The 61590-nt window shown below is 47.1% G+C and overlaps 3 protein-coding genes across 5 annotated transcripts; 2 read left to right on the forward strand and 1 right to left on the reverse strand.

Annotated features, from left to right (window-relative positions):
- Positions 1-1903: 1903 nt before the first annotated feature.
- Positions 1904-22867, forward strand: GFUS (GDP-L-fucose synthase). The gene is made up of 11 exons (XM_083622278.1): positions 1904-2012; positions 4585-4741; positions 6545-6659; positions 9950-10078; positions 12717-12790; positions 14045-14178; positions 15695-15759; positions 16874-16940; positions 19129-19208; positions 19843-19942; positions 21746-22867. The coding sequence occupies exons 2-11, from the start codon at positions 4596-4598 to the stop codon at positions 21799-21801; spliced, it is 966 nt and encodes a 321-aa protein (XP_083478404.1). The 5' UTR covers positions 1904-2012; positions 4585-4595; the 3' UTR covers positions 21802-22867.
- Positions 22868-23387: 520 nt separating this feature from the next.
- Positions 23388-47794, reverse strand: LOC310766100 (protein brambleberry-like). Of its 2 annotated transcripts, XM_083622055.1 has the most exons (13): positions 47729-47794; positions 39468-39727; positions 37667-37795; positions 36250-36435; positions 33719-33941; positions 30650-30766; positions 30346-30525; positions 28486-28692; positions 27495-27648; positions 27071-27135; positions 25719-25879; positions 25309-25406; positions 23388-24086 (listed from the first exon to the last, which is right to left on the reverse strand). In XM_083622055.1, exons 2-13 carry the CDS (start codon positions 39711-39713, stop codon positions 23936-23938), a joined length of 1917 nt encoding a protein of 638 aa, XP_083478181.1. In that variant the 5' UTR covers positions 39714-39727; positions 47729-47794; the 3' UTR covers positions 23388-23935. The 2 variants fall into 2 exon arrangements, with proteins under 2 accessions (XP_083478181.1, XP_083478182.1); XM_083622056.1 differs by lacking the exons at positions 23388-24086; positions 25309-25406 and having other exon boundaries at positions 25838-26024.
- A 209-nt stretch (positions 47795-48003) lies between these two features.
- PYCR3 (pyrroline-5-carboxylate reductase 3) lies at positions 48004-60027 on the forward strand. 2 transcript variants are annotated; one of them, XM_083622190.1, is made up of 7 exons: positions 48004-48206; positions 51637-51936; positions 52678-52742; positions 53505-53684; positions 57669-57881; positions 58454-58546; positions 59550-60027. In XM_083622190.1, exons 1-7 carry the CDS (start codon positions 48050-48052, stop codon positions 59730-59732), a joined length of 1191 nt encoding a protein of 396 aa, XP_083478316.1. In that variant the 5' UTR covers positions 48004-48049; the 3' UTR covers positions 59733-60027. The 2 variants fall into 2 exon arrangements, with proteins under 2 accessions (XP_083478316.1, XP_083478317.1); XM_083622191.1 differs by lacking the exon at positions 51637-51936 and having other exon boundaries at positions 48019-48206.
- The last annotated feature ends 1563 nt before the right edge of the window (positions 60028-61590 follow it).

Consider the following 61590-nt stretch of genomic DNA (forward strand, 5'->3'; position numbering starts at 1 on the left):
TCACAGCTGTAAAACTAGGTCACGTTATTTGCTCTGGCCTTTAAAGAATTACACATCTTGTGGAACAATAATGAACCTTCAAATTTAAGGAGACCATTCAGCAAGATAATGGGTAGCTCAATGGGTTAGAATGCATACCCTCCAACATTTCCCCGATGAAAATGGGAACGTCCCATTCCATAATGATAATTTTGCTATTTGTACTCCACAGATCTTGCTGGACACTCTGGGCAGCTTCCAACATATATAAAAACATAATAAAACACTCAAAACATTAAAAACGTTGCCTTCAGCTAGGGGGTCAGATAACCCCACACCCTCCAACATTTCTCCAATGAAAACAGGGACATCCTAGGGGAAACTGGGACATTCCGGGATCAAATCAGAAACCGGGACGGCTTCTCTAAATCAGGGATGGCCCTGGAAAACAGGGACACTTGGAGGGTCTGAGGAAGTGGTGTTGATAAGGCCAAGGTTGAAGGTTTGATTCCCATATGGGGTGGCTGCATATTCCTACGTCACAGGGCATTGGTCCAAATCAGGGGTCAGCAAACTTTTTCAGCAGGGGGCCAGTCCACTGTCACTCAGACCTTGTGGGGGGCCAGACTATAATTTGAAAATAAATAAATATGAATGAATTCCTATGTCCCAAAAATAACCCAGAGATGCATTTTAAATAAAAGCAGACATTCTACTCACGTAAAAACACGCTGATTCCCAGACCGTCCGCAGTCCGGATTTAGGTGGCTATTGGGCCGGATCCGGCCCCCGGGCCTTAGTTTGCCTACCCATGGTCTAAATCCTCAGGGTTTCTTCCAACTCTTTGATTCTGTGATTATAGAATGCATTAGTGGTGAATTTATGCTGCTTAAAGTTGATTTAACGTTCTTGCAAAACAAACCACTTTCCCCCTGCCTAAAACATCTTCTTCTTCTTTTATAATGTATATAAAGCGGAGAGAACAATGATAACAGACAAAAATTTAAAGATGAAAAACGAAAGTATAAAATGAGTAGTTGCACATGAACTGAAATAATAATAATCATCATTTATTATTTGTACCCCGCCCATCTGCCTGGGTTTCCCCAGCCACTCTGGGCGGCTTCCAGCAAAGATTAAAAATACATCAAAATGTCACACATTAAAAACTTCCTTGAACAGGGCTGCCTTCAGATGTTTTCTAAATGTCAGGTAGTTGTTTATCTCTTTGACATCTGCTGGGAGGGCGTTCCACAGGGCGGGTGCCACCACCGAGAAGGCCCTCTGCCTGGTTCCCTGTAACTTGGGTTCTCGCAGTGAGGGAACTGCCAGAAGGCCCTCGGTGCTGGACCTCAGCGTCCAGGCAGAACGATGGAGATGGAGACGCTCCTTCAGGTATTCTGGGCCAAGGCCAAAGTAAAAACTATCTCCCCCCCCCCCCCAGATCATCAGGTACAGTTCCAGATTTCCCAGGCTTGTGATGAAGCTTCAGAGCTTCTCCCACCAGATGTCAAGGAGAACAACTACCAAACTTTTAGAAAGACACCTGAAGGCAGCCCTGTTTAGGGAAGCTTTTAATGTTTGATGTATTACGGTATTTTAATATTTGGTTGGAAGCTGCCCAGAGTAGCTGGGGATGCCCAGCCAGATGGGCGGGGTATAAATAAATATGTATTATTATTATTATTATTATTATTATTATTATTATTAAAAAATCCATGAGGATTAGACGACCCCCGTGCAACCTTCTCCGAAGGAGCGTCCACCCTTATGTCGCGGGAGTCTGTTCACGCAGCGTTTTCTCTGCAAGGCAAAGGTGTCTTTTGCAGCTCCGGAGAGAAAACGAGGCAAGCGGGTTAACGGAGAGAGACCGCTCCGGAGAGGCGATACACCGGCTTCGGTTAGGGACTCCATTTCCCAGGGAGCCGCCGGGCCGGGGAGGGTGTGCCTAGTCCCGGCTGCCGCGTTTGCAGGAAGCGCCACCGACGAGAAAGAGAAGGAGACGCGGCGGGCGGAGCGCGCGCCCTGCAAAGGTAGCCGACTTTCCCCGGGGAAGAGACCCCGAGAGGGACCCCCGCGCGAGGGTCTCTATCTCCCTCTACCCCCTACCACGCGAGGGTCTCTATCTCCCCTCCTCCTCCGCCGCTCGTTGGGTGCGCCTGGATCCGTAAGGGCACCCCAGGAGACCCACGGGCACGGGTGGGGGTCCTCCTTGCTGCCTGGCTCCCACCTGCGCGCAATTACGCACGCGGAAACCCTTTAGCCGGTTTCTGATTGCGACCACCTCCCGGGTTAGAGACCTCGCCTCTTGCGCCCTCTCTAACCTCACCGCCCCCCACCACCCGCGCGTGCCACCTGTTTTGGACTCCAGTTCCCATCAGCCCGCAAAAACACAGGGCCTGATGGGAGTTGTAGTGCAAAACCGCTGGAGGGCGCCAGGTTGGAGACGGCGGCCCTGGCGCAGAAGTGGCAGTCCCCTTTGGCAATGAGAAGTGTTGTTGTTTAGTCGTTTAGTCGTGTCCGACTCTTGGTGACCCCCTGGACCAGATCACGCCAGGCTCTCCTGTCTTCCACTGCCTCCCGCAGTTTGGTCAAACTCATGTTCGTAGCTTCGAGAACACCATCCAACCATCTTGTCCTCTGTCGTCCCCTTCTCCTTGTGCCCTCCATCTTTCCCAACATCAGGGTCTTTTCCAGGAAGTCTTCTCTTCTCATGAGATGGCTAAAGTATTGGAGCCTCAGCTTCAGGATCTGTCCTTCCAGTGAGCACTCAGGGCTGATTTCCTTCAGAATGGAGAGGTTTGATCTTCTTGCAGTCCATGGGACTCTCAAGAGTCTCCTCCAGCACCAGTATTCAAAAGCATCAATTCTTCAGCGATCAGCCTTCTTGATGGTCCAGCTCTCACTTCCATACATCACTACTGGGAAAACCATGGCTTTAACTATACGGACCTTTGTTGGCCAGGTGATGTCTCTGCTTTTTAAGATGCTATCTAGGTTTGTCATTGCTTTTCTCCCAAGAAGCAGACGTCTTTTAATTTCGTGGCTGCTGTCACCATCTGCAGTGATCATGGAACCCAAGAAAGTAAAATCTCTCACTGCCTCCATTTCTTCCCCTTCTGTTTGCCAGGAGGTGATGGGCCCAGTGGCCATGATCTTAGTTTTTTTGATGTTGAGCTTCAGACCATATTTTGAGCTCTCCTCTTTCACCCTCATTAAAAGGTTCTTTAATTCCTCCTCACTTTCTGCCATCAAGGTTGTGCCATCTGCATATCTGAGGTTGTTGATACTTCTTCCGGCAATCTTAATTCCAGCTTGGGATTCATCCAGCCCAGCCTTTCGCATGATGAATTCTGCATAAGTAGAACCATAGAATTGTAGAGTTGGAAGGGGGAACCCGAGGTCATCTAGCCCAACCCGCTGCAAAGCAGGAATCTTCTAAAGCTGACTCCCCAATGGGTGCCCTGGTTTGTTTTGCTGCATTTATATCCCACCTTTTCCTCCAAGGAGTTCAAGGTGGCATGCATGGCTCTCCTCCCCCCATCCTCATTCAATCCCCACAACAACCCTGTAAGGTAGGCTGGGCTGACAGCGAATTCCTGGCCCTGAGGTCACCTAGTGAGTGAGTCTCAGGGCTAAGCGGGGATTCGAACTCTGGTCTTCCAGGACATAGGCCAACATGGTTCTCCTCGCCATTTCATGCGCACAACAGCCCTGAGAGGCAGGTTACATAAATTATAGTAATATAAATTTTTATTTATACCCCGCCCTTCCCAGTTCAGAAAACCGGGCTTAGGGCGGCTAACAACAAATTTAAAACACTTAATTGATGCAACAAAAAGCAGCCTAAAATACAGTATGAAACGTGAATAACAATAAATTCAGAATTCAAAAATCAGTTTAGATGATCCCCAGGGCTAGCTGGCTAAATTAGTCCTATTTGGGCCAGCGAGGAGATCAGGGGAGAATTAGCTGTGAGATTCCAGAGTGGGTAATCTTCATAAAAAGGGGAGGGGGAGGGAAGGAAGGGGAATAAAAGATCAGGCTAAGTTCAAGTTGAAAGCCAGGTGGAATAGCTCTGTCTTACAGGCCCTGAGGAAGGAGGTTAAATCCTGCAGGGCCCTGGTCTCATGGGACAGAGCATTCCACCAAGTCAGAGCCATCACTGAGAAGGCCCTGGCGGAGGGTAATCTGACTTCCTTAGGGCCCGGGACCTCTAAACTATGGTTATTCATGGACCTTAAGGTCCTCTGTGGGGCAGACCAGAAGAGGCGGCCCCGTAAATACGAGGGCCTAAGAGATGGTGACTCCTCCAAGGTTACCCAGCGAGCGTCACCCAGTGAGTGGGAATTCGAACTCATAGTCCAACAATGGATGCAAAGGGCAAAAAGATGGGGACCCTATTCCAGTCTAAAGGTTCTGTTCCCAGGGGCCACAAAAAGCATGACCAGAGTGCCAAGGGCACGTCCCACTCAGGGTGAATCGGGACCAGTGAGGAGGGGTGTGACCTGGTTAATGTTCTGGGGGCCGATTGGAGAAGCCAGGAGGGCCGCATTTCACACCCGACGCGGTTAGTAATTCGACCTCTCATTTTTCGCCATACAGATCTTCTCGTCATGGCTCAGCCAGCGCAACCAAAGCGCATCTTGGTGACCGGCGGCTCGGGGCTGGTGGGCAAGGCCATCGCAAAGTTGGTAGCCGAGGGAGAAGGGCGGCCGGACGAGGAGTGGATCTTTGTGTCGTCCAAGGATGCCGACTTGACGTGAGTCGGTCCTCCCTCCAGGGTTTAAGAAAAACCCACACTTGCCGGGGGGTTGGGCTGGATGACCTTTGGGGGTCCCTCGCACCTCTACAGTTCTGTGAGAAGTCTGGTTGTGTTTGTGAAGACTGGGGGCTCTCCGGAGAGCCCAGTCAAGCAGGCAAGCGCAGCATCATTTGTTGAGTCATTTGGTGTATTGATCCGGTCAACGGACCTCATAATAAGAGATACAAGGACAGAATATAGGAGTATCACATGTCTCTAGAAATGGATAGAGCACACAGAAAGGTGCAGAAAAGGACAGACAGGGACTTCAGGGGGACTTGAGCACCAAGCTAAGGTGAGAAGAGCCTGGATAGCTCATGGTGTTGATAATACCAAGGTTGCAGGTTCGAATCCCGTATGAGACACCTGGATATTCCTGCATTGCAGGGGGTTGGACTAGATCAGGGGTAGGCAAGCTAAGGCCCGGGGGCTGGATCCGGCCCCATCGCCTTCTAAATCCAGCCCGTGGACGGTCCAGGAATCAGCGTGTTTTACATGAGTAGAATGTGTCCTTTTATTTAAAATGCATCTTTGGGGCATAGGAATTCGTTTATTTCCAATCCAAAAATATAGTCTAGCCCAAGGACGCGGGTGGCGCTGTGGGTTAAACTACAGAGCCTAGGACTTGCCGATCGGAAGGTCGGCGGTTTGAATCCCCGCGACGGGGTGAGCTCCCGTTGCTCGGTCCCTGCTCCTGCCAACCTAGCAGTTCGAAAGCACGTCAAAGTGCAAGTAGATAAATAGATACCACTCCAGCGGGAAGGTAAACGGCGTTTCCGTGCGCTGCTCTGGTTGGCCAGAAGCGGCTTAGTCATGCTGGCCACATGACCTGGAAGCTGTACGCCGGCTCCCTCGGCCTTTAAAGCGAGATGAGCACTTCAACCCCAGAGTTGGTCACGACTGCACCTAATGGTCAGGGGTCCCTTTACCTTTTTTAATTATAAAAGCAGCATAAAATACGGTATAAAAACATGAATAACAATAAAATTCAAAAATCAAAAATCAATTAGATAATCCCCAGGGCTAGCTGGCTGAATTGGTCCTACTTGGGCCAGCAAGGAGACCAGGAGAGAATTAGCTGTGGGGTCTCAGAGCGGGTGATCTTCATAAAAGGGGAGGGGGAGGGAAGAGAAGGGAAATAAAAGATCAGGCTGAATTCAGATTAAAGGCCAGGCGGAATAGCCTTGTCTTACAGGCCCTGCGGAAGGAGGTTAAATCCTGCAGGGCCCTAGTCTCATGGGACAGAGCACTCCACCAGGTCGGAGCCATCACTGAGAAGGCCCTGGCCCTGGTGGAGGATAGTCTGGCTTCCTTAGGGCCCGGGACCTCTGAACTATGATTATTCATGGACCTTAAGGTCCTCTGTGTAGACAGAGCACAGAATTGGTCTAACGCTCTTTTAAAGCCGTCTAGGAGGGTGGCCGTCGCTGCCTCCTGCAGCAATGAGTTCTGTAGATTAACTCGGTTTGGGGTGTCTAAGCTTAGGGAAGAAAAGTATTTCTAAGGAGTGATCCACAGACCAGGAGCACTGCCTCCGCACACACGATTTGTGGCAGCATGGAGCACGTTGTTGGGTGCAGCCCTGAAAGCCTTGCTTCTAATCTTCTTTTGAGTATTTTCCTAAGGCTGCCTTGAGGCAGAGGGCTTAGGAAAGCCAGAGGTAAATGCACACCTGTCTCCCTGCACAGTCCGGGTGGCGCAGCTTGGCCTAAGGGGAAAGAGGCTCCCTTCTCCATCCTCATCCCCTCTCTTCCCTTCCAGGGATGCTGCCGCAACCGCAGCCCTTTTTGAGAAGCACCGGCCGACTCACGTCATCCACTTGGCAGCCATGGTGGGCGGCCTTTTCCGGAACATCAAGTACAACCTGGATTTTTGGGTAAGGATGCTGATCTCTCTATTCACCTGGTGCTATACTAACCGCACTGGCTCCCGGTGGGGTACAGGATCAGGTTTAAGGTGCTGGTTTTAACCTTTAAAGCCCTATACGGCCTAGGACCCTCGTACCTACAGGACCGCCTCTCCTGGTATGTCCCACGGAGGAACTTATGATCTTCAAATAAAAACATCTTGGAGTTCCTGGGCCGCAGGGAGGTTAGGCTGGCCTTGACCAAAGCCAGGGCCTTTTCGGCTGTGGCCCCGATCTGGTGGAACGCTCTGTCACAAGAGACTAGGGCCCTGTGGGACTTGACATCTTTCCACAGGGCCTGCAAGACAGAGCTGTTCCACCAGGCCTTTGGCCAAGGCACAGTCTGACCCCCTCCTTCGGTAATCCTCAGAGAACTCTAGCCCAATGGTTGCCATTAATTTGATTCAGAATTGATTTTAGAATGAGTTGATTTTAGAATGCATTTCAATTAATTGATTGTGATTTTATGGAAATTTTGTTACTTTTATTGTTGTTAGCCGCTCTGAGCCCGGCTTCGGCTGGGGAGGGCGAAGGTCCTCCGTGGGACATACCAGGAGAGGCGGTCCCGTAGGTACGAGGGTCCTAGGCCGTATAAAACGTTAAAATGTTTCTTTGATTGCCTTTGATTGCCACGCCAGGCACCAGAAAGCTCGGGACCAGTGGACTTGAGAGACCACCTTCTATACCTGGTACAGAAGTTCGAAATGGCTGGAGGGCACCAGGTTGGGGCAGTTTGCCCTAAGGAGAGAGTGTCCTTTACCCCACAGAAGTCTGAGAAAATTGCTCCCCTCCCCTTTTCCGTCCTAGCCACCTGCTTGGCACAAGCCTGTAGCCTTTATTTATTTTTTATTGCTGCGAGAGATTAATCCCTCGCTGGCTTGGAGAGGTGGTGATCCATCTGCTCCCTACAGATGTCTGCCCCGTCTCTTCCCCTCTCCTCCCTCTCCCGGATACGAGAAGCTTCTAGCGGTCAAGAGACGCACGTCCGCAGACTCTCGCACGCAAGGAACACATCGCACCGAGCTGGGTTTATTTGCTCGGAGGCGGGGCTGTGCAAGCCTGCAGCCACGTCATCCTTAATCCCAAAGGTCTGCTGCAGGAAGCAGAGAAAACTACAGATCCCAGAATGCAGTGCTCCTCCTGAGCTGCCTCCCCCAGCTTCGTTCAGAGGTCTGGCTTCTGTGCTGACCTGTGGTTGGACCAGGTGTGCTGCTTGATGCTGACCAAACTTAGCCTCCTGTTGTATATTTTGCTCCACAGTAACTAGATGATGATAATGATGATGATGATGATGATGATGATGATGATGATGATGATAATAATAATATATTATTTATACCTCACCCATCTGGCTGGGCTTCCCCAGCCACTCTGGGCGGCTTCCAGCAATATACAGTGGTACCTCGGGTTAAGTACTTAATTCGTTCCGGAGGTCCGTTCTTAACCTGAAACTGTTCTTAACCTGAAGCACCACTTTAGCTAATGGGGCCTCCTGCTGCCACGGCGCCGCCAGAGCACAATTTCTATTCTCATCCTGAAGCAAAGTTCTTAACCTGAAGCACTATTTCTGGGTTAGCGGAGTCTGTAACCTGAAGCGTATGTAACCTGAAGCGTATGTAACCTGAGGTACCACTGTATTAAAATACCGTCATACCTCGGGATGAATATGCTTCAGCTTAAATATTTTCGGGTTGCACTCCGCAGCGACCCAGAAGTAATGGAGTGTGTTACTTCCGGGTTTCGCCGCATGCGCAGACGCTCAAAATGACGTCATGCGCGGAAGCGGCGAAATGTGACCTGTGCAGTCGCGTCTTACGTTCGCTTCAGGATGCGAACGGAGCTCCGGAATGGATCTCGTTCGCATCCAGAGGTACCAGTGTATTAAAATACAATAGTCTATTAAACATTAAAAGCTTCCCTAAACAGGGCTGCCTTCAGATGTTTTCTAAAAGTCAGGTAGTTGTTTTTCTCTTTGACATCTGGTGGGAGGGCGTTCTACAGGGCGGGCGCCACCACTGAAAAGGCCCTCTGCCTGGTTCCCGGTAACTTGGCTTCTCGCAGTGAGGGAACCGCCAGAAGGCCCTCAGCGCTGGACCTCAGTGTCCGGGATGGATGATGGGGGTGGAGACGCTCCTTCAAGTATAGTGGACCGAGATTACTTCTGGTCAGTGAGCCACCATAGATGCTAGAGGGATGTGGAAATTTGTTTTCTGGGCTTTTGAGACTCGTCTGCCCAGGTGCTACTGAAACGCTTCGGTTGCCACATGTGATTCCCCCCCCCCCAGCTCTCCTACCCCACTGCTGTGTGCTTGGGAAGGCGGCACAGTGTTTGACGTGCAAAATTGCACCTTTAGAAACCCACAAAATGAATTTAAAATCCTTTTTGGAATCATAGAATAGAATCATAGAATCATAGAGTTGGAAGAGACCACAAGGGCCATCGAGTCCAACCCCCTGCCAAGCAGGAAACACCATCAGAGCACTCCTGACATATGGTTGTCAAGCCTCTGCTTGAAGACCTCCAAAGAAGGAGACTCCACCACACTCCTTGGCAGCAAATTCCACTGTCAAACAGCTCTTACTGTCAGGAAGTTCTTCCTAATGTTTAGGTGGAATCTCCTAATGTTTAGGTGGAAAGGAGGAGAAATTGCTGGGATGTGCTTTGAACAGAGACAGGTGTTTTGATGCGTGGTTTCAAAATTGCCACGCACAACTTAAAGACAACTGTGACCTTAAAGAAGAATGCGAACCTTTTACAATATATATAAAAAGACAACAAAATGAACTGGACTCCTTGGCAGGTTTTGAATAAACATACACAAATTTATTGGGTTGATATAGTGGACAGATAATATAAGGATGTATACAATTTTACAATATGCAGAGAACAATATGAGTTGAGAAATCAGAGAGAGGAGCTGAGGGAACGTGTTCAACTGTCCCCTTTGTACTCTGGTTGGAGGGGGGGGTCCCCTGAGTGGTTGCCATGGGACCAGATCCCCCTGCAAAGGCTCCCTATCCCTCCCAGTTCTTAATCTTTTAAAACTAAGTGGGTTCGGTTTTGGGGAGGGGTGCGCTCCTATTTATTTGTTTGTTTTGCAGGGGGGAGCGGCCGCCATTGCTGACTTTGGGAGATGGGCTTCCGAGCCGTTTCTCTTATGTAAAATCCATATCTTGCGTCGCCCACAATACGGTCCTAGATTTTTGCCTGCAGAAATCTTGGAGACCCTTAAACTCCCCTCTTTTTTCTCTCTGGCCAGCGGAAGAACATGCATATCAATGACAACGTCCTGCACTCGGCGTACAAATCCGGTGTCCAGAAGGTGGTCTCCTGCCTCTCCACTTGCATATTCCCCGACAAGACCAGCTACCCGATCGACGAGACCATGGTAGGGGCTGCCTCCTGATCTGCATGTTCTGTGCCTTTTTATTCACTAGAGCTCATTGTTGGAAAAGAGCCCTGGGAAGGCTGCAAACTTCCCAAGTTTCTGGAGCGTTCCCCGGTGGCCCTCTCTGGCTGTGAATCTCCCTCAGTCCAGAGTAGCCAGTAATAAGCAACCCTTCTCTCTTGAAAAGAGCACGCCAGTCTTCTGGTATATCATGTTGTTGTTTAGTCATTTAGTCGTGTCTGACTCTTTGTGACCCCCTGGACCAGAGCGCGCCAGGCACTCCTGTCTTCCACTGCCTCCCGCAGTTTGGTCAAACTCATGCTGGTGGCTTCGAGAACACTGTCCAACCATCTCGTCCTCTGTCGTCCCCTTCTCCTTGTGCCCTCCATCTTTCCCAACATCAGGGTCTTTTCCAGGGAGTCTTCTCTTCTCATGAGGTGGCCAAAGTCTTGGAGCCTCAGCTTCAGGATCTGTCCTTCCAGTGAGCACTCAGGGCTGATTTCCTTCAGAATGGAGAGCTTTGATCTTCTTGCAGTCCATGGGACTCTCAAGAGTCTCCTCCAGCACCAGAATTCAAAAGCATCCATTCTTCGGCGATCAGCCTTCTTTATGGTCCAGCTCTCACTTCCATACATCACTACTGGGAAAACCATAGCTTTAACGATACGGACCTTTGTTGGCAAGGTGATGTCTCTGCTTCTTAAGATGCTGTTTAGGTTTGTCATTGCTTTGTCTAATCCTCTTTTTTAATAGAAATCTAGGTTGGTGGCCATCCCTGCTTCAAATGGAAAGGAGTTCCACAGATTAACTATGTGCTGTGTGAAGAATGACTTATTGCCATTTCCCTATATACGGACTATGTGTGTGTGTGTGTGTGTGTGTGTGTGTGTGTATATATATATATATATATATATATATATATATATATATATAGTCCGTATATATGATGGCTCTGATTTTAAGATGCTGTCTAGGTTTGTCATTGCTTTTCTCCTAAGAAGCAGGGGTCTTTTAATTCCGTGACTGCTGTCACTATTAGAACTACGATTCAGTTTTTCTTCTGCTATGATATACCAAAGACAACTGGTATATCATAGCAGAAGAAAAACTGAATCGTAGTTCTAATACTACTTTATTTACACTCCTATATACAGAGCCTAGATCAGTACGTCTGTGCTCTCTGAACACCAGTACAGAAACTGTGACACACACAGAAGTGAAAACAACTTCCAAAAGTACTCAGAAGGAAGAGATAATACAGACCTCCTTTCTCACGCTCTCTCAGACCCTCACGTGATGTATACAAAACATAGTACCCCTCGCTGGAGCAGCTCGGATAGATAAAAATCCCAACATACTCCCCCATTTTTAGGTAACCGTAGCTGCGTAAGCTAGTGCAGCATCAGTGACATAAACAAACAGTTGCCATACACATAGTATACCCCTGTTGTACCACTTCCACCTTTGGAACTACCTGCAACTAGATTGACCAGTTCAAACCTCTGGTTACCTTTCTTCCATGGGACTAGAGCTTTGTGGCATAGTGGTTAGAGTGTAGGGAGACCAGGGTTCAAATTCCCATCCTGCCATGCAGCTCGCTGGGTGACTTTCTTGACCCAGCCTGCCTCGCAGGGTTGTTGTGGAAATAAAATGGGGAGTTGAGGGGAACTGCGTATACCACCTTGAAGGAAAAGTACATAGATATGTAAAATGTAATAAATAATACATTTGTTTTTAAGAAGTTGGAAGGCTGCTATTGTTTTTAACACTTGAAGCCACCCAGAGTGGCTGGGGAGACTCAGCCAGATGGGCAGGGTATAAATAATGTATTATTATTATTATTATTATTATTATTATTATTAAAAAGGGAAACCTGGGTTCTGTAATCTGCAGAAATTAATTGTGGTGGCAGGCTCCGCCCCTTCTGTGATCAGGGCGGAGTCTGCTGTCACATTGCCACTCCCCCCACCCTCACCCCATTCATTCTACCTAAGTAAGAATGTATAGAGAGATTTTGACTCAGCTTGCTAAATCATAAAGGTAAAGGTAAAGGGGACCCCTGACCATTAGGTCCAGTCGTGACCGGCTCTGGGGTTGCGGCGCTCATCTCGCTTTATTGGCCGAGGGAGCCGGCGTACAGCTTCCGGGTCATGTGGCCAGCATGACCAAGCCGCTTCTGGCGAACCAGAGCAGCACACAGAAACACCATTTACCTTCCCGCCGGAGTGGTACCTATTTATCTACTTGCACTTTGACGTGCTTTCAAACTGCTAGGTTGGCAGGAGCAGGGACCAAGCAACGGGAGCTCACCCCGTCACGGGGATCCGAACCACCGACCTTCTGATCGGCAAGTCCTAGGCTCTGTGGTTTAACCCACAGCGCCACCCGCATCCCTGCTAAATCATAGATCCAAAGAATTGTAGAGTTGGAAGGGTCATCTTCTGCAACTTCCTGCAATGCAGGAATCACAGCTGATATTCCTTCACTTGTGAACCTAGAGGTCTTTCTGTCCTTCCCCACCCTGATTCTGGGGGTTCCAGCAATGGGGAGTGGGTGTTTTGTGGGTTGTGGTCCCACCTTTGACCCTGGGACATTTTGAACTCCCTGATCTAAACTGATGCTCAGCCTTCTCTTCCAGATCCACAACGGTCCCCCGCACAACTCCAACTTCGGATATTCCTACGCAAAGAGGATGATAGATGTTCAGAACAGGTAGGCTCTCCTCCGCTCTTCCCATTGCCCTCCACTGCATCCCACCCCAGAAAAGCTCTGCCACGCCCTCACCTGCCAAACTACCCCTTACCTCCCGGTGTTATCAACTTCCAAAGAAATTCATTAGCAGCATGTTGGTATTTCTACGGGCTCTCTGGTTTTTCCTTAAAAAAATATTGATTAGTTGGATCGATATTAATCTGCTGATCATCCCCTGTAACAGAAAGCTCAGGTGGTGAGTGTCGACAGACACTGAGCCACAGCTACAGGTGAAACTCGGAAAATTAGATGATCATCACAATTATAACAAATAAAGGCTTGACATATCTCGCTTTGCATGTCATGAGTCTATCTCATATATTAGTTTCACCTTCTAAGTTGAATTACTGAAACAAATTACTAAATTACCGTATTTTTTGCTCTATAAGACTCACTTTTTCCCTCCTAAAAAGTAAGGGGAAATGTGTGTGCGTCTTATGGAGCGAATGCAGGCTGCACAGCTATCCCAGAAGCCAGAACAGCAAGAGGGATTGCTGCTTTCACTGCGCAGCGATCCCTCTTGCTGTTCTGGCTTCTGAGATTCAGAATATTTTTTTTCTTGTTTTCCTCCTCCAAAAACTAGGTGCCTCTTGTGGTCTGGTGTGTCTTATACAGCGAAAAATACGGTAACTTTTCCACGATATTCTAATTTTTCGAGTTTCACCTGTTGGTCACCTGAAAAACAAGAGGGAGGTGATCAATATTCGCAGGGGATCCCTGGAGTTTGAACTGCAAAACTCTCTCTCTCTATATATATATATATGTATGTATTTACACACACAGTCGTACCTTAGAAGTCGAATGAAATCCATTCCGGAAGTCTCCTCGACTTCCAAAACCAAAGCGCGGCTTCCGATTGGCTGCAGTTACTTTAAACATTTTTTTCCAACTCATCATAAATTGTTTCCCAAAATAGCGTTTAAAATTTCAGCAGCGTCCGGAGCGAGGCCAAAATCTGTCGCCTCTCGCTTCCTGTTCTGCGTTTGCAGTGAGTCAGAGGGAGTCATAGCGTCCTGCGGCACCACCCTCGGCTTGGCGCCAAGTGCAGGGGAGCCAGTCGCGATGCCCTAAATCTGCCTCGGTTGCTATAAGGTGGCTTTCCCCCTTGCGCAGCGCCAGGGACCGAACCTTTTCCATGCACTGGATTCCGGCCTGTTCTGCAGGAAAGATCGCTAGCATCACACTCATACCAGCCTTCCCATTTTCTCTCTCCAGGGGGTATTTTGAGCAGCACGGCTGCCGCTACACCGCCGTCATTCCCACCAACGTCTTCGGACCCCACGACAACTACAACATCGAGGACGGGCACGTCCTGCCAGGCCTCATCCACAAAGTGTACTTGGCCAAGGGTGAGTGGGGCTGGGCGTCTGGCCTTGGGGCCTGAAACAGGAGAGGGTGGTGGTCAGGCTGCGGGGGGGGGAAGCTGCCCCCCTTGCAGCAGCGCTTTTTGAACTCGGGTCCGCAGACATCGTTGGACTACAACTCCCATCATCCCTAGCTAGCGGTGGTCAGGGATAATGGGAGTTGTGGTTCAACAACTGCCAGGGATCCAGTTTTGAGAAGCACTGCCTTACAGCCTGCCTGGTAACTCTGTTAGGAGATGGGATTACTCAGTCGGTAGACTCTTTAGTATCAGTTCGAGACCCACGCTGGGCATCCCAGGGGGCTGGACTAGATGGCTCTGGTTGTCTCTTCTAATTCCGTGATTCTAAGATGTACATGGTCAAATTGACTTCTATTTGCTATATGAGGAGAGCATTTTCCAGAGCCTTTTCCAGGCTGAAGGCCCTGTTCTTGGTTAACCTCACGAGGGCCGCAGGCCAGTGGTGGGTACGACTGAGGCTACATTAAGTCCGGAGCGTGGCATGGGAGGTTTACAGCCCCTGGCAGAGCATTGGCGTAATGGTTAGAGTATTGGACTAGAATCTGGGGGAACAGGGTTCAAATCGTTCTGCCCGGACACTGAGGTCCTGCGCCGAGGGCCTTCTGGAGGTTCCCTCGCTGCGAGAAGGCAAGTGACAGGGAACCAGGTAGAGGGCCTTCTCGGTGGTGGCACCCGCCCTGTGGAATGCCCTCCCACCAGATGTCAAAGAGAAAAATAACTACCAAACTTTGAGAAGACATCTGAAGGCAGCCTTGTTTAGGGAAGCTTTTAATGTTTAATAAGTTATTGTATTTTAGTGTTTTGTTGGAATCCGCCCAGAGTGGCTGGGGAAACGCAGCCAGATGGGCGGGGTATAAATAATAAATTATTATTATTATTATTATTATTATTATAAATCCCCGCTCAAACACGAAGCTCACCAAGTGACCTTGGGACAATCATAGAGACCTACAGGCATCCTCTAGTCCAGCCTTTCTCAACCTGTGGGTCCCCAGATGTTGTTGAACTACAACTCCCATCACTCTTAGCTAGCAAGGCCAGAGCTCAGGAATGATGGGAGCTGTAGTCCAACAACATCTGGGGACCCACAGGTTGAGAACCACTGCACCCCCTGCGACGCAGTCACCGTCTCCTAGTCAAACCTACCTCACAGGATTGTTGTGGACTTGGAGTGGGCAAGAGGAGAACCACTAGGCCACCTTGAGATCCTTGGAAAATTTTTATTTATCTTTCGGGTTTGAATATTTTTATTAAGATCCTTGGAAGATGAAGGTGATATGTAAATAACAACAATTGTATTGTGTTGTGGCTGAGTGTGGGGGCTGAGTTGGGGCATGAGAAAGGGGTCTGTGATCCTAGGGTCTCATTTGATCCCAACACGAGAAGCAGCTGGAATGGGAAGACTTGAGTGCTTTTTTTGCCGCAATGGGGGAAGGAATAAGGATGCTCTCTAATTGGTCGTTTTCTCCACTCGTCTGTAGAAAACGGTACGGCTCTCACTGTCTGGGGGACAGGAAAACCCCGGAGGCAGTTCATCTACTCTCTGGTAAGCTGGCTGGTTGAGAGGGAGAATTGTCAGGGGGAAAACAGTGTGGGGAAAATGTAAGAGCTAGAACGGGTCAGCAACCGTTTTCAGCCATGGGCCGGTCCACCGTCCCTCAGACCTTTTTTTTAAAAAGTATGAACGGATTCCCATGCCCCACAAATAACCCAGAGATGCATTTTAAATAAAAGCACACATTCTACTCATGTAAAAACACCAGGCAGGCCCCACAAATAACCCAGAAATGCATTTTAAATAAAGGGACACATTCTACTCATGTAAAAACACGCTGATTTCCGGACCGTCCGCAGGCCTGATTGAGAAGGCGATTGGGCCGGATCCAGCCCCCGGACCTTAGGTTGCCTACCCCTGAGCTAGAAGGTGTGCAGAGGCGGGTGACCAAGATGACCAAGGGTCTTGAAACCGAGCCTGATGAGGAACGGTTGAAGGAGTTAGGGATGTTTGGAGAAGCCTGAGAGGTTATAGGATAAGGTAAAGGTAAAGGGACCCATGACCATTAGGTCCAGTCGTGGCCAACTCTGGGGTTGTGCCGCTCATCTTGCTTTACTGGCCGAGGGAGCTGGCGTACAGCTTCCGGGTCATGTGGCCAGCATGACTAAGCCGCTTCTGGCGAACCAGAGCAGCACACGGAAACGCCGTTTACCTTCCCGTTGGAGCGGTACCTATTTATCTACTTGCACTTTGATGTGCTTTTGAACTGCTAGGTTGGCAGGAGCAGGGACCGAGCAACGGGAGCTCACCCCGTCGCGGGGATTCGAACCGCCGATCGGCAAGTCCTAGGCTCTATGGTTTAACCCACAGCGCCACCCGCATCCCTTATAGGATAGCCATCTTCAAATATCCGAAGGGTTGTCCCTTGGAAGATGGAGCAACCTTGTTTTCTGCTGCTCCGGAGGTCCCTTTGTCTCGGAGGGTTTGCAAGGGGCAGGCAAGCCTTTTGAGGACCACGGTGGAGCAGCCTTAACTCTGTGACACCCCCAAGCAACGTTGCACGTGGGACCCTGTGAAGGTGGGGGCACCCCAAGGTTCCAGCAGAACCGCCCCTCCTGGAGAGGAAGAGAGGAGACGATGCATATCTGGTCTCTGGTCGTTGCAGGACTTGGCGCGGCTGTTCCTCTGGGTCCTGAGGGAATATGATGAAGTGGAGCCCATCATCTTGTCGGGTAAGGCCGTCCCCATGCAGAATTGAACACACAAACACACACACACACACACACACACACACACACACACACACACACAGGTTGCCCCCAAACCAACATTTACTGTATGTTTCACTCCATAAGATGCACTTTTTCCTTCCTAAAAAGTAAGGGGGAAATGTCTGTGTGTCTTATGGAGCGAATGCGTGGTCCCTGGAGCCGAATTGCCCAGGGGCAAAAAGCAGATCATGTTTTGTTTTTGTTTTTTGAAAGAGGGAAGTGGGTGTTGAAACAAAGCCGCTGATCGTTTGCCAATTGGGGAGAGAGATAAGGGACGCTAGAGATAAAGGAGGCTGCCTGGCAGGGGGGAGGTAAAGACAGCAAACTTGCAAAGGGGGGAAACAGGAAGACTAAAGCAATAAGGAGAAACAAAAAAAAAATTTTTCTTTCCAGTAGCACCTTAAAGACCAACTAAGTTAGTTCTTGGTATGAGCTTTCGTGTGCATGCACGCTTCGTCAGATACACTGAAACAGAAGTTGCCAGATCCTTCTATATAGTGAGAAGGTGGGGAGGGGTATTACTCAGAAGGGTGGTGGGAATGGGTGGTTGGCAGATAGCTGAGATGAGAGAAATTAGAAGAAAAGGAGGAGCAAAAAACTGCTCCAGCTAAGGAAAAGACACTAAGGCAAACAAGAGGGAAGAGAGTGTTGAAAGGAAGCAGCTGATCGGTGGGACTGGGAGAGAGATAAGGGACGTTAGCGGAGGCTGCCTGGGAGGCGGGAGGTAAAAGCCCATGGATCCTCAGGATTTTTACATTGGGTTACCCTAAATTCACCATCAGATCACATAGCATGTCCATGGCTACAGCCTGCACCCAAAAAATCATGCACCCACTGTTGCCTGAGGCCACAATGGTGCAAAAATGTGGTTACAAAGCACGGATCATTATGGATCCTCAGGATTTTTGCATTGGGTCACCCCAAATTCACCATCAGGTCACATGTCTGTGGCCACAGCATGAACCACAAAAATCATACATCTAGTTTCATTCAGAATTATTTTTTTCTTGTTTTCCTCCTCTAATAACTAGGTGCATCTTATGGTCAAGTGTGTCTTATGGAACGAAAAATATGGTAGATCAAGAAACGCTTTTGAATGTTGGGTCTCTGTCTCGGGATGTGGGGCTTCATTACATAACTTCTTCTCTGTTGGAGGCTTTTAAATGGAGCTTGGATGCCCATTGGTTGCTTATTCTTCAGCTGAAATTCCTGCATTGCAAGGGGTTGGGATAGATGACCCCCAGGGTCCCCATAATTCTGTGATTCTTTGAGTCAACAGAATGGCATGCCCCAAACTCTCACACCCTCTTTCTCCTTGCTTTTCCTATCCAGCCAGGGCAGGAGCCTCTTTCAACTCAGGGGCCACATCTGCCCATTGGTGGCCTTTTTGGGGCCACAGGCCCATAGATCTCCATTCCCAGAGCAATTTATTCCATTTCCACACCATTTTCTGAACTCTTGATTTCTGCCTTAAATTTGAGCTTTCACGTGAGCCAAAAGCCACTTCCACAAATGCAGTGGAATCGATCGCTCTCCTTTCTGTGCTGTTTGCAAACGAGTTTCCCCCCCCCCCCACAAGCAGGTTAGCATAGAATTCAGTGCTAACATTGTTCTCTATTCCGCTGTGAGTGGAGGAAATCCATCTCTCAGAATTCAGGAGGCGGCAGGCCAGTGGGTGTCAGGATGAACCGTATTTTTCGCTCTAGAAGACGTACCTAGTTTTTAGAGGAGGAAAACAAGAAACAAGAAAGCAACGCAAAGCCTTTGGAGCGAAGAGACAGGAGCGCTCCCGCTGCACTCAAGAGGCTTTGCGTGGCTATCCCTGAAGCCAGAAGAGCAAGAGGGATCGGTGCTTCTGGGATAGCTGCGTAGCCTCTTCAGGGCAGCGGGATGAAGGCTCCTCGCTGCCCTGAAGAGGCTTCGCACGGCGAAGCTAGAACAGCGAGAGGGAGCGCTGCGCAGTGATCCCTTTCGTTCTGGCTTCTGGGATAGCTGTGCATCCTGCATTCGCTCCATAAGACGCACACACATTTCCCCTTCCTTTTTAGGCGGGAAAAAGTGTGTCTTATAGAGCGAAAAATACGGTATATAGCCCTGGGCAGTGGAGCTCACTTCCATAACGGTGTTGTTTTGCTTCCTGTCTGTTTAGTCGGAGAAGAGGACGAAGTCTCCATTCGGGAAGCAGCCGAGTGTGTGGTGAGAGCAATGAACTTCAAGGGAGAGCTCCTTGTATCCTTGCGCATGGTTTCCCAAGGCCCTGCAACCCCTGCAAGGGCTGTGTCCTTTTCTGGGTTCACCTCCCCTCTTCTTATGCAAAGCAATACAGATGGTCCCACTCTTCCCCTTTAAACTGTTTTTTTCTGCTGGCAAAAAGCAAAGGCCTCCAAATGGTCCCTGCATGTCTTCTTCCCTTCCCCAAAAGGGCAACTGATGCCAACTAGGGTGTTTCCCCCCCCATTGGGAAAAGGGTTTACAAACCAGAATGGCACCTTCTTCCCACTCCAAGCAGAATTGGGGCCTTGTCCTGCCACTATTCAATTTTTTAAAAAACGCAGAACTACTACAGAATCTCCTTCTCATAATTCTTCCACTTTGTGTGTCGTTGCACCTTTCAGAGCAAGGTTTCCAAAAACTTGGGTCCTCAGCTGCTTTTGGACTACAACTCCCATCATCCCAGTGGTCAGGGATGATGGGAATTGTAGTCCCCAAAGCAGCTGGAGACCCAGGTTTGGGAAACACTGTTTTTTAGAGGAAGGGATGGGGAACTGTTTCCGGGTCACATGGCAGTGGCGGGCAAGACCAGAGCTGTGTCTCCAAATCAGCAGAAAGAGCTTTTTTCCCTTTAACTTGGGCCCCTTCCTAGTTTGATACAACGAAGTCGGATGGGCAGTTCAAGAAAACAGCCAGCAACAGCAAGCTGAAGCGATACCTCCCCGATTTCCAGTTTACACCGTTTGAGCGAGGTGAGAACAGTGCAGCTCTTGCTCCTCGCAGCCAGGGTTGGGATGGGAGCGGCTGTAAACAAGCTTAATCCAGGGCGCCATTTATTCTGAGAGCAGCTGCTCTCCAGGGTTGAGATCCTGGCCTAGCCTTCAGACGGATTGTGCTTGAGCAGCAACAACAGAATCACCAAACCCAGAGCCTGGGGTGACGGCAAGGTGAGGCCCACCCCGTCCTGCAACCTGCTGCTTCTCTCTGAGCAGCTTGAGTCCTTTGCCCAGTAGCTAGCAAAATAACCTGCTTTATATTTATTAAGAAGTTTCTACTACTTGATAAAGGGACGCGGGTGGCACTGTGGGTTAAACCACAGAGCCTAGGACTTGCCGATCAGAAGGTCGGCAGTTTGGATCCCTGCGATGGGGTGCTCTCCCGTTGCTCAGTCCCTGCTCCTGCCAACCTAGCAGTTCGAAAGCACGTCAAAGTACAAGTAGATAAATAGGTACCACTCCAGCGGGAAGGTAAACAGCATTTCCGTGCACTGCTCTGGTTCGCCAGAAGCGGCTTAGTCCTGCTGGCCACATGACCTGGAAGCTGTACGCCGGCTCCCTCGGCCAGTAAAGCGAGATGAGCACCGCAACCCCAGAGTCGGCCACGACTGGACCTAATGGTCAGGAGTCCCTTTTCCTTTACTACTTGATAAAGAAACAACCTATCTCTGGGGTTTACATAAAAACGTAGAAAAGCATGCATTAAACCTAGCAATTAGACATGATAAAATTTCACAACGTGGGTAAAATCAACAGCTTCAAAAACAAATATGCCTAATACAATTGCGTAGCCTTGACTGAACAAAGAGGCACTGAAAATGGAAGGATTTCCAGAGCATAGGAGATGCTAGAATAAAAGATCAGTTTCTTGGCAAGTGTGGAATAAATATTTGCTATGTACAAGATTGCCAGTTCCACACATTGAAGTGGTCAGGTGGGCACCTAAGGGGGCAAATCCTTTGTGTTAGCTGCTTCATGCTACAACACATGTCCCTGTGTTTCTAATAATAATAATAATAATTATTATTATTTATTATTTATACCCCGCCCATCTGGCTGGGTTTCCCCAGCCACTCTGGGCTGCTTCCAGCAAAACACTAAAATTCAATAACCCATTAAACATTAAAAGCTTCCCTAAACAGGGCTGCCTTCAGATGTCTTCTAAAAGTTTGGTAGTTGTTTATCTCTTTGACATCTGGTGGGAGGGTGTTCCACAGGGCAGGTGCCACCACTGAGAAGGCCCTCTGCCTGGTTCCCTGTAACTTCTCGCAGCGAGGGAACCGCCAGAAGGCCCTCAGAACTGGACCTCTAAGGGACATTTAAGATTTTTTATTTATTTATGCCCCCTCAGCAGCAGTTTACAACAGTAGCTGCACACAGCTTATTGAAACATTAACAAGCACATCTTGACAAGGGAACAGATGCAGCAGACAGGTGGCTGGGCAGTCTCTCGTGACTTGGGGCCATTGGCCTGATCCAGCAGGCCATAATCTGCAAAAACTGGGTGGGGGCGAAATGCATTTTATTTATTTAGGCAATCTGTAACTGCATCGCCATTCAGGTCAGCCCCAGAGGAGGACATAACAAGAATGCCAGGGGAAAAAACCCCAGCTATAACAGCTGTGAGTTGGGGTTACATCCATGAGTTTTCTGGAGCCACCTTCGCTGTAAACTAAGGAGCATAGACATGGTCTGTTCCTCTGGAAAAATCAGCTCTCCAATCTTCCAAAATCTGGATGCCATTGGCCCCAGCTGATCGTTTTTCTCTTCTTCCCGCAGCCGTGAAGGAAACGTGCGACTGGTTTTGCACCAACTACGCCATTGCCAGGAAATGACCAAAGGAATGGAACCAGGGTGGCCAGCGCTGCTGTCTGCAATTTTTGCATCAAACTCAGGTTTTTTGTTTTGCTGGAATAAAGAATGACAACAAAAGGGGCTGTTTAGGGTGCCGGGATAAGTGTGCAAGCCGTGCTTTTTCTGACTCTGGGGTGATAGTTTAGTTTAGCTCTTTAAAGATGGCACAGCTTGCTTATTCATGAAGCAGTACGCAGCGGAATTGGTGGACGGAGGGGGCTTGTGGTGGTGGCATTCATGTTCTTAAAGAGCAGCTTTCAGCACGCTAGACGGCTGGTGGAAATCTTGGGAGAGGAGCGGCATGTTGCACTCTTCCCCTGTTCACAATAATTGACCTCTGTGACCTGTCCTGTTGCACCAGAGTCCTTTCTTGGAGCAGAGCGCTGCTAACTGCACCACGGTCACCTTGCGTTTTGGGGAAGAGACCCCGTTTCCCACGGCCAAAGCTGATGTGGCTGTAGGAACCCTTTCAGTCTAGGAAGAAGACGTGGCCTGATCTTCTAATCCAACCTTCAAAACAAATACTTGAAGAGACCCTGTGCGCTTTTCAAAATTCCTGTTATGCATATTGTCACGGGCTCAAAGCTCAGGGATACAGCATGCACCCTCTCCAGCGTCCGAAGTTCAGTGTCCCCTATTGTGGGTTTGGGGTAGGGTGAGGGGCAACATCTGCCACAATTTTTTAAACCCTTGCTTGGCTCAAGAAGCCCTAGGATGGGTAACCTCCAATTATTTTATTTCTGAAGGACTTATGGAACAGAGATGTGGAGGTTAGGAACTCGTTGCAGCAAACCAGATGCCAAGGGCAGGCGCTGTTATTCCGAGGTAACAACTGCAGCGCTGGCTAGGGGGGTGTTGATGGGAGCTGTGTCCCCAAAACAGCCGGAGGGTGGCAGGTTGGAGAAGGCTGGGCTACCAGAGGAGCCAGCCAGCCGGAGTCCTCCATTTGGTAGCCGTTTTAAATATTCCTTTAGCTCATCTCACTTTGACCTGTCAGAAAAAGAACACCACTGTAATAAAACTTGACAATAAATCAGTTATTTCTTATGCCTGTGGCCTTCGTCTAGCCCGTACTTCCTACCCAAGTCTGTTTTTATTCTATTTCCCTTAGTTCTGCCTTCACACAACCCTGGCATATCTTAAATAAAATGAGTCTAGCAGCAAGTTTGGCAACCTGGAAGGTCTCTTGTTTCACACTTGTTTCTCAGCAACCTGAACTACCCTTCCTGGAATTTTTCACTTTAGCAGACAGCCGTTAGTTTCCCCTTTAACTGGTTGTTCTTCCCAGTCTTGTGGTCCGTTCTCATTCCTACGTCCGTGGCACCAGCCTCGTTGATGGCAGGTTTTGCAGAATTCCCACCTAACCATGAAAGGATGCCCACTTTGGCTAGGCAGGTACAGTCATACCTCGGCTTACAGACTTTTCGGGTTGCACACCACGCCGAAGCTCTAAACCATGCATGCGTAGACGCGACACTATGGGTTGCGAACGTGCCTCCTGCACGGATCACGTTCGCAACCCGAGCGTCCACTGTATTGGTACAGAAGGGGAGAAAAAGGCAGCGGCTATCGGTCAAAACATTTATTAAACGTAAACCTGGCAACTTTCACATAAAATAAATTGGTGCAGAAACATGGATTGTCTGCGACACCTTTGCACTCAAAGTCCTTGCAGAAGCACCTGCGATCGAGGCAGTAGACAAAATTGTTCTTAGGGGTTCAGCACAACCATCGTGGGAACTAAAGGCAGCTAGAGATGGATAACACACGCAATTAGATCTGCCTTTGTGGAAAGAGCTGGCGGTGGCTATGGCCCTAAAATGCTTTGCCTTCCAGCCACGCTCCTTAAACCCAACACAGGCCGACGAGTCGGAACAGAAGGAGCTTGTGCTCTTAATCTGCAGGGCTTCAGACGCCAGTTTTCTCTTGTGCAAGTTGAGTCGGATCCAGAGGGACATCAGATTGTCGTTTGTTCAGCTTCAGAAGCGCAAACAAGTGTAATTTTAAAAAGAAGGCCCTCTCTCGTCAAAAATTGAGCACCTGGAAGGGTGGTACCCAAGCAGCGAGCCCACAAACAGCATCTCTGTGAGTCTCAGCATCCATCCGTTGGGAACCTTAAAAGCAGGCACCCGATTGGCTGGTGTAGGACTGACCAGAAGCATGGACGTGGCAGAAGACGTGGCCCAATACGGCCTTCTTCCTGCACTGATGTCCGGTCCTGGTGACTCCTTGGCAGGGTGGGCGTGGAGTCAGGGAGCAGTTGGACCTGGAATGAATATATATCAGAGAGAAAGATGGGTGATAAAGAGGGCAGTTAGAGAAACCATCTGATACTCATGTGGTTTCCTGCAACTGAGATTCAGAGGTGCGCAGCCTGGGAGTCATTTTGGACTCACAGCTGTCCATGGAGGCCCAGGTCAATTCTGTGTCCAGGGCAGCTGTCTACCAGCTCCATCTGGTATGCAGGATGAGACCCTCCCTGCCCGCAGACTGTCTGGCCAGAGTGGTGCATGCTCTGGTTATCTCCCGCTTGGGCTACTGCAATGCGCTCTATGTGGGGCTACCTTTGAAGGTGACTCGGAAACTACAACTAATCCAGAATGCGGCAGCCAGACTGGTGACTGGGAGCGGCCGCCGAGATCACATAACACCGGTCCTGAAAGACCTACACTGGCTCCCAGTACATTTCTGAGCACAATTGAAAGTGTTGGTGCTGACCTTTAAAGGCCTAAACAGCCTCGGTCCAGTCTATCTGAAGGAGCGTCTCCACCCCCATCGTTCTACCCAGACACTGAGGTCCAGCTCCGAGGGCCTTCTGGCGGTTCCCTCACTGCGAGAAGCCAAGTTACAGGGAACCAGGCAGAGGGCCTTCTTGGTGGTGGCACCCGCCCTGTGGAATGCCCTCCCACCAGATGTCAAAGAGAACAACAACTACCAGACTTTTAGAAGACATCTGAAGGCAGCCCTGTTTAGGGAAGCTTTTAATGTTTGATGTATTACTGTATTTTAATATTTGGTTGGAAGCCGCCCAGAGTGGCTGGGGAAGCCCAGCCAGATGGGCAGGGCATAAATAATAAATTATTATTATGATTATTATGATTAGTGTTAGTATTATTTCTGCCTCTGACCATGGAGGGAGGGCAGAGCCATAGTGGCTAGGAACTATCCATAGCCCTTTCCTCCTTCATGAATTTGTTGAATCTTTTAAAGCCATCTAGGTTGGTGGCCATCGCCGCCTACTGTGGCAGGGAGTTCCACAGTTTAACTCTGATCTGCGTGGTGAAGTGCTTCCCTTTATCCATCCTGAATCTTCCCAACTTTCAGCTTCATTGGACGCCCACACATTCTCATGCTACGCTGCAGTGTGCGATACTCAGAGGTAGCCAGGCCCTGAGAGTGGAGGCTCCATTTAGACATCACACCCAAAAGAGATCTCGTCGATCGCATCGGTCCGCTGAGAAAAGGGCACGTCGGGTTTTGTTACTTACACATCGCTGACCATGGACTCGTTTGGGGAACTGGTCCTTGAGATGGGAAAGTTGAAGGCTGAGTCCAGGCGGTGGTGGGGGAATTTCTCCAAAGTGGCCTGTCGGGAAGAGAAAAGACTTTGGGAGGGTGGGTGCCTTATGGCCAAGAAATAAATAATAAATTATTATTATCCACGTAGCACCAACTTGGACTGTGGAACTCGCTGCCACAAGAAGTTGTGATCGTTTCCCTCAGCTGCTCATGTCCCCAAAAACAGTGGGACAGAGTAGGGTTTGAAGTGGAACTCCACAGAAGTTCAAGGGTTGGTGAGTTTTTCGAACCGGAAACATCTCCGAACACTACACACCCAAGGCAGACTTCTTCCCTCCCCGCGTTCAGCACAGGACACCTGAGCAGTCTCCCCCAATACCTCATGCCTGCTGGAGCGGGTCAGACTCTGGCGCCGAAGGCTCATAGGATGAGGGGAATAGCTTCGCTGAGGCTTCCAGCCGGCTGCAGGATGCACTGTGATTTCCTCTGGAAAGATGCTCTCACCCTTCATTGAAGAGTCTCTTGCCAGGTGAGAGTCACCTGTGACACAAAGATTGGCAAATATTGGACATAGGATGGGGCTGATGGTGGAGACATACCTTTGCCATTTACGACAGAATTCCAAGGACCAGTGTATTCTCTGTTCAGAAGAGGGGGGAGACCAAACGCAGCTTCCCAGCAAAAGCTAGCAAACATAACACACAAAATTAAGTGTCTATACGCTTATGGCATTTATAAATTTTAAATTTATTGTTGTATATTGTTTTAATTGTTTGTTTTCCTTCTGCGACTGTACCCCCGAGTGTGTTTTATAAGCTGCTCTCCGACCGTAATAAATTATCTGTCTATCTAACACAGCTGAGTACTGCTTCAAAGGTTAAAGCGCGAAGCCTTTAGTCCTCATGGAGGTGGAAGGGAAAGCACCCATTTTTGCGCTGCGAGTTTAAAGCTTCAGAATCCAGAATGGAAATGCATTTCATTAAGTTATTTCGTAAGACTTATACATCGCTTGATTGTCAAACTCCTCAAAGCAGTTTGCAAAAAAATAAAATTATTGGTAAGAAAAATGAATGGCAATAACATAAGACCTTCCAAAACAACAACAATAGAATAAAAACGGATTAAAACTCACATCAACTTTTTAAATACCTGGGTGGGCATGTCTAAACAAAAATGCTTTTAGCAGGCACCAAAAAGATATCAATAAGCAGGGATATCAATAAGCAGGGAGTTCCTAAGTTGCTAAGGGCTTTATATACAACTGGAGCACATGATGCCCAATGTGACACATTGAAGAGATGGGGAAGAGTTTAAATACCTGCTTAGCCAGGGGGAAAAACTCCTCAGAGGTTGGGGCTAGAGAAGTCATTATATAGAATTCATGTCACAGGATAAAATAAATAATAATAATAATAATAATAATAATAATAATAATAATAATAATAATTTTATTATTTACACCCCAGCCACTCTGGGAGGCTCCCAACAGAATATTAAATGCACATTCAGATAACAACAGGATATATTCTGCAACACCTACAGTCTTTGCAGTAAGCAAAAAAAAAGTAAGATTTGCTACAAACCAGATTCTTCTCTAACATGTTTCCTGAACCACGCAGTTGGCAGAAGAGCTGCTTTCTGGACAGTGAATGCAAATCATCACCTCCAACCCTCAAGCCTTTGTTCTTGGCTCCCTAAAGCCACTGCCGTGCACACCTGAGGATTGCTCACCTGTCGCGTAGCTCAAGTCTCCCAGCTTCTCCAGTTCCCTTTTCAGGAGGCCAACCTCACCTTCGCTGCGGAGAGGAGAGGAGAGGCCAATCAATCATTTTCTCGCGGCTTTATATTGAGTCTGGCCAGAGTCTCAGGTAGGGGTACTGCCCAGTCCTACGCGGAGACGATGGAGATTGAGCCTTCTAAAGGCATTCACCTGTTCCATCATTGAACCCTAGCCCTCTTCTGCCAGAGAATCTGCGTATTCCAGAATTTCATGGAATCTTAGAGCTGGGAGGTACCCCTTGGGGTCATCCATCCCAACCCCCTGCAATGCAAGAATCTCAGCTCAAGCATCCATGGCAGATGGCCACCCAAGCTCTGCTTAATCCAACCTTTCAATATGCAGCAGCATCGCCTGTTCCTGGCCACGCCTTCCTACCTGTCGGGCGTGGAGGTGAGCCGGCAGCGGCTGGAGCCTTCCACCTGTGCTTCTGGGGCGCCCACTTCTGCCCCCTGCCCCAGACGCAGCAAGGTGGGCTTCCATCTCCTTCCTTTCATGGCACAGAGGCAAAGGGTGCCTAGGAGCCCATTGCCTAAAGGGCAGAGAAAGCGCACATCAATATCACTTGCCATACTTTCCAGCTCATCTACACCATGGGCTCAGCGCCAGGTAAAAATAACATGAACTACTTCACTTGGTGTGCTGGTAAAACTGAAAATCAGCTGGTTTTCTCTTAAGAGGCGGAATATATCAATCTTCTTGTATTGTGATTTGTTTTCACCAATTATAGATGAGCAATTCTTTGTTGTAATCGATAAGTGTCAACTGTCTAATTATTACTTGCTGGTGTTTAATTTTAGTGTTTACTATTGGATTCTAATTCATTATTGCATCTTGCTTTATTTGGTATAAGTTGTGACTTTTTATATAGGATCTGATTGTTACTATTAATGTTTGATGTTTATTATTATTATTATTGTGTGTGTTGGAAGCCACAACAGAGGGGCTGGGGCAACCCAGCCAAATGGGCGGGGTATAATTAAAATAATAGTATAGTAGTAATAGTAGCAGTAGTAGTAGTATGTGTTGGATCTGGAACTCCTGGAATCCCCTGACCACTCACTAGACTGTTTCTGTTTCCCCCCCTCCAGTTTTCCCTCCCAGTAAATTTTTTGTCATTCTGCAAATCTTTTTTATTTCATAAAACTTATGCACCCCTTAATTGTGAACAATCACCTCCAAGCTGTTTAGCAAAAAAAAGATAAAACAATAAAATCAACTGCTCTAAGGGTTTTTTTTAATAATCAAGCAGTGTGCAAGTGAAATAATAACATTAATAAGAAGAACTGACAATAACGTAAGACTTAAAAAAAAAAAAAGACAACATGCTAAACACCGATATGCTGGGTTGCATAGACTCCATGCTTGCCTGCGACAGTCAAGATTAAGAGGCAGGTGAGCGACTTGAAGCCCAAGGAGACGGCCTGGTTCAGCTCAGACAGGGCGTTGGCCACGACGAGGAACAGCAGCATGGCACGCGGGAGCCCGGGAATCTGCAGGAAGGTCATGATGAGGGCTGCCAGGAGGAAATAGCTGCCGTGTAGGACACAGGTATAGATGGAGCTGAGGCTGAACCCTGCGAGACAGAGGTGGGCACGAAATGCTCTAATTCCCGTATTTTGCTTATTTGCTAAGCTGTTGTGATTCTGCATTGTTTAAAGCTTTGCATTTGTGAGAATTCTAAGGAAAAACCATCTTCCACAGAAACTGCTGCTTGCCTTCTATCACTGTGCCATTGAGAGTGTGCTCACTTATGGCTTATGTGTGTGGTACGGAAGCTGTACTACCCAGGACAGGATGGGGTTGTGCAGAGTTGTTAAGGCAGCAGAGAGCATTGTTGGCTGCCCACTCTCCACCTTAGAGCAGATTTATGCCACAAGGTGCCATAGGAAGGCACTGGACATAGTAAAAGATCCATCGCATCCTGGTCACTGTCTCTTCGAGCTCCTGCCGTCGGACGGAGATACAGGACGATGAAGACAAGAACGAGCCGTCTTAAGAACAGCTTCTTCTCCAGAGCGATCTCAGCCCTGAATGGGAAGCCTGGACTTTGAAAGTCATCTAATCTTCCTTGCTGTACTATACTGTATTGTTTTAATTAGTGTTTTAATTAGTGTTTTTATGGAGCAGTCAAGTAATTTCGTTGTCCCTGAGAGGGGGCAATGACAATAAAGATATTATTATTATTATTATTATTATTATTATTATTAAACCACAGAGCCTAGGACTTGCTGATCAGAACGTCGGCGGTTCGAATCCCCGCAACAGGGTGAGCTCCCGTTGCTCGGTCCCTGCTCCTGCCAACCTAGCAGTTAGAAAGCATGCAATGCAAGTAGATAAATAGGTACCGCTCCGGCGGGAAGGTAAACGGTGTTTCCATGCGCTGCTCTGGTTCGCCAGAAGCGGCTTAGTCATGCTGGCCACATGACCCGGAAGCTGTACGCCGGCTCCCTCAGCCAGTAAAGCGAGATGAGCGCAGCAACCCCAGAGTCAGCCACGACTGGACCTAACGGTCAGGGGTCCCTTTACCTTTACTGATACGATGGTCTTCATTGTCATAGTCCCATACAGAACAACAAAATTGAAAAAATCTACATCAGACATTCAAAAACCAACAAGCCTGCTATCCCAACTATCCCAGCCTGGTTAGCCCCCTAAAAACTCTGATACTCCATAATTAAATACAATATACTCTCACAGGGGCTACCTTAAAGGTAAGACCTTCTGATCGGCAAGCCCTAGGCTCTGTGGTTTAACCCACAGCGCCACCTGCATCCCTAGAGACTACCTTACACTGTGTTTAAAACCAAAATTGCATTTGGATAGAAACTGTTTCTTAGGCGGCTAGTCCTGGTCTTTATAACCCTGTACCTTCTTCCAGAAGGCAGAAGCTGAAAGAGATCATTTCCGTGGTGTGCACTATCCAGCAGCTTTCTTATGGCACCTGGAAGCATAGATTTGATCCAAGGTGGGAAGAGTGCACCCAATTATTCTTTCCGCAGTCTTTACAACCCTGGACAGCATTTGAAGCTTTGAACTACCTGTGCAGATCAGGGGCTGCCAGGGAACTGATGAAACGGAGAACCCCTTTTCTCCTGCAAGCCCCAAATCTTGCCAAGATCAGATTTGGGGCGGAGAAAAGGGAGGGGCGTTTCCTTGCACAATTGGAAGGCGTTGAATCAACTGCTTGATTCAACCTCCTGCCTCTGCCCTCCCAAAATAGTCTTACCTGCCCAGCTGATGAACCTCCGAAAGTGTTGCAGCTGCCCTTCCACACTCGCTTGCATCCGGTCCATGGCGTTCAGCAACACTCCCAGACTCTGGTTCATCTTCTGCAGCTTCTGCATCAGCTCCTCGTAATACAAGGCCGTCTGGTTCTGGTAGGCCGCGAACAAGCCCAGGTTGGTCTCTGGGATGGAGGGCAGAGGGGGAAGAGAAACGACCGAGTTCAGAGCGCAAGCGGAGAGGCAGTCTTGGCTCAGTGGCCAGGGGCAGAGGCGAGGAGGGTTTGAACGCCACCTCCCACCACCAACCTGTCTTAGAGTAGACTTCTTGAGCTCGCCTCTGCACCTGGGACAGGTCCTCAAGGATGGCCCTGTGACCTTCTTGAAGCTCCAGGTCCTGCTGATCTAGGTGACGGCTGACGTTTTCTGCAAGGAGAGTGTTAGGTTGAACATATCAGACGACACAGCGATTCTTCAAACAGCTCTTGTTTATTCACAGGCCAGAACTGAACTGAAGGGTTCAGCCAACCTGCTTATATAGAGCTCAACTACAAAGCAACAGTAACAACTTTCTGTAACTATCCAATCACTGAAAGTCACTTTCAATTCCTTATTTGCATATGTGGACCTGAGTGAAAACTATCTACAGTATCCCCCCGCTGGCCCAGGGTGAGAACTTCAGTACATAACAGAGAGGAACACGGGCAGCCCTTGCTTTTTGGAATTTCTGCTGTGATACCCAACAAACCGCAGTTTACGTCGCGATATGACCAGTGTCCCCTATCTGCTCTTCCCAGAAACCCTATCAGGGATCTAGATGGCCCTTTGTGTCTCTTCCAACTCTGCAGAAATTAAGACATTTCTGTTCTGCCAAGTCTTCCCAGGGTCTCTGCTGTGCGTACAGCTTTTAAAGTTAGTTGCTCTTATCTTCTGTGTTTTCAGCTTTTCAGTAGCCATTTTCATTGCATTTCTTGCATTGCCTCAAGTCATGTGCATTGAAGGAGATGAAATAATTTATTTTGTTGGGCAACAACTCCCATCATCCCTGAGCTCTGGCCTTGCTAGCTAGGGGGTGATCGGAGTTGTAGTTCAACATCTGGGGACCCACAGGTTGAGAACCGCTGAAAGCCAAACATGCCCCATTTATTTCAGTGATGGGTAAGTAAGGTCTGGCGATTGACACCCCCCCCCCCCAGCCAGAAAGCTCATTTCTGTAGGGTCAAAACATGAACTCCCCATCACTTCCGGGTTAGCGCGAAAGGCTAATGGCGGATTCCCTCCGAGCTCCGGAGGGAATCGGCTCTACAGGAGTTGGGTCTTGCCGCTGCGGCGACGCAGGGACCCTTAGAAATCACAGGCGCGGAAGCCTGTGAACCTGGTGACTCGGCGGGCACCATTTGCGCCCCCCCGACCTGCGAAGAAGCCTTTTTAAAGGCTTCGGAACGGGGGACGGGGTGAGTGGCGCAGTGCCGAGAGTCGACTGCTCCTCCTGTGGAGTGAAGCCGCGAGCCATGGTCGGAGGGCGCTGACTTTTTCCTGTGAACAATCGGACTCTAAAAGTAACAACCCATGAGTAGTACGGAAATTGGACTTTTTAAGGAAATTTTCTTTTGAATTTGGCACGATCGGGGAAGGCGCAAACAGGAAGTCCGCCTCCCCATCTTGTAAAAAATCTAAAGCAAGGACTAGTTAACTAAGGTCGAGAGAATTTCTTCTTCTTTATTGGACAAAAGATATTAATTTCACGATTTGGCAATACAAGTATAAGTAATTTTACTGGAGGATAAGAGCTAATTTTGAGAGTTGAAGTGCCACCCCCCCCGGACCCGGGAGTGATTTGCGAGAGAGCCTGTTGAGGAGATATAGAAGAGTTTGACAGCTGTCAAAATTAGCTGTCAAAAAGGAAAAAGAGAACTTTGTTTCTGCTGTCTCTGCTGGATATACTTGTTGCAACTTGGCTATATTTTGTTGAAAATAAGTAAGAACTGATACAAATTAACTTGACTTTTGGATTTTAACTGGAAAGAATATTAAGTTACCAAAATCCCTCTAGAGGGGGATTTGGGACACTACAAGAATGGCTGGAGGAGGGAAAATTCAGGCTGGGCTGGACAGAGTTTTTGTTCTCTTGGGAAAGTTACAAGGCCAAATTGATGTTTTGGCTACAAATGTAACAACTTTGAACTTAACAGTAAATAACATTACGGAATTTGATAAGGATTTGACTCAGGAAGCCCATGCAGCTGGACAAAAAGAGAATTTTGAGAATCTTGAAAGTGTGGAGAAAGAGACATATGTTGTTTCTGAGGAGAAGGAAGGAAGAGCTGTAATTTTGCAAATGACAAAGGAGAGCCAGAGGCCTGATATTACACTTACAAAGGAAAACAAGAAATCAAACCAGAGGCCTGACAGGATGATCACAAGGGAAAATAAGTATTGGATGATGAAAATCTGGTTTGAATTGGTGACTGAAGAATGGAGAGATCTCCTTATGTGGAGATCTGAAGACCTATGGATTACAAATCTGATTAAAGTGGAAGCTGGAGTTTTTGTGACAATTGGACTTTTGGACCCTACTTTTAAGTATGGAGGTCTGGCTGGAAGAAACATGGACCTTATCGGGACAGAGCTGCTCCGAGAACTGGTGTTTAATACTAAGGACTATCAAAAAAACCGGCAGAGAGGAACTGAGAGAGAATTAAGAGCCTCGGACGTGAGATCTCCAGGCTGATAGAAGATTAAGACTGATGGATATTTGTTGGGGATCGAAACCGGGAAAGGGGGTGGTGGGGTTTGAGAATCCAAAGGGTGTACAATTATGATCTGTTTTATTTTTTGTTTGGTTATTAATATGAAAATTGGGAAATTCGTGGAAGGGAATTTGGGTCGACTTTAGAAAAAGGTTTGTGTATTGAGGTACAAATATTGATGTTTATAAGTTAAAATTGGTTTTTTAAAAGAATGAATTAAATATAAAAAGGTTAAAAATTGGGGATAGGAACTTGTTGAACTAACAATTTGAATTGGAATACAAGAAGGGGAGGTGTGGGGAAGTCAGGGAAATATGGTACTGAAAATATGGAATTGTAAATTTCATGTGTTTTTAAATTTTTTTTCTTTTTTGACTTTTTTGTATTGAATGTGAAAAATTTTAATAAATATTTCAGTAAAAAACAAAAACAAAACATGAACTCCCAAGGCAGGATTTGGCACTCTAACCCCCCGCTCCCAGACGATGGGAGCAAGCCTTGGAGGACACAAGGCTCTGCAGAATTTTTTGGGCCCACTGATATTGCAGTTAGTAATTTTCTGTGTCAGTTAAATCTATTATACTTAACAAGAACCTCCCCACCACTTTGGCCCTTGTCCCTCGCTTACCCATCCTCTTCGTGATGCCTTCAATCAGTTCTGCCACCTGCTGCTGCCCGCTGGCAATCAGAGCCTTCTCCCGAACCAGTTGGTCCAGGTTGTCGTGGATGGACTCCTCCATCTGCACCTGGCTGCCTTGCAACTTCTCCTGCTGGGCCAGGATCGCCTCCTGGCTGGTGGCCACTTTCTGCAGCGATTCCGACGTCAGCTCCTTCAGCTCCTCCTGCCCGCTCTGCAGGGAAGGGAAGTCGCAGAATAAGGCGCGTCAGAAGCGAGGGCAGCCGAACGGAAGAATAGATAAAGCTGCCCAAAGACAGAATCCATAAATTGCTCCACCTGTCTCAATATTGTCTGCACGGACAGGCAGCAGCTCTCCAGGGTTTCCCGGGCACCAGTTCTTAAACCAGCTGGCACAGTCATGTCAGACGAACCTGATCTCGTTTTTTGACAGAATTACAAGCCTGGTAGATGAAGGGAACGCAGTGGATGTAGCCTACCTTGATTTCAGCAAGGCATTTGACAAGGTGCCCCATGATATTCTTGTAAAGAAGCTGGTAAAATGCGGTCTTGACTATGCTACCACTCAGTGGATTTGTAACTGGCTGACTGACCGAACCCAAAGGGTGCTCATCAATGGTTCCTCTTCATCCTGGAGAAGAGTGACTAGTGGGGTGCCACAGGGTTCTGTCTTGGGCCCGGTCTTATTCAACATCTTTATCAACGACTTGGATGATGGACTCAAGGGCATCCTGATCAAATTTGCAGATGACACCAAACTGGGAGGGGTGGCTAACACCCCAGAGGACAGGATCACACTTCAAAACGACCTTGACAGATTAGAGAACTGGGCCAAAACAAACAAGATGAATTTTAACAGGGAGAAATGTAAAGTATTGCACTTGGGCAAAAAAAATGAGAGGCACAAATACAAGATGGGTGACACCTGGCTTGAGAGCACTACATGTGAAAAGGATCTAGGAGTCTTGGTTGACCACAAACTTGACATGAGCCAACAGTGTGACGCGGCAGCTAAAAAAGCCAATGCAATTCTGGGCTGCATCAATAGGAGTATAGCATCTAGATCAAGGGAAGTAATAGTGCCACTGTATTCTGCTCTGGTCAGACCTCACCTGGAGTACTGTGTCCAGTTCTGGGCACCACAGTTCAAGAAGGACACTGACAAACTGGAACGTGTCCAGAGGAGGGCAACCAAAATGGTCAAAGGCCTGGAAACGATGCCTTGTGAGGAACGGCTAAGGGAGCTGGGCATGTTCAGCCTGGAGAAGAGGAGGTTAAGGGGTGATATGATAGCCATGTTCAAATATATAAAAGGATGTCACATAGAGGAGGGAGAAAGGTTGTTTTCTGCTGCTCCAGAGAAGCAGACACAGAGCAATGGATCCAAACTACAAGAAAGAAGATTCCACCTAAACATTAGGAAGAACTTCCTGACAGTAAGAGCTGTTCGACAGTGGAATTTGCTGCCAAGGAGTGTGGTGGAGTCTCCTTCTTTGGAGGTCTTTAAGCAGAGGCTTGACAACCATATGTCAGGAGTGCTCTGATGGTGTTTCCTGCTTGGCAGGGGGTTGGACTCGATGGCCCTTGTGGTCTCTTCCAACTCTATGATTCTATGATTCTATTCTATGATTCTAGTTCAGGGGCAGAATGTGCCCGATGGGGCAGGTCTTTCAGCAAAGCTGATGGGATGAGCCCTGCTTCCCAAACAAAGGGCAGGAGAAAGCAGAAGTTCTCCCCCTCCCCCAGCTTCATGTCACAATTTCTGCCAAGACTTTTTCCAAATTGCACGGGGCAATGCAGTTTCTGGACACGAAAACCTGCTTGCCCAAAGGGACTTTTCCTTTCTCTACCCCACAGACCCCGTTTCCCTCCCAAATCTGCTCCAGATAATAATATTTTTTTTATTTATACCCCGCCCTTCCTGGTTCAAAAACCGGGCTCAGGGTGGCTAACAACAAATTTAAAACACTTAGTTATAAAAGCAGCATTAATACAGTATAAAAACATGAATAACAATAAGATTCAAAAATCAAAAGTCAATTAGATACTGTAATCCCCAGGGCTAGCTGGCTGAATTGGTCCTACTTGGGCCAGCGAGGGGGCCAGGGGAGAATTAGCTGTGGGGTCTCAGAGCGGGTGATCTTCATAAAAGGGGAGGGGGAGGGAAGAGAAGGGAAATAAAAGATCAGGCTGAATTCAAATTAAAGGCCAGGTGGAATAGCTCTGTCTTACAGGCCCGACGGAAGGAGGTTAAATCCTGCAGGGCCCTGGTCTCATGGGACAGAGCATTCCACCAGGTCGGAGCCATCACTGAGAAGGCCCTGGCCCTGGTGGAGGATAGTCTGGCTTCCTTAAGGCCCGGGACCTCTAAACTATGGTTATTCATGGACCTTAAGGTCCTCTGTGGGGCAGACCAGGAGAGGCGGTCCCATAGATACGAGGGTCGTAAGCCACAGATAGTCCTCCAGCCCCCCAAGGAAGATCCTAATTTATATATATATCAAATCCAAAGCAGTACAAACCTTAAGCATTTTCATCGCTTCCAGCTGGCTGACGGCAGTGGAGACCAAGGCGTTGACGGTGTGCTCCGCTCGGCGCTTGAACTGCATCTGACGGGTGGCGTAGCAGACAGCCCGGGCTCGGTTGCTCACGATGTGGTAGGCGTTCCAGGTGTCTGGATCCATACTCGCCGTGCATTCTGCTAGAGTCTGTTGGGAGAACAGAAAGGGAGCAGCAGATTGCAATTGAATGAATCATTGTGGGAACCCTACAGCTCATCCGAGACCATGCAACTCTGTTTAGATCGGTTAATTTTTATTTTATTTACGTAACGGGGCATCAGCCTCACTCTTGCTGTCTGAACCAGGTCATTAAAACGAGGAAATGCAGCTGGCATAGCTCTGGGAAAGGAGCAAAAGGGACGTGGGTGGCTATGTGGGTTAAACCACAGAGCCTAGTACTTGCCGATCAGAAGGTCAGCGGTTCAAATCCCCGTGACGGGGTGAGCTCCCGTTGCTCGGTCCCTGCTCCTGCCAACCTAGCAGTTCGAAAGCACGTCAAAAGTGCAAGTAGATAAATAGGTACCGCTCCGGCGGGAAGGTAAACAGCGTCTCCGTGTGCTGCTCTGGTTCGCCAGAAGTGGCTTAGTCATGCTGGCCACATAAAGCAAGATGAGCGCCGCAACCCCAGAGTCGGCCACGACTGGACCTAATGGTCAGGGGTCCCTTTACCTTTACTATATATATATAATAAATGTTCATGGATGTGCCAGGCAAATACGTACATAAATGTATGGGCCACATGTCTGAGGCAGCACAGGAAAACAGCCCTGAAACCATTTTGACTCCCAAACTGACCAAATGTTTTCTCTGCAAGGTCAAAGGGAAATGGAAAAGCCTCCCCGTTGTCTTTTCCTTCACAAATCCTGTCCTAAGGGTTTATCTGTGTACGAATAGGGTGAGCCTGTGACCTGGCTCAGGAACTAAGTGTTTGTCATTACAAAAGACTGGCCAGGCTCCCCAGGGTATCCAATCAAGTGACCATTAACAGGTAACCTGCCAGACAGGAGGTAAACAACACACTCAGATTTCTGTTGTAGACCGCCCTTTCTGTGATGTAGGAATGATGTTTCTGGGGGTGGTCTTGAACTCCAGGGCGGGCAATTTAAAATGTCTATATAAGGGCGGGCACACCTGGGTTCTGGGTCCTCCTTCTTTCCTGCGTGTGAGGGGAGCACCCTGTTGCAACAGTTCAATAAAGATCAGGCTTACTATCTGCTTTGCTTCTCAATATTCTCTGGTTGGCCTCTTATTTTCTCCGACCGATGGAGAACCTGCAAAGGACTCTATAAGGGCTCTTGTGTCCCCCATAAGGGAATAAGGGCAGATTTCCGTTTATTACAGTAAGATTCTAGGTAGCTTCCCAAACCGGATTAGGTACCATGTCGGCAGTGCACAGGTAAGTCCCACGTCCTTCGACGCTGGCCTGGCAGTTGAACAGGGAGACGCCCAGCTTAGCCAGCTCCTCTTCTGTCAGGTCTGTGCAAGACGACCGAAGCTGTGCAACCACCTAGCAATGAAATAAGAGAGGCAAGGGAAATAACCAGGCAGAAAGGGGGGGTCTCTCCTGTTTTGCTACAGCACTTTAGTGCAAAAGGGAATTTAAAGTTGGTATTTGTAATCCGAGACCACACAACCAGCCAGTGGGGCTGGGGAAACCCAGCCAGATGGGTTTGGTATAAGTAATAAATTATTATAACACCGAGACCATATAACACCGGTCTTGAGAGACCTGCATTGGCTTCCAGTACATTTCCGAGCACAGTTCAAAGTGTTGGTGCTGACCTTTAAAGCCCTAAACGGCCTCGGCCCAGTATATCTGAAGGAGCATCTCCAACCCCATTGTTCTGCCCAGACACTGAGGTCCAGCTCTGAGGGCCTTCTGGCGGTTCCCTCATTGCAAGAAGCAAAGCTACAGGGAACCAGGCAGAAGGCCTTCTCGGTAGTGGCGCCCAGCATGTGGAACGCCCTTCCATCAGATGTCAAAAAGACAAACAACTACCTGACATTTAGAAGACATCTGAAGGCAGCCTTGTTCAGGGAAGTTTTTAATGTGTGACATTTTAATGTGTTTTTGGTCTTTGTTGGAAGCCGCCCAGAGTGGCTGGAGAAACCCAGCCAGATGGGCGGGGTACAAATAAATTATTATTATTATTATTATTATTATTATTATTATTATTATTATTATCCCTCAATGGACATTTAGAGGCAATGCAAATATCTTATTTTATTCTAGGTCTACACATGCTTCATGAGCACTGCTATAGAAAAAGGAACTTCTATAATTCTTTAGAATTGTACCTGAAGGAGCGTCTCCACCCCCATCGTTCAGCCCGGACACTGAGGTCCAGCGCCAAGGGCCTTCTGGCAGTTCCCTCCCTGCGAGAAGTGAGGTTACAGGGAACCAGGAAGAGCGCCTTCTTGGTGGTGGCGCCCGCCCTGTGGAACACCCTCCCATCAGATGTCAAGGAAATAAACAACTATCTGACTTTTAGAAGACATCTGAAGGCAGCCCTGTTCAGGGAAGTTTTTAATGTTTGACCTTTTATTGTGTTTTTAATATCCTGTTGGACCCTGCCCAGAGTGGCTGGGGAAACCCAGCCAGATGGGTGGGGTATAAATATAATAATAAATAACAACAACAACAACAACAACAACAACAACAACAGTCACACCTCGGGTTACAGACACTTCAGCTTGCGTTTTTTTGGGTTGTGGACTGCCGAAACCCAGAAGTACCGGAATGGGTTACTTCCAGGTTTTGGTGGTTGCGCATGCGCAGAAGCACTAAATTGCACTTTGTGCATGCGCAGAAGCGCCGAATAACAACCTGCGCATGCGCAGACACGGGTTGCGAACGCTGCGGGTTGCGAACGTGCATCCCGCACGGATCACGTTTGCAACCCGAGTGTCCACTGTATTATTATTGGGGCCTGGATAGCTCAGTTGTTTGGAGCGTGCTGCCGATAATGCGAAGGTCGCAGGTTTGATCCCTGTGTGGGGCAGCTGCGTGTTCCTGCATTGCAGGGGGTTGGACTAGATGATCCTCAGGGTCCCCTTCCGACTCTACAATTCTACGATCCGTTGTAGAATGCAGAGCGGAAAACTCTGGGGCAAACCTCCATGACGGCATGCAAGCTGGTCCGCACTGCAGGGAGAAGATGTTTAAACTGCAGGCGGACCTTATGGTGGCAGGAGTCCAGGGGCGAGAGATCCAGCCGCCGGGCTTCAGCTAAGAACCTCTCATCTGCCGTGGTCATCTCAAAAGGCACATGGGGCAGGTGAGCTGGGTCTGGAGGGGGTGCGGGGGACACAGGGGCTTTTTCTGGGGTTCCACTTCGAGTAAGCCAGCCGAAAAACCCAGAGGAGGACGCAACCAGGAGCAGGAGAAGCGAGAGGCAGAAGGCCCAGCGATCAAGAAGCAGCATCTTCAGAGGGTGTCCTGCAAGGGAGAGACAAGGACGGTGATGTATGCATTGCAGAGGGTTGGACTAGATGACCCAAGGGTCCCTTCCAGCTCTGTAGTTCTATGATTTTTTTAAAAAAATATATTTTTATTAATTTTTACATGAAATTTCCAAAAAAAACCCAGACAACGTATTTTCTCATCTTATTCAATGTTTTGGACCTCCATCAACCACATCTGAAGATTTTTCAAACTCTATTATTATTATTTCAATATTATTATTAATCACTTAATCTGCATTTCATTAATTTCACTATTACTTTTAATAGTGCTTCACTAATAGTTCTCTTCATACTTTTCTCTGCAATATTTCACATCCTCCTCCTTACAAAACTTCTTGCAACCCTACTAGCGTAATCTGTTGATTACAATTGCTTTTCAGATATAGTTCACATATTTACTCCAGTCCTCTGAGAATCTCTGATCCCGCAGGTTTCGAATCCTTCCTGTCATCTTGTCTAATTCTGCATAGTCCATTCATTTTGTCTGCCATTGTTCTTTGTCGGTAATTCTTCTTCTTTCCATTTTTGTGCCAATAGTACTCTTGCTGCCGTTACTGCATATAGAAACAGTTTATTATCCTGCAGTTCTATGATTCTATGTATGTTGTGGTTTGTTGCCGTTTTCTGATGCTAAAAGTTTTGCTACGTCTGTATGTGGGTCACTGTAATCAGAGTTTTAGAGCTGGAAAGAACCCATCTAGTGATGAGATTTCACCCCTCCCATATCCAAGAACCTGCTGATGTTTTCTGCTGATTCTCCAGAGAGGAGGGGGAGGTTTCTGCTCTCTATATATTCCACTCCAGCCTCACATCAAAGAGAGAGAGAGACTGAGTGTTAGAGAGAGATCGTGTGTATAGATAAGGTTGCTGCTAAGAGCAGCTGCAGACACTCGGTGCAGTTCAGCATTTTCGTTTAGACCTCATTTAGCTCTGTACATAGTTGTGTATTATAGTTGTAGACAGAATAAAAGAAGATATTCTACAGAGCTGCTCTCCGAGTCGTTTATGCTCTGCTGTACTCTGCTGTACTCTGCTGTGCGATGACTGTCTTCTTGTTGGAGTGAATCTGGTGCTCACGACTCGAAGCTGTGAGTCCACAGCACTTTGACCTGTTCCTGTCCAGAAGGTGGTCTCTGGAAGTGCTACCCAGCTCGCCTAGCCCAGTCGGGGCTGAAGTGGATGAGTGGAAGAAGATTGGAAGAAATTTAAAGACTATCTACAGAAATATTGCAAAATTAATGAATGTTAGAATGATGTTGGATAGAAATTAAGTGGTTTCCAGCTGTAATGCTTTAAGAATATGGAAGAAGGGCATAAATAGGTAAAAAAAAATAATAATAACTAAAATGGTGTTGGATTGGAAATAAGTGATATTAGTAACAAAGTTAATAAGAATATGCAAAAATGAATTGATAATGGATGAAAATACTGAGTTATAAAATGTTAAGTTATAGAGATAAGATAAATGAAAGAGGGTAAGGATTTGCTGATTTGATTATTTAAATGGGAATACAAGAAGGGGAGGTGTGAGGAAGTCAAAGAAACAAGCAAATGAGTTTTAAATTATGAAAAAGAATTGTTTTTAATTTTGTGTATCTTTTTTGTGTGTGTTTACTTTTATTCTTTTTTCTTGTTTTTTTATTATGTGTTTTTGTATATCTGTTTTTTGTAAAATCTTAATAAATATTTCTTAAAAAATAAAATAAAAATGAAGTGGATGAGTCCAGTTCGTGGCACTGGCTCACGGGCGATGCTGACAAGTACCACAGCCCTGCAATAGATGAATCTTTTTGTCCAAAGTGGAACTCAAACTCACACAACTCTGACATTAAGAGTCTCACGCTTTTACCGATGGAGCTGGGTGTGTTGAATTTTCCAGCTTTCAAATTACCAAAAATGAGGGGTGCAAAGAAGCTGTAACATGACTGGGGAATTCAAAACGTGTGTCTTTTTTTCCATTAAATCAATATAATTTAGTTTTGCTCGGCAAGTAAAATGTATGTAAAAAAACCGCATAGAAATAAAAAATGATTGCCAAGTACTTGCAGTTATCTTGTATATTATTATTATTGTTTAGCATTGCATGACATTTTCAGAAGGCAAAATCAAAATGCTTTGGTTTTCCAAAAGCAGTTTATGTGCTTCTTCATCAAACCTAGACGTAGCAAGCTAAATGTCGCATCACAAAAATAATAGCAGATTTGAATTTCTCACACCCAAAAACAAATTTTAAGCCCCCCTCACTGAATAAATTTGTAAAAAGTAAGTTTCGCCCCCTAAAATGACACACCCTGTTAATGGTTTCATATTGCAATGTATTCTCTTTCCTTTTATGCTGTGCCTTCAGCTGTTAATTTTTTGTAAGTGGCTTAGAGAGTCTTTTGCAGCGAATTACTAATAAGTCAAAGAAACCATCCAGTCTGCAGCCAGGATGCCACCTAGAAAAATACGCAGACATTGGGTGGTGATGGTGGGGAACCAGACCATAAACTTCTGCTGCTAACGGGAAAACTTTAGGGGAAAAGTGCAGAGGGAGACATTTTCTCCAGCTGGGTCCTTTGTCCAAAATTAAGGGGAAAGGGGAAAATTCACATTCCCTGTTGCTCAACAAGCCTTGGGAGAAAGAGGGGGGGGTGTCCCATAAAGGTCATTAATAGCACTTCAATAGCACTGCTGCCCTGTTGAAAGCTATTGTTTTCCAAAGATTATTCTATCTGGCTCCACAATAGACCAAGATAGCCAATTGTCTGGGGTATATTCTTGCAAAGGCACCCCTTGGAAAAAACCATAGAAGTAGCCCTCCAGGATGAGACTTTGAGGCTCTTTGGATCCAGCATGTAATTTTCCCACAGTGGTCAATCACAGGCTCTCTCCACCCGCCCCCCCCCCAATACAGGGAAGGGTTATAGTTCAGCAGAGACTGCAGTGGTGGCCAAACTTGGCCCTCCAGCTGTTTTGGGACTACAACTCCCATCATCCCTAGCTAACAGGACCAGTGGCCAGGGAAGATGGGAATTGTAGTCCCAAAACAGCTGGAGGGCCAAGTTTGGCCACCATAGAGCAACTGCTCTGCATTCAGACGGCCCCTGGTTCACGCCCCAGCATCTCCCAGGAGAGGAGAGGTGGAATAAACTCTTGTCAAAAACTCCAGTTACAGATAGGTAGCCGTGTTGGTCTGCCATAGTCAAAACAAAACAAAAAATTTTCCTTCCAGTAGCACCTTAAAGACCAACTAAGTCTTAGTTGGTCTTTAAGGTGCTACTGGAAGGGAAAAAAAATTTTTTTTTGTTTTGTCAAAAACTCTAGACTCAGTGTAGACAATACAGAGTCAGAAACAAGACAAGACATCTTTCTCTGTGTTCCCTAAGCAGAGCATGAAAGCAATAGCTTCCCCCATTCCTTCCTACTGCAGCACCTGGCATTCCAAGATAGACTGCTTGAGAACATGGAGGTTTCATTTTGCTAGCCAACATACCCAACAGCAGTGCTTTTTCCCCTAGGGGGAACGCAGGGGTACGCACACCCCGAAACATTTTGTGAATCTAAGTTTGGCCTCACTGAGGGGCAGAATTTCAATATGAGTAGGAAAAGGAGAGTGCCCCTAAATATATATTTTTTAGGGGAAAAAGCACTTCCCAACAGCATGAGCAAGCATGCCTGGAGCTTTCGTTGACGGTTTTCTTTAGGTAAGCAATTAAAGACATTTTTATAGGAATAAGAATGAATAGTTTCACCTTTGCTCCAGAAACAGAGACCAGGCTGCATGTTCTTCCTGATATGGGCTCAGCCAGACATGCTATTACACGCAGTAAGGCATCTTGGAAGAACCATGAACCTTGGTAAGCTGCATGTGGTCAAAAATGAGATGGCAAGAAGGGGAAGAAATGGAGGCAGTGAGAGATTCTACTTTCTTGGGCTCCATGATCACTGCAGATGGTGACAGCAGTCGCGAAATTAAAAGACGCCTGCTTCTTAAGAGAAAAGCAATGACAAACCTAGACACCATCCTAAAAAGCAGAGACATCACCTTGCCGACAAAGGTCCGTATAGTTCAGGCTATGGTTTTCCCATTAGTGATGTATGGAAGTGAGAGCTGGACCATCAAGAAGGCTGATCGCCGAAGAATTGATGCTTTTGAATTCTGGTGCTGGAGGAGAGTCTTGAGAGTCCCATGGACTGCAAGAAGATCAAACCTCTCCATTCTGAAGGAAATCAGTCCTGAGTGCTCACTGAAAGGACAGATCCTGAAGCCGAGGCTCCAAGACTTTGGCCACCTCATGAGAAGAGAAGACTCCCTGGAAAAGACCCTGATGTTGGGAAAGATGGAGGGCACAAGGAGAAGGGGACAACAGAGGATGAGATGGTTGGACAGTGTTCTCGAAGCTACCAGCATGAGTTTGACCAAACTGCGGGAGGCGATGGAAGACAGGAGTGCCTGGCGTGCTCTGGTCCAGGGGGTCACGACGAGACGGACACGACTAAATGACTAAACAACAACAAGCCATCCTGGAAAGTTTCAGGTCAACACTCTGAGCAGAAATAGGTGGGAAAGGACTCAGAAGGTCCTAGGTTTAATCCCTGGCATGTCCAAGGAGGACTGGCAATGCACACACACAAATACCCCACCTGAAATCCCTGGGGGACTGCTGCCAACCAGTGTGGACGATACAGACTGACCAATAGTCCCATAAGGCAGTTTCCTGTCCATCAACCAGGAAATTCTTTAGAAAATGAGATTATGATTTTATTTTATTTTTAAAAGACCCATACCAGGTACACTGCAGGGGGTTTGGGGTGCCTACCACCTTCAAAAACCATGTCAAGATTCCTGCATTGCAGCACGTTGGACTAGACGACCGTTGTGGTGCCTTATCATTTTAAGGCTTGGCATCTGGATCTTTTCAGATAGCCAGTAGCAGCTCTAGAAGCAACGAGCTATTTATTCATGTATGCTACAACAGCGGCAAGAGTCTTGATAGCACAAGGATGGAAGAACGAAGAAACCCCGACAAAGGAACAGTGGCAAGAGAAATTGATGAACTACGCCGAATTGGCTAAACTGACATACAAACTGCGAGATAAGGACAACTGTGACTTCAAAGAAGAATGGGAACTTTTTACAAAGTATTTAAAAAGACAACAAAATGAATTAGACTCCTTGGCAGGTTTTGAATAAACATACGCAAATTTAGTGATTGGTAACATGGTAGATAGATAATATAAGGATGGAAATAATTTTATAATATGCAGAGAGCGACATGGGTTGAGAAATCAGAGAGGAATGGAGGGAAGTCTCAGCGGGGCGAGGGTGGGAAAAAAGGGGGGAATAATGAATATGATATGTTTTGATATATTATGTTGAAATTGTTAATTAAAAAATTAAGGAAAAAAATAAAATAGAAGCAATAAGCTAAAGCTGGACACCAAGTATGCAACAACAGCAGCAAGAATACTTATTGCAAAGTATTGGAAGACACAAGAGCTACCCACCCTGGAAGAGTGGCAGATGAAGGTGATGGATTATATGGAACTGGCGGAAATGACTGGCAGAATCCGGGACCTGGGAGAAGAGGTGGTGGAAGAAGACTGGAAGAAATTTAAAGATTATTTGCAGAAACACTGTAAAATTAATGAATGTTAAAATGATGTTGGACTGAAAATAAGTGGCATTAGCAACAAAGTTAATAAGAATATGCAAAAATGAATTGATAAATGGATGAAAATATAGAGTTACAACATGTTAAGATATAGAGTTAAGATAAATGAAAGAGGGTAAGGATTTGCTGACTTGATTATTTAAATGGGAATACAAAAAGGGGAGGTGTGAGGAGGCCAAGGAAATAAGATAACGAGTCAGGGTTACAAAAATGGATTTGTTTTTATTTTCCTTTTCTTATTTTATGTATTTTTCTATGTTTCTTTTATTGTATTTTTTTTCTTTTTATATGATCTTTTAAATTCATGTTTTTGTAAAACTCCAATAAATAGCTTTAAAAATAAATAAATAAATAAAGCTGGACACCAAAACGCTAAAAATCCCATGCAATTTGGGAGACAGAAGAATGTTGACCACTCCCAGCAAGGTGTTACACCCCTCTAGTCAGCAGCAGCAGTGTGGCATAGTGGTTAGCGTGTCAGACTAGGACCTGAGAGACCAGGGTTCAAATCCCCACTCAGCCATCCTGAAGCTCACCGGGTGTGTCTTTGGGCCTCGCTGGCCTACCCTACCTCACAGGGCTGTTGTCATTATTAAAAGGAGAAGGGGAGAAGCATGCATGCCCCCTTGAAATCCCTGGAGGAAGGAGGAGGAATGTGAATGCAATAAAATAAAATAAAATACCCCTGGGCTGCTCCAATCAAAAATTCTATACAGAATGGGAATGCATAGGGGAATACAGGAAGAAATATGGTGTTAAAGCAGAACTCTTAATAGGCAATTGTTAAGCGTGTAAGGACAAAAGAAGTAATTATAATTCAACAGTTTCAACAGTTTCCAAGTTATTCTATTTTGTTAAAGCAGCTATAAAAAAATATGATGGGAAGATCTCACACAGGAAGCAGTAGGGAGGGGAGGGTTAGGTTGAATTTGGGAAATAAAATAATATATGGGACAGCAAAGGGTATAATAGATTCTTATAGAATAGTAATATATTGTAACCAGAATAGAAGTTCCAAAGGGGAAGTAAATGTATTTTTAGTATTTTCATTATGGTAATAATAATAATTATTTTTTTTAATTTTTGAAAAGTTATTGTTAAAATAATTTAGCATTAATACACACATATTGCGAATATACAAACATACATTTCATACAATCCTTAAAAATGTTCAAACGTACCTACACTCAATCCCACAGATCATTCCTTTTCCCATCACCATCCACCACCCCTCACCCCACCTTAGTGCTAGACTTCCAATCTACTCAACTGCAATTTCTTTCCACTTCTATTACTTTCTTTCACACACCTTTAACCTAATTTCCTGCTTCTTTTTCTATTACACATTGTTATCCATCTTATTTAGTATTCCAGTATTTAAAACGGAACTTGTTTATTCTGATTTCTCGAAATGGTTTTGCAAGTATCCTTTAAGCACCTTCCAGTCCCTTTTAGAAGGTGGAAGAATCTCAAAAGAGAAGATAGACAAGGACAATAATTAAAACAAAAATTTTTTTTTCCTTCCAGTAGCACCTTAAAGACCAACTAAGTTAGTTCTTGGTATGAGCTTTCGTGTGCATGCACACTTCTTCAGATACACTGAAACAGAAGTTGCCAGATCCTTCTATATAGTGAGAAGGTGGGAGCGGTATTACTCAGAAGGGTGGTGGGAATGGGTGATTGGCAGATAGCTGTGATGAGCCTGTTGACGACTCTTAACGATTGCAATAGGTCTCCTTTGTAGTAATACAGCTATTTCAGAAATAGACTGGAAAGAGAAGCTGCTGAATTGCAACTCATTACCAAACTTAAAACCATGGAGAGACCTGGTCTGAACAAAGACATTGGATTCTTATCTCATTATACATGACAAAGCCATTTTTCACCTTCTCACCCCTTGCTTTTTCCTGTAAGACCTATTGCAGTCGTTAAGAGTCGTCAACAGGCTCATCACAGCTATCTGCCAATCACCCATTCCCACCACCCTTCTGAGTAATACCCCTCCCCACCTTCTCACTATATAGAAGGATCTGGCAACTTCTGTTTCAGTGTATCTGAAGAAGTGTGCATGCACACGAAAGCTCATACCAAGAACTAACTTAGTTGGTCTTTAAGGTGCTACTGGAAGGAAAATTTTTTTTTTGTTTTGACTATGGCAGACCAACACGGCTACCTATCTGTAACAAGGACAATAATTATTATTTCTTATCGGTAGAAGGCAATGTGAATTTAGGCTTCTTCGTTTTGCTGTCTGTACAATTTTCTTAAGTCAATAAAAAACGAAACAAAACAAACCCCTCGACCAAGCATCTCCCCACCTGCCTCGCCTGCGTCTCCGGATTCCCCCAAACGCGCATTTCGAAAGTTTCCCGGCAAAAGCGCTACCAAATCTATTCATATGAACACTTCTGACGGTGACGTCAGAACCGGCCCAGCCAACCCGCAGCCGCGCCGGCGCTCCCACGCCCCGCTTGGAATCCAGCGGCGGCCAATCAGGAGAGCGGAGGCGAAAGATGAATGGCCGCGTTCTGAATGGCGGCCTGGCATTCATTCGCGCTCACCGCGCGGGGAGGAACCGCGCGGCTTGATTGGCTCCCTGGTTCGAGCGGGGGGCGGAGTCTGGGCCGGGCCACGTGGGTATGATGAGCTCGGCTGTTCCGGAGGAGGTTAAAAAAAGGGACGATCCGGCCGGTCCGTGGCAGGTTGCGGAGATGGAGAAGCTGCGGGAGCTGCGTGTGGGCTTCATCGGGGCGGGGCGCATGGCCAGCGCTGTGGCCCAGGCGATCCTGCTGGCAGGTAAGGGCAGGTAGGAGAGGCAAGGTGTGTTGGGGGGGAGGGGAAATCTCCTGCGTGCACAAAATCCTAGAAAAAGCCCAAATCGGCAACAAATAACCTTTTGCGGCAGGGATCTTAAACCCCCTGTAGGAAAAAGGAACGCCATCGGATTGCAAAGGAGGCTTGCTTTTGAGTAAACCTGCTGTAAGCGATGAGGGGTCCAGGGGACAAAGGTGGCGGATCTGTTGTTGCGCGGTGCAAAGGGCGTAGGTTGAAAGACAGACTAAATACGATTTCTGGTTAGAATATTTGCAGGGCGCTCGGCTAGGTGACCCTGGGGTGGGAAGACTCTTCCAAATCTGCAGCTCTGTTTCTATGAGGCTGGAAAAGACCCACCCCCTGGCTGAACTGCGTTTGGGAAGAGGCATTGCGACAGCAGGTGCCTTATTTTGAGAAGGTGGTAGAAGATGGGTAGGCAAACTAAGGCCCCGGGGGCCGGATCCGGCCCAATCGCCTTCTCAATCTGGCCGCAGAGGGTCTGGGAATCAGCGTGTTTTTACATGAGTAGAATGTGTCCTTTTATTTAAAATGCATCTCTGGGTTATTTGTGGGGCATAGGAATTCGTTCAATTCCCCCCACCCACCCAAATATAGTCCAGCCCCCCACAAGGTCTGAGGGGCAGTGGACCAGCCCACTGCTGAAAAAGTTTGCTGCTTAGAAGATGGTGAGGTCTCTGCTGCCAAGCTAGTTCAGGTGTGCTGCAACTTTGGTTTTGCAGATGGTGCCGAACTACAGTTCCCATCAGCCCCTGCCAGCATAGCCAAAAGCCAGGAGTGATGAGAATTATAGTTCCACGACGCCAGGTGGGCCAAAGGTTCCCCACACCCAAGTCAGATAATGTTGCATTAGATGGGTAAAATATTGTTATTAATAATAATATATTATACCCCGCCCATCTGGCCAGGCCTCCCCAGCCACTCTGTGCAGCTTCCTACAGAATATTAAAAACACAATAAAACATCAAACATTAAAAGCTTCCCTAAACAATCTAAAAAATCTCACAATGTACAGATTCATAAGTCTGTGTGCTACAGGACTTCTGTTTTTGCATGGAATTGAGTGTTCAGAGCTTAGCCCAGCTGCAGCTTAATAGCATTGGTAGCAAGCTCATTTGATTTTACAGCACAGTGTAAGCCTACGTACGCTTAAGTTCCATTGAGTCTAATGGGGCTTACTCTGAGAAAGTGCTACAGGACTGCAAGTAGAATAGGACTTAAAAGTGAAAGGTAAAATTTAACTAAACTGACCGTAAAATACCAAAAGCCCATTTCAGTTACGGGTTCAGAGGAGGGGTTTTTTCTAGAAGGGGTAAGTGGAGTCCCCCCCCACCCTTAGGCCAAACTTTCTCCTGTGAAATACCTCCAAGTGGAAGAATTTTTCCAAGGCCTTCAGACATGACAAAACTTGAGTAACAACAACCTCCATGTGTATTAAGCAATACAGAATTGTGTGCTTTATAAACAGTAGCTCAGTAACATCTTTCAGTTATCTAGTTCTGGGCTGCAAAATAGGTGGGGCTTACTTCAGAGTAAGTGTATTGCAAATTGTGTCCCAGAATGGGAGGTGGGGGAAAGTTTTGTAACCGAGTGTAACTGAGCTTTTTATTGCTTTACATCCATCGTGGAAAATTACTCCGGCTCATGGAAAGATACACATCTGTCTTTGATGATTCCCTTCCTTGTTCCTTGTAGCACGTAACACCCCGTGCACAAACCCCCAACTGAATCCTGTCCCATGGAAGTGCCAAATTGCCTGGAAAGTTGTGCAGGGGAAACTTGGCTAACAGCATGCCGGTTGCACGGTCAAGATGATAAGCAGGACATCTAATTGCACATGGAAAATGACCAGCAGCTGCTAGAGCCAGGCAGTAACATGGTTTTGAAAGGCATTATGTGCCAGGAGAGGTTTCCAAAATTTCCAAAAATACTCCATGGACAGTCCCATTTAGAGTTTGTTTACGATACGATACAATACTATGATCTTTATTGTCATTGTCGCATACAGAACAACGAAATTGAAAAATCTACATAAGACATTCAAAACCCAACAAGCCTGCTATCCCAGCTATCCCAACCTGGTTAGCCCCTAAAACTCTGATACCCCATTTTTAAATGCAATATACTCCCATACATACTCCTTAAAGGTAAAGGGACCCCTGACCATTAGGTCCAGTCATGGCTGACTCTGGGGTTGCAGCCCTCATCTCGCTTTATTGGCCGAGGGAGCCGGCGTACAGCTTCCGGGTCATGTGGCCAGCATGACTAAGCCGCTTCTGGCGAACCAGAGCAGCGCACGGAAACGCCGTTTACCTTCCCACCGGATCTACTTGCACTTTGACGTGCTTTTGAACTGCTAGGTTGGCAGGAGCAGGGACCGAGCAATGGGAGCTCACCGTGTTGTGGGGATTCAAACCGCCGACCTTCTGAGCGGCAAGTCCTAGGCTCTGTGGTTTAACCCACAGCACCTCCCGTGTCCCTTTACAGACTCCTTACACTGCGTTTAAACCCAAAATCGCATTTGAGTAGAAACTGTTTCTCAGGCGGCTAGTCTTACGTCTTTATAACCCTGTACCTTCTTCCAGAAGGCGGAAGCTGAAAGAGATCAGTTACTGTAATCTCATGACCCCTATCTACATGTCATAAATGCATGGGTCCACGTGGCTGGGTCTGACCACTCCAGGAGCCTTCCACAATTGGTTGCTGCAGCAAGGCACTCCTGACCACAGCTGCTGCCTGACCAACAGGGGCAGAGCTGTGTCCAGGAACACACCAAAACGGCAAGCCCTATATTTCAGGGGGAGTGTAACCCTATCACCAGGCTGGTTCATGCCCTGGCGAGAACACAGCTGCCTTGTACAGTCTGAGTTTCAGCTTGTTCATTTGCATCCAGTCTAGGGCCTTCTCGGTAGTGGCGCCCACCCTGTGGAACGCCCTCCCTTTAGATGTGAAGGAAATAAGCAGCTATCTTATCTTTAAAAGACATCTGAAGGCAGCCCTGTTTAGGGAACCTTTTAATATTTAATGCTGTATTGTTTTTAACACTCGATTGGGAGCCGCCCAGAGTGGCTGGGGAAGCTCAGCCAGATGGGCGGGGTATAAATAAATTATTATTATTATTATTATTATTATTATTATTATTATTATTAATTCATGTGGTGGTTCAGGACCTCTACAGCTTCCCTGGACTGAGATGGGAAGGAGATCCAGAGCTGTGTGGCATCTGCCTATTGGTGACTGTGAACTCCAAAACTCTAGCTTCTCTTTCTGTGTGGGTTTCATGTCGATGTTGGGTAGGTAGAGGGCAAGGTGGAAGTTTGGGGGGGACACCCGAAAACAAAAGGGCCAAGCAGGGGCTGCCCCTCGGAACTACCTTCTGGAATCTGCCCTCCAGGAAAAGCCGGAGTCTCTTTATTACGGCACCCAGAAACCCCATCCCAGGAAGGACAGCAGGGCCGATGGCATCGAAAGTGGCTCAGGACGCCATCGGAAAGAACAGGGACGTTCTGCCCGGGTCCAGCGTCCAGCATCAATCATCCGCCAGGGCGACCGAGGCAGTTTCAGTCCCCAAACCAGGTTGGAAACCAGACTAAAATGGCTGAAGATAATCTCCCTCTCCCGGGAAGTCCTGGAGTAGGGTCATCACCACACACCCAAGCATCTTGTTCAAAAACGGAAAGTTGGAGACCAGACGGTAAATGCTGATATTCTTAGGGGTCTGGAGAGTTTCTGTAGCAAAGAATTAACTACTATAGTGTTTTAGTTAGCTAGCATAGTGTGGACACACTTTCACAGATACATTAATCCTCACCATCTAAGCCAGGGAAGCAGGGTTTGGATTAATAATAATAATAATATGCTGCCCATTTGACTGGATTGCCAGCCACTCTGGGTGGCTTTCAACAAATTATGAAACCACAGCAAAACATTAAAAACTTCCCTAAACAGGGCTACCTCCAGATGTCTTCTATATGTTGTTGGGCTCCCAACTCCTTTCCGTTCCAATGGTTAGGGAAGATGGCAGGTAGAGTCTTGCACACCTGGAAGGCAACAGGTTGTGCACCCCTGCCCTGAGCCACTTGGAGCCCAAATTCCTTGAGATTGCAGAAGGGAAATCCTCTAAGGGGTTTTCCTTTTTTTCCAAAGTGGTGAAGATTTCAGGGGCTTTTCTGGAATCTGCTCATGGTCAAAACTTTCCTTTGTCCACCTTTGTCAATAGTGGGGAATGAGTGTTTTTCCAGAGAGTTTTGTGAGCTGCAGATGTGTCCATTCTGACTATTACTTAGCTATGATGAGGTTGAACTTGTTGCCTTGTCCTTTTTTTGCAAGACAGCTTGCAAAAACAGAGTGGTCTTTCTTCTGCTGGGCTCGTATTTGGGCAAGGCATAAGGTGCTGTACATTCAGCCAAGCTTTCTTTCTCTCCATCTCTCGCAGGAGAAGTCCAGGCAGTGAACATCTTTGCTAGTGCTCCATCCAACAGGAACCTGGACAAGTTCCAGGTATGTGAAGGCCAAATGTCAACAGGACCTGAAGCAAAAGGGCCGTGAAATGCTAAAGGCCATCCGTTCAGTGGCGGCCACTAACTTGGATGGCTTGGAAAGGGGAATTCATTCTAACAAAGGAGGAATGGCTTTTAAAAGTAATGGACGATGTTGAAATGGCAAACTGACAGCAATATTAAGAGATTGAAATGATGAAATTCTTATAGAAGGAGGGAAGCCCTTTTTGGACTATTTGGAAAAGCACTATAGTCAAATGAAATCGTGGACAGGATTTGAGATAGGGGCAGAGGAAGGGACAAAGTAAATGTATTAGAAGGATTTCTGTAATAGACAAGTGTTTGATCTATAATGCAGTAGAAAAGGGTATGAACAAAACCATTCTGGAGGCATGGGAGGGAAGTCAATACACGAAATGACGTTGCTATTCAATCTGAAGTCAGTTTGCAAAAATTTGAAAATTCAATAGAAGTTACATTTAAAAAAGAAATGAGCTGTTCAGATCTGTTGATCCATGGAAAAATTAAGCACTGGGAAATGTTCGGTCCCACATCACTGAGTGTCTAAATACCAGTTAGCCAGAGCACATGAGTGGGGCAGCTGTGTGCGCTGTTGGACTCGTCGCAGTTGTGGCTTTCCTAGAGCCATGTGCTCGACCACTGTCAGAAACAGGATTCTGAGCTGGAGAGGCCTATGGTCTGATCCACCTGCAGGGCATGAAGTTCTGATGTTCTTACCTTGTGATCTCTCTTTTGAATAAAGACCTTTGAGTGCAAGACGACGCACTCTAACCTGGAGATTCTGGAGAACTGCACCATCGTATTCCTGGCTACCAAGCCCCATGTGCTCCCCACGGTTCTGCGAGAGATCGCATCTGCGGTCACCAAAAAACACGTTGTCATCTCCATGGCAGCTGGAGTCACACTGCAGGCCTTAGAAGAGGTGAGTTCTTGGAGCAGCAAGCCCACGGGCCCATCCCCATAGGCACACCCAGCATGGTGAAGTAGGGCGTTAATGAACCTTGCAGTCCAATCATCACTGTACTCTCCATTGAATTTGCTTTGGGCTGGAACTTGATTGTACAAATTTAGGGAAGCTTTTAATGTTTAACAGACCACTGTATTTTAATATTTTGTTGGAAGCTGCCCAGGGTGGCTGAGGAAACCCAGCCAGATGGGCGGGGTATAAATAATAAATTATTACTACTACTACTATTATTATTATTATTATTATTATTATTATTATTATTGCTGCCACTACCTGGTATGTGCAGGTGAGGCTGCAGCTCACTGGAACATCTCAGGTTTTGCACACAATCATGTCAAATCCATGGCACCTGCAGTTGAAACAGAATCTCTGTTAGCAGAGAAGGCCAGTGCTAGTCCTACTCAGAATAGACCCACTGAAATGAGGGCGCATGACTATCCTGGGCCCATTATTTACTTTATTTAGTTGTAATCTGCACTTTCATAAAAAAATAAAAATAAACATATTGAGGCGGTTTGCAACATGTAAGGGAAAAAATCCATCAAAAAGCATAAGTGAATACATGTTGGTTAAAAAGGAAATTCATACTGCAAAGGATTGTCTACTTAATTTCAGTGGGTTCGCTCAGAGTAAAACTTGGTCGGGCAGAACCCTTAGATCAGTGGTTCCCAAAGTGGGTGGTACTGCCCCGGGGGGTATTGGGATTACTTGGGGGGGGGGTGCTAAGAGGCAAGCGGTGACAGGGAGAAATGACTATCAGGCTTTGAAAGCTGGCATCGCTGGACTAAGTTCATCTGTTTCATTCAATTAATTAAACCAAACAGTTTTAATTGAATCATAGAATCATAGAGTTGGAAGAGACCAGAAGGGCCATCGAGTCCAACCCCCTGCCAAGCAGGAAACACCATCAGAGCACTCCTGACATATGGTTGTCAAGCCTCTGCTTAAAGACCTCCAAAGAAAGAGACTCCACCACACTCCTTGGCAGCAAATTCCACTGTCGAACAGCTCTGACTGTCAGGAAGTTCTTCCTAATGCTTAGGTGGAATCTTCTTTCTTGTAGTTTGGATCCATTGCTCCATGTCCGCTTCTCTGGAGCAGCAGAAAACAACCTTTCTCCCTCCTCTATGTGACATCCTTTTATATATTTGAACATGGCTATCATATCACCCCTTAACCTCCTCTTCTCCAGGCTAAACATGCCCAGCTCCCTTAGCCGTTCCTCATAAGGCATCGTTTCTAGGCCTTTGACCATTTTGGTTGCCCTCCTCTGGACACGTTCCAGTTTGTCAGTGTCCTTCTTGAACTGTGGTGCCCAGAACTGGACACAGTACTCCAGGTGAGGTCTGACCAGAGCAGAATACAGTGGCACTATTACTTCCCTTGATCTAGATGCTCTACTCCTATTGATGCAGCCCAGAATTGCATTGGCTTTTTTAGCTGCCGCGTCACACTGTTGGCTCATGTCAAGTTTGTCGTCAACCAAGACTTCTAGATCCTTTTCACATGTACTGCTCTCAAGCCAGGTGTCAAAAGGATCTAGGAGTCTTGGTTTTTAAATAAATGGGCAATTATGGTTTTCAGTTTTAGAGAGCTCAGTCGGTAGAGCATGAGGCTCTTAATCTCGGGGTTGTGACATCACCCCAGAATTGGCCCTACTAAACATCTTCCAAGACAATAATGCCCACTTACACCACAAAGAACTCATAATCCACCTACGTTCAGCAGCCCGAAACACCATAACCAGACCCTGGAGAGACCTGTCGGGAGTAAGCATGGACCAATGGTACCAAATAGTATGGGAAACAGCCCTACTAGAAAAATTAACCAATAAACTGAAACTGACACGGGGACAAATAGAAGACGCCTTCGCCCCGGTATGGCTCCCCTTTACCACATACACAGCCCAACAAGACAACGACAAAAACCCACCAACAGTATACAAATCAATATGGCTAACCGGATCCAAAACACCCACCCACCCCACTCACACACGAAAACAAAGACCACCACAGCCAACCACAAATGAACAACCACACCCTAGGCCAACCCCAACCTCTCTCACCACCAAAGGAACACAAATGAACAGCAAAGAACCTGCACAAGCGACACTGACACCAAACCCTACATATATTAAGTAAAATAGAAACATCGCCACCCGACCCCACCCCCACCCATCTTCCCGCCCCTCCACCCCTTTTCTTCCTAATGTCTCAACAAATGAAACTGATTTGCAAAAATGTTACATGGAAAAAATACGAGAGATATTACACATACTTCTGTAAAACAAGAAAATCTTTAATAAATAATAATAATAAAAATATCAGGGTTGTGGATTTGAGCCCCACGTTGGGCAAAAGATTCTTGCATTGCAAGGGGCCTGGACCCTGTGCTCCCTCCCAACCCTACAATTCTATGCTTCTGTGATTATCTTAGTGGGTCACGCTGGCTGCTGTTCTGAATAATGTTTTTAATAGGATAGGGGGCAGTGGGGATGAGTTTATGGAACAAAGTGGGTGGTGGCCCTAAAACATTGGGAAACCACTGCCTTAAATTCCCCATAACTTCTAGGTGGTAATCACATTATCCACTCAGCTTAAACAACAACTCGTTAAAAAATCCTGTTCCGAATGCAAGGAATCCCTGCAGAATGTTGCAGCTTAATAATAATAATAATAATAATAATAATAATAATAATAATAATAATAATATCTTTATTGTCATTGCCCCCTCTCAGGGACAACGAAATTACTTGACTGCTCCATAAAAACACTAATTAAAACAATACAGTATAGTACAGCAAGGAAGATTAGATGACTTTCAAAGTCCAGGCTTCCCATTCAGGGCCGAGATCGCTCTGGAAAAGAAGCTGTTCTTAAGACGGCTCGTTCTTGTCTTCATCGTCCTGTATCTCCGTCCCGACGGCAGGAGCTCGAAGAGACAGTGACCAGGATGCGATGGATCTTTTACTATGTCCAGTGCCTTCCTATGGCACCTTGTGGCATAAATCTGCTCTAAGGTGGAAAGTGGGCAGCCAACAATGCTCTCTGCTGCCTTAACAACTCTGCACAACCCCATCCTGTCCTGGGTAGTACAGCTTCCGTACCACACACATAAGCCATAAGTGAGCACGCTCTCAATGGCACAGTGATAGAAGGCAAGCAGCAGTTTCTGCGGAAGATGGTTTTTCCTTAGAATTCTCAAAAAGTACAGTCTCTGCTGCGCCTTCTTCACAAGCCCCCTTGTGTTGACACTCCAGGACAGATCCTCTTGTAATTCAATGCCCAAAAATCTGAACGTTGTTACCCTCTCCACACAGACCCCATCAATCAAAAGTGGCTGGATATTGCTCTTCTGTCTCCTGAAGTCCACCACAAGCTCCTTTGTCTTCCTTGTATTTATGAGCAAGTTGTTAGCTCTGCACCACTCTGTCAGCCGCTCCACCTCATCTCTATAGTCCGTTTCACCCTCCCTTTCAGGGATGAGCCCAATCACGGTTGTGTCATCTGCAAATTTGACAACCGTATTACTAGGGTGAGCAGCGACACAATCGTACGTGTAGAGAATATAAAGGAGCGGACTGAGTACGCATCCCTGTGGTGTTCCTATGTTAGTCTTAAGCATTTTAGAGGTATAAGGGCCCAACCGAACCCTCTGGGAGCGGTCTGACAAAAAGTCCAGTATCCACCCACAAAGTGATAACGGAAGCCCCAGATCTTCCAGTTTAGACATCAGACGTTGTGGTAGAATGGTATTAAATGCCGAGCTGAAATCTAAAAAAAGCAGTCTGGCATAACCCCCCCGCTGCTCCAAATGTGCAAGGACGGCATGGAGGCATTAAGCTCAGTCCTTGTGGGTAGTGGCCAAATGTTAGGTAAAGCGTCCCTGATTGCAACACTAAATGCACATTCCTCCTTCTGCTTTTCTGGGGTCCCACAGCTGCTTCCGGCTGGGACCAAAGTGCTGCGGATCATGCCCAACCTTCCCTGCGTGATCCAGTCGGGCGCCATCGTTCTGGCTCGGGGCACCTGCGCTGAGGAAGAGGATGTGGCCCTGCTGAAGAGGCTGCTGTCTCATAGCGGGCTGTGTGAAGAGGGCCCTGAATCCTACATCGACATCCACACAGGGCTGAGCGGCAGTGGCGTTGCCTATGTGAGCTACCTTTTTTGTTGGGTCTGCAAGTGGCCTCTTAAATAGTAGGCATGGCATTGGGTTTAAACACATATTCTGCAGTTCTCGCCTTGGCCTTTCTACGTTCGGGGTCCCCTATTGTGCATGGCTGCACACTGGACCTTCAGGCGTTGCTGGAGTACAGCTCCCCATCATCTTATTGCCTTGGCATGCCAGTGGGGATGATGAAAGTTGGAGTCCATATTCAGATTAGCCAAGCACAAGTTATCTAACCCTTGCCTTGAGCTTCAAGTCAATGCATGTGTTAGTTTAAACCACGAGGGCACTGTTTGTCTAGCAACCTCAACAACACTTGCTTATAATCTTTGCTTTGTCTAAGTTAACTCTACCCCTAAAAGCGGAGGCATTTTGTTTACTTTTCTCTCCCCGCTTGCTGAGACCAAGATGCCTGCTACTTTTGCTCTCTCATCTCCTCATGCCGTAAATAGTTCCTGCATGAATAAAGCCTTTGAACTCCAGAAAGTGATTATTCTAATCTAATTAGAAGGTCTGGTAACGGTTTCCTCTTCTTTATTCTCTCCCCATCGCCACAGGCATACATGTTTGCTGAAGCATTGGCGGAAGGAGCCGTAAAGATGGGGATGCCGGGGCCTATGGCCCAGAAGATTGCTGCTCAGACCCTCTTGGTAAGGAGCTGTGATTCCTGCCAGCCTCCTCCATCTCTCCACCATCCCATCCCTCCATAATCTCCCTTGGTAACCTCTAGGTTTAAATGATTGTAATGTGTTATATGTAGGGATGCCTCTCAAGACAGTTCGGAAACTTCAGCTGGTGCAGAATTCAGCAGCCAGGCCGCTCACTGGGGCAAGATGGTTTGCAGCCCAACTGCAAGGGCTGCCAATTACTGTAGGTTATGGGCCCAGTTCAAAGTGCTGGTTAAACCGCTCAGGGTTGCAATACCTCAAGAACCGCCTCTCTATAGGAACCAACCCAGACCCTGCAATCATCCTGCAACACAGGGATCTTTTGCCTAACCTAGATCTTGAACCCATAACCCTGGGATTAAGAGCCACATGCTCTACAGACCGAGCTAAGGGTCTAGAATTCTTTCCTCGAAGCTTGAATTTCTTCTGGATTCTTTTTAATTTGATGTTTTCATTGTTGTAAACTGCTTTGAGATTTGCTATTTAAAATACAGTGGTAGCTCTGGTTGCGAATGGGATCCATTCCAGAGACCCGTTCGCAACATGAAAAGAATGCAACTCGCAGCGGCGCGTCTGCGCACACGCGGGTTGCGATTCACCGCTTCTGCGTGAGCGGCAAAACCCGGAAGTAACCCTTCCCGGTACTTCCGGGTCACCGCGGGACGTAACCTGAAAGAACGTAACATGAAGCGGACGTAACATGAGGTATGACTGTATAAAGCAGTATAGAAATGAAAATTACGTTAATAACAAACAACCCCATTGCAGGGGGGGAAACCCAGAGCCTAGACCTTCCATTGTGGTGACCATAACCTAGGTTTAAGGTACCATTTGACAATTAGATTATATATCTGAGTTTCTAACACTGTGACTGAGCAGTGATCTGAACTTTGCTTCCTTGTGTGGAAAACCAATGCACCATCCACTCCCCACCCCTACCCGCAATCGTCGTATCTGAAACTGTATTTGTTGTCTTTTCTTCCAGGGAGCAGGAAGAATGATCCTGGAAACAGGAGAGCACCCAGCGGTTCTGAGAAGTGCTGTTTGCACCCCAGGGGGAACAACCATTCACGCCCTGCATGAGCTGGAAAAGGGGGCTCTTCGCTCTACTGTCATGAACGCTGTGGAGGCAGCCACCTGCCGCGCTCAGACAATGGGCAAGCGATAGGAGGGGGTGGGCATGTGGTGGCCTTGGCGATGGAGGCCCCCATATCTTATGCGTGGGAGCAGGATAGAGAACCACCTGGAAGAATTCTGGGGCAGATGGCCTGGAGCTGTTGCACATGTGAACTTCACAATGGCAGTCTGTTTTTTCTTTAGAAGATTGACACTCATGGGATTTTTTCCTCTGCCCCCCGCCGCATGATTCAACAGCACGGGAAGAATCCACACCAGTGACAATCATCATCTCTCTCCGAGCCCTCAATATTATTAAACACACCCAACTCTAGGCTTCCTATCGACATGTTAGCTTCTCTTGTGTCCTTATTATGTACCAAAGTTACCTGAGCATACAAGCACTAGCAGAAACGAGCCTTTTGCACTGTAAAAGGTAAAGGTAAAGGACCCCTGACAGTGAAGTCCAGTCGCAAACAACTCTGGGGTTGCGGTGCTCATCTCGCTTTACTGGCCGAGGGAGTTGACGTTTGTCTGCGGACAGTCCAGGTCGTGTGGCCAGCATGACTAAGCCGCTTCTGGCGAACCAGAGCAGCGCACGGAAACGCCATTTACCTTCCCGCCAGAGCGGTACCTATTTATCTACTTGGACTTTGACGTGCTTTCGAACTGCTAGGTGGGCAGGAGCAGGGACCGAGCAACGGGAGCTCACCCCGTCGCGGGGATTCGAACCGCCGACCTTCTGATCGGCAAGCCCTAGGCTCTGTGGTTTAACCCACAGCATCACCCGCATCCCTGTTTTTACACTGTACCTCGCTTTAAAACAGCGGTTCTCAACCTGTGGGTCCCCAGATGTTGTTGGACTACAACTCCCATCATCCCTGAGCTCTGGCCTTGCTAGCTAGGGGTGATGGGAGTTGTAGTTCAACAACATCTGGGGACTCACAGGTTGAGAAAGGCTGCTTTAAAAGAAGCTGCACTTCTGGTACAGAGAATGGTGTTGATGGAAGTAGCAAAGGAACACATCTGGGAGAGTAAACTTCAATCCCAGACGAACCAAAGGCTGGCTGGTTAAATAAGAACGTAAGGAGAGCCTGCTGGATCAGTCCAGCGGCCCATCTAGTCCAGCATCCCATTCTCACAGTGGCCAATCAAATTCCTCCTCTATTGGGAAGCCCGTAAGCAGGATCCGAGCACAAAGAGCCTTCCTGTGGCTTCTAGCAAACGGGTGTTCAGAAGCATCTCTCCCTTGTGGTTCACAGCCATCAGGAGTGCACTGAAGCTCCTTAGGGGCTAGGTGCGTCTTATGGCCAGATGCATCTTATAGAGCGAAAAATACGGTATATTGAATCAATATTTACACTGACAAAGCAGCACCGTTGCAGAGTTCTTTCCCACCTCTTCCTGGGATTGGCTGGGAATGGGGCCTGAGACTTTCTAAATGTGCTCCGCCACTGAGCTAGAGCTGTCCTACGCGGGTCTAACACTGCACAGGGGACCAAAATTGTACATTGCTCACACAGTGCAAGGGAGACAGGACTTTTCCTTTCGTAGGTTCCAATCAGGCCCAGGCAAGTGTGCTTCATTCAAATTTTGTGCGTGTGTCACTGTCTTACTGGAGCCAGGGTGCAAAAGGACAGGCATAAATCCATTACATTAAAACAACTGGATCCCACTGCTGATCTCTTATCACAGAACTGGGAAAACAATACAGTCATACCTCGTGTTGCGTTTGCTTCAGGTTGAGCGTTTTCAGGTTGTGTCCCGCAGCAACCCAGAAGGACCGGAAAGGGTTACTTCCAGGTTTCGTTGCTCACGCATGCGCAGACACTCAAAATGATGTCACACGCATGTGCAGAAGCGGCGAATTGTGACCCACAGACGCGGGTTGCGTTCTGCTCAGGTTGTGA

This window comes from Podarcis filfolensis (genome assembly GCF_964270895.1).
Source record: "Podarcis filfolensis genome assembly, chromosome: 7".
Classification (NCBI taxonomy): domain Eukaryota; kingdom Metazoa; phylum Chordata; class Lepidosauria; order Squamata; family Lacertidae; genus Podarcis; species Podarcis filfolensis.

Bases quoted from the DNA above. Each gene is read 5' to 3' on its own strand.
- GFUS (XM_083622278.1), top strand. From the start codon at position 4,596: ATGGCTCAGCCAGCGCAACCAAAGCGCATCTTGGTGACCGGCGGCTCG. The intron at 6,660-9,949 runs GTAAGGATGCTG...CTCTCTGGCCAG, and splicing joins AGTACAACCTGGATTTTTGG to CGGAAGAACATGCATATCAA. The intron at 19,209-19,842 runs GTATCCTTGCGC...GCCCCTTCCTAG, and splicing joins ACTTCAAGGGAGAGCTCCTT to TTTGATACAACGAAGTCGGA.
- LOC310766100 (XM_083622055.1), bottom strand. From the start codon at position 39,713: ATGCTGCTTCTTGATCGCTGGGCCTTCTGCCTCTCGCTTCTCCTGCTC. The intron at 33,942-36,249 runs GTTTGTACTGCT...CCTTCCCTGCAG, and splicing joins AAGCGATGAAAATGCTTAAG to AGCGGGCAGGAGGAGCTGAA. The intron at 27,136-27,494 runs GTAGGAAGGCGT...TCCTCTCCGCAG, and splicing joins CTCACCTCCACGCCCGACAG to CGAAGGTGAGGTTGGCCTCC.
- PYCR3 (XM_083622190.1), top strand. From the start codon at position 48,050: ATGATGAGCTCGGCTGTTCCGGAGGAGGTTAAAAAAAGGGACGATCCG. The intron at 52,743-53,504 runs GTATGTGAAGGC...TTTTGAATAAAG, and splicing joins GGAACCTGGACAAGTTCCAG to ACCTTTGAGTGCAAGACGAC. The intron at 53,685-57,668 runs GTGAGTTCTTGG...GGGGTCCCACAG, and splicing joins CACTGCAGGCCTTAGAAGAG to CTGCTTCCGGCTGGGACCAA.